At 56.8% G+C, this 66458-nt stretch overlaps 6 protein-coding genes across 10 annotated transcripts; all 6 read left to right on the top strand.

Annotated features, from left to right (window-relative positions):
• Positions 1-1839: 1839 nt before the first annotated feature.
• Positions 1840-5259, top strand: LOC138919842 (spermatogenesis-associated protein 31E1-like). Its single transcript, XM_070246442.1, has 4 exons — positions 1840-2080; positions 2843-2903; positions 3369-3429; positions 3703-5259. Exons 1-4 carry the CDS (start codon positions 1895-1897, stop codon positions 5159-5161), a joined length of 1767 nt encoding a protein of 588 aa, XP_070102543.1. The 5' UTR covers positions 1840-1894; the 3' UTR covers positions 5162-5259.
• Positions 5260-16644: 11385 nt separating this feature from the next.
• LOC138919841 (spermatogenesis-associated protein 31-like) lies at positions 16645-27655 on the top strand. Of its 4 annotated transcripts, XM_070246441.1 has the most exons (7): positions 16645-16885; positions 17648-17708; positions 18174-18234; positions 23795-24741; positions 24853-24913; positions 25372-25432; positions 25716-27655. In XM_070246441.1, the coding sequence occupies exons 1-4, from the start codon at positions 16700-16702 to the stop codon at positions 23826-23828; spliced, it is 342 nt and encodes a 113-aa protein (XP_070102542.1). In that variant the 5' UTR covers positions 16645-16699; the 3' UTR covers positions 23829-24741; positions 24853-24913; positions 25372-25432; positions 25716-27655. The 4 variants fall into 4 exon arrangements, with proteins under 4 accessions (XP_070102542.1, XP_070102539.1, XP_070102541.1 ...); XM_070246438.1 differs by lacking the exons at positions 23795-24741; positions 24853-24913; positions 25372-25432; positions 25716-27655 and adding an exon at positions 18508-20064; XM_070246440.1 differs by lacking the exons at positions 23795-24741; positions 24853-24913; positions 25372-25432; positions 25716-27655 and adding an exon at positions 18508-20064 and having other exon boundaries at positions 16669-17549.
• Positions 27656-31415: 3760 nt separating this feature from the next.
• Positions 31416-35257, top strand: LOC138919862 (spermatogenesis-associated protein 31E1-like). Its single transcript, XM_070246455.1, has 4 exons — positions 31416-31687; positions 32453-32513; positions 32972-33032; positions 33316-35257. The coding sequence occupies exons 1-4, from the start codon at positions 31499-31501 to the stop codon at positions 34736-34738; spliced, it is 1734 nt and encodes a 577-aa protein (XP_070102556.1). The 5' UTR covers positions 31416-31498; the 3' UTR covers positions 34739-35257.
• A 2864-nt stretch (positions 35258-38121) lies between these two features.
• LOC138919840 (spermatogenesis-associated protein 31E1-like) lies at positions 38122-42472 on the top strand. The gene is made up of 4 exons (XM_070246437.1): positions 38122-39293; positions 40056-40116; positions 40582-40642; positions 40916-42472. The coding sequence occupies exons 1-4, from the start codon at positions 39108-39110 to the stop codon at positions 42372-42374; spliced, it is 1767 nt and encodes a 588-aa protein (XP_070102538.1). The 5' UTR covers positions 38122-39107; the 3' UTR covers positions 42375-42472.
• An 11411-nt stretch (positions 42473-53883) lies between these two features.
• On the top strand, positions 53884-57282 carry LOC138919839 (uncharacterized). Of its 2 annotated transcripts, XM_070246435.1 has the most exons (4): positions 53885-54100; positions 54863-54923; positions 55389-55449; positions 55723-57282. In XM_070246435.1, exon 4 carries the CDS (start codon positions 55859-55861, stop codon positions 57179-57181), a length of 1323 nt encoding a protein of 440 aa, XP_070102536.1. In that variant the 5' UTR covers positions 53885-54100; positions 54863-54923; positions 55389-55449; positions 55723-55858; the 3' UTR covers positions 57182-57282. The 2 variants fall into 2 exon arrangements, with proteins under 2 accessions (XP_070102537.1, XP_070102536.1); XM_070246436.1 differs by having other exon boundaries at positions 53884-54100; positions 55389-57282.
• A 3726-nt stretch (positions 57283-61008) lies between these two features.
• On the top strand, positions 61009-64871 carry LOC138919726 (spermatogenesis-associated protein 31E1-like). Its single transcript, XM_070245947.1, has 4 exons — positions 61009-61301; positions 62067-62127; positions 62586-62646; positions 62930-64871. The coding sequence occupies exons 1-4, from the start codon at positions 61113-61115 to the stop codon at positions 64350-64352; spliced, it is 1734 nt and encodes a 577-aa protein (XP_070102048.1). The 5' UTR covers positions 61009-61112; the 3' UTR covers positions 64353-64871.
• The last annotated feature ends 1587 nt before the right edge of the window (positions 64872-66458 follow it).

Genomic DNA, 66458 nt, shown 5'->3' with positions numbered 1-66458 from the left:
AACAAAGTTGTTTTAACTGTTGAGAAAGACGTTAAAGATCATCTTGGGGCCTGCTAAGAGAGTTACCCTGTTGCAAATTCTGCTGTGATCACACACATTCGTAAATCGGGAACGTATTTATCATGTGAAGCTAGTAAGAACAACGTAGACCTTAACGCTTTTGGTATAAGTAAGATTACCCTATTATCAGTTAAAAGAGTCTCTCTCCGTCGCTGTGTGTATGGATAGCTGTGTAATAAGTATAAACCCGGATATCTAAGCACTACCTGTCCAACGAGTCTGAAAAGTTAACACGTTGACCAAAAAGTACAATCCCTAAGTGAACCCCCAGTTCTCACTGAAAAAGGCATGTCCGATGATGTCACCAGGGAATTCCTCTAGGACTCGAAGGGCCCTCTTTCTACAGGTTCAGGCAAGACTCGAGGCTCCGGGGGCCCGGAGGGGGCAGGAAGGGGAAGGCAAGGCCAACTCTGAGAAAGAGATCGCGTGGAGGGCAAACCGGGGAGACCAGAAAGGGCTGCCTCAGACTGGACTCCAACCGGGGCCACGGACCCGGCCCCAACGTCCGCTCTCAAGAGCAGCACTTCAGCTCACTCGAGCCGTGCCCGGCTTCGGGCTGGGCCACACAGCCGTCTGGACTCTGGAAACTGAAGACTGTCTATTTGAGGCAGAGTAAGAAGAAATGGGGTCAAGACGACATAAGAGATTAAAGAAAATGGGAATATGCTTAATTCTCTGCTTTGAAAATACTGAAGTGTTCTGTGCCAATGTGTCCACGCCTGCGTATGTGCGGGCGTGTGTGTGTGTGTGTGTCTGTGTGTGTGTGTCCAGCATGTGCCATAAGTCTTGGTAAAGGCTTTCTCACTGCAGAAGCAGAAACGCTACTGACACAAAACACATCATTGGGAGGTTTAATTACTTAAACTTTTAGTATGCTTACGTTAAATAATAAATGATTAGTTTCAATTTGGGGGTGAGTCGTTCGGAGTGAAGATGGCAAAGGTTGGTGGAAACAATAACAACGTTCGTATTCAAAACCAAATAAGTGCAAAGTAAAGTGGGACTTGCAGATTGACGAAACCAAAAGCTTGTTATGTGGACAAATGGAGCTGAGATTTGCGCAACATGGATGAACCTGGCGGGCGTTATGCTCAATGAAACGAGCCAGACAGAGAAGCACAGATACTGCCTGGGCTCACTTACACGTGAACTCGGAAAACTATAAAAGAAAGGTCAACTCATGGAAACAGAGAATAGAAAAGTGGTGGCCAGCGGCTGTGGGGTGGGGGAAATAGAGAGAGGCAGGTGAAAGGAGACAAACTTTCAGCTCTCAGATGAAAAACGTCGGAGGTTCTAATGTCTGGCGTGGTGACTACAGTCGAGAACACTGAATTGCATAATTGAAATCAGCTAGGAGACTGGCACTTCAGTGTCCTCTCACACACACACACACACACACACACACACACACACACACAAAGTCACTAGGTGAGGTGAAAACAGCAATCAGAGTTGAGGACAGAGGAGGATCAGGGTATGAATCCCTGGGAACTAGATCAAATTCCTGGGAGAACTTCAGACTTTCGAAGGCCATGAGATAGCTGGCTTCAAACCAAGAATCCAGGAGACGCAAGGAACCCGGTGACCTCTGGCTTCCAGGGGGAAGACATAGAAAACTAGCTAAGGTCTCGAAGGCCCAGGAGGGTAGAGGGAGGGAGACGTAGGCTAGAGGGTGGGGGAGGGGCTCTGGTCCAGCCTGCTCCCCTGCTGTCCCCTCCGCAGCCCTCAAGAGCCCTTTGTGACAAGGCCGCACTTCTGTCATGGGGGCCTGGGGTAATAATCTCCAAGCCACTCCCAGAGCTCAGTTGCCTGAGGGCAGCACTGCATTTCTGACATGCAGAATCCTCTCATGTTTCTGAAAAGCCTCTTTGCTACCTGGCCGAGCTCCAGTTCCACTTCCTGGGTGATTGGGACCATCCTCCCCTTCCTGTGTGGACTGGGGCTCTTCCTCCTGCGCCTTCCCTCCCTGCAGAGGAATCCATCCTCGCGACCACCTTGTGAACGCAGAAACATAAGGAAGGTAAGAAACCCTGGGCAGAGACCCACCAGAAGATGAGTCTCTCTTCTGTTCTACTGTCATTTCCAAGATTCTGAATCAAAGTAGAGGGACTCCGGAACTGGCAGAGAATACAACATCCTCCTTCCACGGACAAGCCAGGCTGGGCGAGCAGGGATTAGAGAGGGCACGAGGATTTCCCTCGGAAGATCTCAGAGCAGGAGTCCAGGTGTGGTAGAGGGCTCCAGGGAAAGTCCCCAGTCCAGTGACCAGCGGCTGAGGAAGGGATGCTGAGTGGGATCTGCGTGGGAGGACGGGTCTTGAGCTCTGGTTCCCCCACCGCCTTCCTGGGGCAGGCGTCTTGAGCAGGCCTTTCCTCTGTCGGGGCTGATCTGAGGGCAGTGCTGAGCCCCCGAGAGCCTCCAGGCAGGGTCTGGAGTGGGGCTCGGGCCTCGGGAAGCAGAGTCCTCCCCGAGGAAGCTCAGAGGCTTCTGGACGTCTGCGAACGTGCGTGATTCTTGAACAGAGGAACAGTGACGAAAGAAATCCATGGTGGGTCTCACATAGAAAATCATCCTTCCTCACGTTCTCCAAAGAAGGAAGACACCAAAGATCCGTTTCACGTTCTAGTCTCCACTTCAAAAACGAGTAAAAGGAAAGAAACACCCCCGGGCGCCAGGAGCTGAGTGTAGGCAGTCCTCTTCCTCATAAACGCTAAGTGTCCACGGCTGGTCCAGAGATAGGAGAGGGAGCCCCCACAGCTGCTTCTTTTTTCTCTCATTTCAGCGTCAAGTGGAGCCCAGAGGGAAGAGCAGCAGGAGCAGGAAGAAAAGGGGAGCTTTGAAAGGTAAGCTCCTGCCATTCAGCCCCGTGCCCCAGAGCTGGCCCCCATCTCCTGTCCCTGAGCGCCCAGCTCCACGGGCTCGAGGATGCCAGGGGCAGAACCCGTCCCTCAGGAAACAGAACACTCAGGGAGGTTTGCGGGAGGGAGACGAAAACCTGAGGACTTGCCACATTCTGTGCTGGGAACCAGGGCCCGGGCCAGGAGGGGCCTGGAACAGGGTCTCGTCCAGCCGGGGCACGTGGGCTGTGGTGGAGGTGGAAGCGCGTGGTCAATGACATAGCTCAACCCATCAGCAGCCTTGCCAGCCCCATCAGGGATCCGGTGGCCTTGGACACTGGTGCCCGGGTTCGACAGTCTGACCTCCCAACAGACTCCCCTAAAGGCACAGTGCACGCAGCCTCCTGTAAGAGCCCTCTCCACCGCCCCTGCCCCGCTTTCAGTGCTGTGACCCAGTCTCCTGATTTCTAGCTCCCAGAGCTGCTGGGAAGGGCCTGGCAGAAGTGCGGGGCCAGGTGTCGCTTTCGCACAGGTAAGGGATCTTGCCCTTCTCTCCCGGACTTCTTGCTCCCAGAGTCTCTGGTGTGGCCCCAGGGCTGCAGGCAGCTTGGGGCTGAGCTGGGAGGGGAGCCACGGGGACAGGGGTGGCCAAAGGCCTGCGGTGAGGCAGAGCAGGAGAATTTGGTGAAGTGGAGGTGGGGCCATGGAGGGCCATGGCTCCCAAGGGGCCACCCCCGCCTGGACTGCCCTGCTGTCCCGGGCCCCTCTGCTCCCGGCTGCAGCTTGTGCCTCCTGGCTCCCGCAGCTCCCCAGGGAGGCTGTCTTCCAAGGGATGCTCCCATCGCTCATCATGTCAAGGCTACCCTGGGGAGGCGAGCAACACAGCATACGCCAGAGCCCAGCAGCCACGCGGAAAGCCTGTGGCAGGTGCTACTCTCACCATGACTCCAGCACATTCCCTGGGGCCTCTGACCCACACCCCTATACCTCTGGCCTCCACCCTGCCGGCGGAACCTCCAGCTGACTTGACCAGAATCCCACCGGACACTACTGCCATGAGCACAGCTCCAGCTCACTCCTCTTGGCCATTTCCCAACTCAGGCCACGGCCGCATGAGCTGGCGCGTCGAGTTCCTCTCGCAGTGGCACATGATCAAGGTCTTGTTCTTCCCCGGGTCAGCGCACCTCCAGTCCCAGCAAGGGCACCTGTCCTGCCACCGACCAGTGGCCTCATTCCGGGGAGGCCCCACACACAGGGAGGGAGAGACGGAGAGCCCCTCACTTGCCAACCCTGATGCGCCAAAGCTGCTCAAGATGGAAATCAGGAAAAGAACACAGACGAAGGCCTGGCCAGAGAAAGAAGAACAAGACGCCCCAGGCAGCCCTCAGATGCTCGAAGCACCCAGTATCACGTCTGGGCTGAATGTCCGCTGGCGCCCACCCTTCCCGTCCTTGGAGTCGGCTGAGCTGAACGCAAGTGAGGCTCAACCCTTGGCCCTTCCACGGTCTACTTTTCCCTCCTCTGCCACCCGTGATTCCGGCACCCGCTTGAAGGCCGACAGTGCAGAGTTCTCGGGAAAACCTCTTGAGCCCCACCCAGGAGAGAAACATAAGACTTTGACCACAAAAGCATCAGTTCCGCGCCTGGCCCCTCCCCTCCCTTCAACTTCCCCTGTGAGTGAGGAAAACCAGAAGGCCCCGGGAGGGACCCTACCTGGCAATGGCTGTGGGCCCTCCGAGGCCTCTCTGATGGGACAGCAGGGCCGGCCGCCTTCTCCGAGCTTCGCATTCAGCCTCTCGGACAGAAATGGGCAGAGCGGGACGGTCGTGGGGGCCGAGCAAGGCCGTCTACACCTGAGTCCAGGGTCAGCAATGGCCAGGAACGAGCCTCTGAAAGAGAGTGGAGGTGGGGCGTCACCAGAGCCCTGCCGTGGGGTGGCAACACTGGAGGGCGAGTCAGGGTCCCAGTCTTGGAGCCAGGTCGGAGGAACAGGAGACGCCCTCGGGACCAAACCCCTCCAGGCCCTGCCGGAAAAAGAAGAGGTTTTTCACGTCAGCCCTCTCAGAAAAATGTTGAGACGCCTCCTGCCCTGCCTGAGGCCCAACAAGGAGGAAGCACCAGAGGAGCCCCTTGCAAAGGCAAGCCCGCGTCAGCCACCGCCCAGAGCCAGGCACGGGTCACACGCAGCTCGGCGTCGGATGGCAGGGCTGTTCAGGCGCCATCCACAGTATCATCCTTTGTCTGGGCGCTGGGAGACAGACTGAGGGTTCGCCAAGGACTTCTGGTTTTTCTCCTGACCTCACCCTCTGTGCTGATGGTGCCTTCCAACCCCGATTTCCCCCAAATACATGTTTTTTTCCCCTGAGACCTGGTGGCCTCCGTCTCGCCCTGCTAGGGGTAGAAGCAGGGTCAGGCTCCGCCCTCCCTGAGTGTCTACTGTGGCTTCCAGAAGGGGCAGGGCCATGGGGGGAGGCTGACTGCAGCGTGGCTCACGCGCCCTGGCCCCAACTCCCTCATTGCACGCGAAGTACCCATCACGCCATCCTTACAAAAACAAACGGAAGCTTTAGGCTATTCCCAGATGAGCAAAACCTCTAGACCCCAGCCCAGGATGGGCCCCACCCGTCCTCTCCTGCGTTCTCTGGCCCTTGAGCTTCTGGGGCTGTAGGGAGGGGGTTTGCAGAGGCTCCGGGAAGTGTAGAGACAGAGTCACAGGTCACAGGGCGGGGAGGGGAGTGTGGGGCAGTGCTGGCCCTGAGTCCGGAGCGGGAAAGCTTGCCCCGCACCCCGAGCTCTTGGTGGGAATAGATGACGCTGCCCCAGGAGCTTCTTCTGTCCCTGCTGAAGCTGCCGTGGAGATGGGCCTGCGCAACCCTCTCGGCCCAGCGTCGCCCTCCCTCTGTCCTTGTCACAGTCTGGAAGAGCAGCGACGACCACGACTGAGCTCCGGCCTCTGAGGGTGGGCGGTTGGGGAGCACAGAGGCTGCTGCGGGCCTGTCCCCTCCGCCCAGAGGGGCACAGGGCCCTGCTCTCCTGCACCTGCCTTCTCCTCCTGGGGAATGGAGCCGGGGGTGAGTGTGTGGCGGCATGATCTGATGGTGGGACACTGTGCACCTAGGCTGGGACCCGGGAGAAGGAGACAAAGTGCCACCAGAGTTTAACCACTTACCTACTGAAGGACAGTTTTTGGTTTTTATAATGTCCCCTATGCATAAAGCTGCTATGAACTTCTGGGGAAGGTTTTGGCGTGAACCTAAATTTTTCTGCACGGTTAATATCAATGGCAATGAGTAACGAAGGCTTGAAAATGGGCCAGCCTCCAGGAACTTAGAAAGAATGCAACACGCATTAGAGGTTGAAAGGCTGAAACAGGGCAGAGAGACTAACCCTAACACCATATCTTAGATTGAGCCATTTCCTCAGGAAAAAAATGCCGTTACCTAACGCACGACAGGTGCCGAGGACGTGGGAGGGCCAGGTATCACCACATTGAATAAAACACTGTCAGAACGTATCTGGACAGGAGACCCCTGACCTTCAACCTGTCACAAGCTCTTTGTTCTTCGTCTCCAGAGAACATTAAGTAGACAGAGATCCGCACCTGCGGAGCAGGTCCCCTGAATGAACTGGATTTCCACTTGAATTAAGAAGAAACTAGCTCATGGTTGCTGTGGACTCAAATTATTTGGGAATGAACACACAACTGCAGTTTCTCACTTGAGTACTAGCGCAGAATCGCTAGATTAAATGGTAACGGAATCCAATGAATCCCAACAGAGCAAGAAAATGTCAGTGCGTTCCTGGCCCTCCTATCGCTTCTCTATTGAACGGAAGAGAAAAGGGAACCTTTCTGAAACTCGTCTTAATATCGGAGCAGCAGGCAATTCCTGTACTTCTGTCTTCTGCTATGACAGAGATAGAAATCATCGTGTATGTCAGGGAAACAATCCAATTTCCCTAAATTTGGGGTGGGCGGTCTTTATTTAATACCAGGGGTTCCCCTCTACTATTGACACTGTTCCAGGTGGGTCAGGTTTCCCGGAAGAGCTTTCCGATTGATTTGCATTTTAAAACACATTCGCTCCTCATCCTCTCTCTGAGCTGGCAGGCAGGCCAATTCAGGGAACACGCGGGAGGCCCGAGTCATGTCAGTCCCTGACCTGGGCAGCTGGCTTTGAGGAGGCCCTGAGTCCAGAACTCTTGCGTGCGAGAGCCTGAATGTGGGACTCTGGTCACAGTCATACGCTAGCCAAGCGTCCCAATTAGGAGTCCCAGCTCCAGAAAAAGGTCTTTGTTGGACTTCAGAAGAACAAAGTTGTTTTAACTGTTGAGAAAGACGTTAAAGATCATCTTGGGGCCTGCTAAGAGAGTTACCCTGTTGCAAATTCTGCTGTGATCACACACATTCGTAAATCGGGAACGTATTTATCATGTGAAGCTAGTAAGAACAACGTAGACCTTAACGCTTTTGGTATAAGTAAGATTACCCTATTATCAGTTAAAAGAGTCTCTCTCCGTCGCTGTGTGTATGGATAGCTGTGTAATAAGTATAAACCCGGATATCTAAGCACTACCTGTCCAACGAGTCTGAAAAGTTAACACGTTGACCAAAAAGTACAATCCCTAAGTGAACCCCCAGTTCTCACTGAAAAAGGCATGTCCGATGATGTCACCAGGGAATTCCTCTAGGACTCGAAGGGCCCTCTTTCTACAGGTTCAGGCAAGACTCGAGGCTCCGGGGGCCCGGAGGGGGCAGGAAGGGGAAGGCAAGGCCAACTCTGAGAAAGAGATCGCGTGGCGGGCAAACCGGGGAGACCAGAAAGGGCTGCCTCAGACTGGACTCCAACCCGGGCCACGGACCCGGCCCCAACGTCCGCTCTCAAGAGCAGCACTTCAGCTCACTCGAGCCGTGCCCGGCTTCGGGCTGGGCCACACAGCCGTCTAAACTCTGGAAACGGAAGACGGTCTATTTCGGGCGGAATGAGAAGAAACAGGGTCAAGACGACAGAAAAGCTTAGAGAAAATGAGAATGTGCTGAATTCTCTGGTTGGAAAGGCCTGAATTGGTCTGTGCAAATGTGTCCACGCCTGCGTTATGTATGGGCGCGCGTGTGTGTGTGTCTGTGTGTGTGTGTGTGTGTGTGTGTCCAGCACGTCCCATAAGTCTTGGTGAAGGCTTTCTCACTTCAGAAGTAGAAATGCGACTAACATAAAACACATTACTGGGAGGTTTAGTTACTTAAATTTTGATTATGCTTATGTTCCGTAAGAAATGATTAGTTTCCATTTTTGGGTGAGTCGTCCTGAGCGAAGATGGCAAAGGTTGATCGAAACAATAACAACGTTCATATTCAAAGCCAAACAAGCGTAAAATAAAGTGGGACTTCCAGATTGACGAAACCAAAAGCTTGTTACGTGGACAAATGGAGTGGAGACTGGCACAACATCGATGAACCTGGCGGGCGTTACGCTCAGTGGAACAAGCCAGACAGAGGAAGACAGATACTGCCTGGGGTCGCTTAACACGTGAACTCGAAAAACGACAAAAGAAAGGTCAATTCACAGAAACAGAGAGTACAAAAGTGGTGGCCAGCGGCTGTGGAGTGGGAGGGAGAGGGAGAGGCAGGTCAAAGGGGACCAACTCTCAGCCCTGAGATCAAGGAGCTCTGAGGATCTCATGTCTGACGTGGTGACTAGAGTCGAGAACGCTGCATTCTATAACTGAGATCAGCTAAGAGAGCAGCACTTCAGTGTCCTGGCACGCACACACAGAGTCAATAAGTGAGGTGAAAACAACAGTCGGAGTTGAGGACAGAGGAGAATGAGGGTGTGAGTCCCTGGGAACTAGCTCGAATTCCTGGGAGAACTGCAGACTTTCAAAGGCCCTGAGATAGGTGGCTTCAAACCAAGAATCCAGGAGAGGCAAGGAACCGGGCGACAGCTGGCTTCCAGGTGGAAGAAACAGAAAACCAGCTAAGGTCTAGAAGGCCCAGGAGGGTGGAGGGAGGCAGTTGGAGGCCAGTTGGCGGCGCAGGGGCTGGGGTCCAATCGGCTGCCCTCCTCTCGCCTGCCCCTCCCCCCTCCCCCCTCAGGAGCCCCCGTGACACGGCCACAGTTCCACGATGAGGGCGTGGGGTTCTAATCTCCAAGTCACTCCCAGCGCTCAGTTGCCTGAGAGTAGGACTAGACTTGAGACATGGAAACTCCTATCTTACGTCTACAAAGCATTGTTGCTACCTGCTTGAGCTCCAGTGCCGCCTCCTGGGTGATTGGGACCATCCTCCGCATCCTGTATGGACTGGGGCTCTTCCTCCTGTTCTTCCCCCCCTCCCCCAAGAGGAATTCGCCCTCACAACCAACTGACAAAAGGAGAAACGTCAGGAAGGTAAGAAATCCTGGACCCAGACCCACCAGAAGACGAGTCTCTCTCCTCTTTTACTGTGATTTCCACTTCTCTGAATCAACTAGAGGGACCCCAGGGACGGGAAAGAACAGAACATCATCCTTCTAGAGACCAGCCAGGTTGGGTGGGCAGGGGGGAGAGTGGGCACAGGGATTTCGGTCCGAAGACCTCCGAGCAGGAGTCCCGGTGTGGTAGAGGGCTCCAGGGAAAGGCCCCAGAGGCCAGCGACCAGTGGCCACGGACGGGATGCCGAGTGGGATCTGTGGGAAGACAGGCCCTGAGCACCCGTTCCCCAGCCACCTCCCCGGGGCAGGTGTCTCAGGCGGGCCTTTTCTCTGTCGTGGTTGATCTGAGGGCACAGCTGAGCCCCCGAGAGCCTCTGGGCAGGACCTGGAGTGGGGCTGTAGCCTCAGGAAGCAGAGTCCTCCCTGAGGAAGCTCACACGATCCTGTACCTCTGAGAAGGCGCGCGCTTCTCGAGCAGAGGAACAGTGACAGAAGATGCACGCTGGTCCCACATGGGGACCTGCTTACGATCCTCAGAGAAGGAAGACAGCAAACGTCCATTTTGTGTTCAGTTATCCACTTCAAAAGGAAGTAAAAGGGAAGGAACACCCCAGAGCCCCAGGAGTTCAGGGTAGGCAGTCATCCCGCTCACAAACGCTGTGCGTCTGCGGCTGGTCCAGAGAGAGGAGAGGGAGCCTTGGGGCTCAGACCCCGCAGTTTCTTGTCTTTTCTCTCACCTCAGCGTCAAGTGGAGCCCAGAGGGAGGAGCAGCAGGAGCAGGAAGAAAAGGGGAGCTTTGAAAGGTAAGCAAGCTCCTGCCATTCAGCCCTGTGCCCCAGAGCTGGCCTGCACCTCCTGTCCCTGAGCGCCCAGCTCCGTGGGCTCGAGGATGCCAGGGACAGAGCCTGTCCCTCAGGAAACAGAGCCCTCAGCGAGGCTCCCGGCAAGGAGAGGAAAACCTGAGTGCTTGCCAGATGCTGTGCGCGGAACCAAGGCCCAGGCCAGCAGGCGTCCGGAACAGGGTGTTGCCCAGCAGGGGCATGTGGGCTGTGGTGGAGGTTGAAGCACTTGGTCCACGACAAACCTCAACCCATCAGCAGCCTTGCCATCCCCGTCAGGGATCCCGTGGCCTTGGGCACTGGTGCCTGGGCTCCAGAGTCTGACCTCAAACGGTCTCCCCTAAAGGCACACTGCACGCAGCCTCCTGCCAGAGCCCTAGGCCCCCGCCTTCACGGCTGTGACCCAGTGCCCTCATTTCTAGCTTACAGAGCTGGCCGGAAGGACCTGGCAGAAGTGGGGGGCCTGAGGTCCCTTTCGCCAAGGTAAGGAATCTTGCCCTTCTCTCCTGGGCTTCTTCCTCGCAGAGTCTCTGACGTGCCCCGGGGCTACAGGCAGCTTGGGGCTGAGCTGGGAGGGGAGCCATGGGGCAGGGGGTGGCAAGAGGCCTGGGGGGGAGGGACAGCAGGAGAATTCGGTGAAGTGAAGGGAGGGCCAGGGAGGGCCATGGCTCTCAAGGGGCCACCCGCACCTGGCCTGGCCTGGCCTGCCCTGCTGTCCCAGGGCCCTCTGCTCCTGGCTACAGCTTGTGCATCTTGTTTCCCGCAGCTCCCCGGGGAGGCTGTCTTGTAAGGGGTGTTTCCATCGCTTGACATCTCAAGCCTCCCCTGGGGAGGCGTGCAAGACAGCGTCTGCTAGAGTCCGCCAGCCACGCGGGAAGCCCGTGCAAGGTGCTCCTCTCACCACGGCTCCAGCACTTTCCCTGGCTCTTCTCACCCAGCGCACTCTACCTTGGGCCTCCACCCTGCCAGCAGAACCGCCCTCGGCCCTGACCACCACTCCACTACGCCCTGTTGCCACGAGCTCGGCTCCAGCTCACTCGTGTTGGCCATTTCCCAACTCAGGCCACGGCCGCGTGAGCTGTCGCGTTGAAACGTTCCCCTCCCGCTGGAACACGATCCAGGTCTTGTTCTTCCCCGTGCCGTCGCACTTCGGGTCCCAGCAAGGGCCCCTGTCCTGCCACCCACCAGTGGCCTCATTCTGGGGAGGCCCCACACATAGGCAGGGAGAGACCGACAGCCCCTCAGTCGCCAACCCTGACGCCCAGAAGCTGCTCGAGACAGACATCACGGAGAGCATGCAAACGGAGGTCTGGGAAGAAGAACAAGACGATCCACGCACTCCTCAGATGCTCCCAGCACACACTATCACGTCTGGGCTGAATTTCCGCTGGGGCCTACCCCTCCTGCCCTTGGGGCCTGCAGCTCTGGAAGCATGTGAGGCTCAACCCTCGGCCCTTCCACGGTCCCCTCTGCCCCCCGCAGCCACCTGTGATTCTGGGGCCCCCTCGAAAGCTGACTCTGCACACTTGACGGGAAAACCTCTTGAGCCTCCTCCGGGTGACCAGGTCTTAACTTGGACGACCAAACCATCAGTTCCCAGGCTGGCCCGTCCCCTCCCTGCTCCCTCACCTGTGTGTGAGGAAAATCAGAAGGCCCTGGGAGGGACCCTACCTGGCGATGGCAGTGGGCCCTCAGAAGCCTCTCTCTCGGGACAGGAGGGCCGGCCGCCTTCTCCAACCTTCCCACGCGGCCTCTCAGAGAGAAAAGGGCGGGGTGGGACCTTCGTGGGGGCCGAGCAAGGCCGTCGGGGGCCGACTTCAGGGTCCCCCGTGGCCAGGGAAGAGCCTCGGGAGGAGAGCAGGGGTGGGGCCTCACCAGAGCCCTGCCGCGGGGTGGCAACACTGGACGGGGAGTCAGGGTCCCAGTCTCGGAGCCAGGTCGGGGACGTGGGAGACACCCTCGAGACCAAACCCCTCCAGCCCCCGCCTGCAAAGGAAGAGGATCCTCGCGACAGCCCTCTCAGAAAAATGTTGAGACGCCTCCTGCCCTGCCTGAGGCCCAACAAGGAGGAAGCACCAGAGGAGCCCCTCGCAAAGGCAAGCCCGCCTCAGCCACCGCCCAGAGCCGGGCACGGGTCACACACAGCTCGGCGTCGGATGGCGGGGCTGTTCAGGCGCCATCGACAGTGACATCCTGTGTCTGCGTCCTGGGAGGGAAACTGAGGCTGGCCGAGAACTTCTGGCCTCCCAGCAGAAGCATCGCAAAACCCATTTCAGGCCTGGCAAGCCGGACATACCTGTCACCACGACGTTCCCTCCTCCCCAGAGCAGAGGAGAACAATCACAGAGGACAGTCCCCAACCCACCTCCAGGGACCACAACTGTCCGAATACGAGGGGATGGATCAGAGCAGGCATGGCGACGGGACCCTGCCATCCGGGCAGCCGCGGTCCCCGGCCAAACCCTGCCAGCCTGGGCTGAGGGTGGCAGCTGCCTCAGCCAATCCATTACCCGCCACGCTCTCCTCAGATATGCCTCTCCCGGGATGAGCAGACTGTGCCTGACACAGCTTTCCTCGTAGGAACGCTTCTCTGCCCGAACGGGCAAGCGGACGAACAGAAAACCTGGTTTTGCTCCTTATCCCACCCTCCGTGCTAATGCTGTCCTCCTACCCCAATTTTCCCCAAATACACTTGTTTTCTCCCTAGAGGTCGTGGCTTCTGTCTGTGCCCTGCTAGGGGGAAAGAACGGGGTCAGGCTCCGCCCTTCCTGAGCGTCTGCTTTGGCTTCCAGAAGGGACAGGGCCATGGGGGGAGGCCGACTGCAGGGTGGCTCACCTGCCCTCGCCCCAGCTCCCCCATTGCACCTCAAGTCCCCATCACACCGTCCTTACAAAAACCAATGGAAGCTTTGGGCTCTTTCCAGATGAGCAAAACCTCTAAGACCCCAAGCCCACGATGGGCCCCGCCTGTCCTCTCCTGCGTTCTCTGGCCCTTGAACTTGTGGGGCTGTAGGGAGGGGCTTTGCAGAGGCTCCAGCAAGCGTAGAGACAGGCTCACAGGTCACAGAGTGGGGAGGGGAGTGTGGGGCAGTGCTGGCCCTGAGTCCGGAGGGCGAGGAAGCTTGCCCTGCACCCCGAGCTCTCGCTGGGAATAGGTGAGGACGCTGCCCCGGGAGCTGCTCCTCTCCCTGCTGAAGCGGCCGTGGAGATGGGCCTGCGCATCCCTCTCGGCCCAGCGTCCCCGTCCCTCTGTGCTTGTCACAGTCTGGAGCAGCAGCGACAAGGATGGCTGCGCTCCCGGCTCTGAGGGCGGGCGGGTGGGGAGCACGCGTGCTGCTGTGGGCCTCACCCCTCTGCCCAGAGGAGCTCAGAGCCCTGCTCTCCTGCCCCTGCCTTCTCCTCCTGGGGAACGGAGCCGGGGGTGAGTGTGTGGGGTCACCACCTGACGGTGGGTGGGACACTGTGCGCCTAGGGTGGGACGCCGGGGAAGGAGAATAAAGTGCCACTAGAGTTTAACCGCTTACCTACCGGATGACATTTTTTGATTTTTACGATTTCACCCCTTAGAAATAAACCTGCCATGAGCTTCTCTGTGAAGGCTTTTGGGTGAACTGAAATTTGCCTGCCCAGTAAGTATCAATGGCAGTGATGGTGTGAAAATGAACCCGCCTCCAGGATCTCACAAGCAAATGCAACACGGGTTAGAGGCTGAAAGGGCGAAACAGGGCAGAGAGAGTAAACCTAACACGGTATCTTGGATTTGAGCCATTTCCTCAGGAAAAAAATGCCGTTACCTAACGCACGACAGGTGCCGAGGACGTGGGAGGGCCAGGTATCACCACATTGAATAAAACACTGTCAGAACGTATCTGGACAGGAGACCCCTGACCTTCAACCTGTCACAAGCTCTTTGTTCTTCGTCTCCAGAGAACATTAAGTAGACAGAGATCCGCACCTGCGGAGCAGGTCCCCTGAATGAACTGGATTTCCACTTGAATTAAGAAGAAACTAGCTCATGGTTGCTGTGGACTCAAATTATTTGGGAATGAACACACAACTGCAGTTTCTCACTTGAGTACTAGCGCAGAATCGCTAGATTAAATGGTAACGGAATCCAATGAATCCCAACAGAGCAAGAAAATGTCAGTGCGTTCCTGGCCCTCCTATCGCTTCTCTATTGAACGGAAGAGAAAAGGGAACCTTTCTGAAACTCGTCTTAATATCGGAGCAGCAGGCAATTCCTGTACTTCTGTCTTCTGCTATGACAGAGATAGAAATCATCGTGTATGTCAGGGAAACAATCCAATTTCCCTAAATTTGGGGTGGGCGGTCTTTATTTAATACCAGGGGTTCCCCTCTACTATTGACACTGTTCCAGGTGGGTCAGGTTTCCCGGAAGAGCTTTCCGATTGATTTGCATTTTAAAACACATTCGCTCCTCATCCTCTCTCTGAGCTGGCAGGCAGGCCAATTCAGGGAACACGCGGGAGGCCCGAGTCATGTCAGTCCCTGACCTGGGCAGCTGGCTTTGAGGAGGCCCTGAGTCCAGAACTCTTGCGTGCGAGAGCCTGAATGTGGGACTCTGGTCACAGTCATACGCTAGCCAAGCGTCCCAATTAGGAGTCCCAGCTCCAGAAAAAGGTCTTTGTTGGACTTCAGAAGAACAAAGTTGTTTTAACTGTTGAGAAAGACGTTAAAGATCATCTTGGGGCCTGCTAAGAGAGTTACCCTGTTGCAAATTCTGCTGTGATCACACACATTCGTAAATCGGGAACGTATTTATCATGTGAAGCTAGTAAGAACAACGTAGACCTTAACGCTTTTGGTATAAGTAAGATTACCCTATTATCAGTTAAAAGAGTCTCTCTCCGTCGCTGTGTGTATGGATAGCTGTGTAATAAGTATAAACCCGGATATCTAAGCACTACCTGTCCAACGAGTCTGAAAAGTTAACACGTTGACCAAAAAGTACAATCCCTAAGTGAACCCCCAGTTCTCACTGAAAAAGGCATGTCCGATGATGTCACCAGGGAATTCCTCTAGGACTCGAAGGGCCCTCTTTCTACAGGTTCAGGCAAGACTCGAGGCTCCGGGGGCCCGGAGGGGGCAGGAAGGGGAAGGCAAGGCCAACTCTGAGAAAGAGATCGCGTGGAGGGCAAACCGGGGAGACCAGAAAGGGCTGCCTCAGACTGGACTCCAACCCGGGCCACGGACCCGGCCCCAACGTCCGCTCTCAAGAGCAGCACTTCAGCTCACTCGAGCCGTGCCCGGCTTCGGGCTGGGCCACACAGCCGTCTGGACTCTGGAAACTGAAGACTGTCTATTTGAGGCAGAGTAAGAAGAAATGGGGTCAAGACGACATAAGAGATTAAAGAAAATGGGAATATGCTTAATTCTCTGCTTTGAAAATACTGAAGTGTTCTGTGCCAATGTGTCCACGCCTGCGTATGTGCGGGCGTGTGTGTGTGTGTGTGTCTGTGTGTGTGTGTCCAGCATGTGCCATAAGTCTTGGTAAAGGCTTTCTCACTGCAGAAGCAGAAACGCTACTGACACAAAACACATCATTGGGAGGTTTAATTACTTAAACTTTTAGTATGCTTACGTTAAATAATAAATGATTAGTTTCAATTTGGGGGTGAGTCGTTCGGAGTGAAGATGGCAAAGGTTGGTGGAAACAATAACAACGTTCGTATTCAAAACCAAATAAGTGCAAAGTAAAGTGGGACTTGCAGATTGACGAAACCAAAAGCTTGTTATGTGGACAAATGGAGCTGAGATTTGCGCAACATGGATGAACCTGGCGGGCGTTATGCTCAATGAAACGAGCCAGACAGAGAAGCACAGATACTGCCTGGGCTCACTTACACGTGAACTCGGAAAACTATAAAAGAAAGGTCAACTCATGGAAACAGAGAATAGAAAAGTGGTGGCCAGCGGCTGTGGGGTGGGGGAAATAGAGAGAGGCAGGTGAAAGGAGACAAACTTTCAGCTCTCAGATGAAAAACGTCGGAGGTTCTAATGTCTGGCGTGGTGACTACAGTCGAGAACACTGAATTGCATAATTGAAATCAGCTAGGAGACTGGCACTTCAGTGTCCTCTCACACACACACACACACACACACACACACACACACACACAAAGTCACTAGGTGAGGTGAAAACAGCAATCAGAGTTGAGGACAGAGGAGGATCAGGGTATGAATCCCTGGGAACTAGATCAAATTCCTGGGAGAACTTCAGACTTTCGAAGGCCATGAGATAGCTGGCTTCAAACCAAGAATCCAGGAGACGCAAGGAACCCGGTGACCTCTGGCTTCCAGGGGGAAGACATAGAAAACTAGCTAAGGTCTCGAAGGCCCAGGAGGGTAGAGGGAGGGAGACGTAGGCTAGAGGGTGGGGGAGGGGCTCTGGTCCAGCCTGCTCCCCTGCTGTCCCCTCCGCAGCCCTCAAGAGCCCTTTGTGACAAGGCCGCACTTCTGTCATGGGGGCCTGGGGTAATAATCTCCAAGCCACTCCCAGAGCTCAGTTGCCTGAGGGCAGCACTGCATTTCTGACATGCAGAATCCTCTCATGTTTCTGAAAAGCCTCTTTGCTACCTGGCCGAGCTCCAGTTCCACTTCCTGGGTGATTGGGACCATCCTCCCCTTCCTGTGTGGACTGGGGCTCTTCCTCCTGCGCCTTCCCTCCCTGCAGAGGAATCCATCCTCGCGACCACCTTGTGAACGCAGAAACATAAGGAAGGTAAGAAACCCTGGGCAGAGACCCACCAGAAGATGAGTCTCTCTTCTGTTCTACTGTCATTTCCAAGATTCTGAATCAAAGTAGAGGGACTCCGGAACTGGCAGAGAATACAACATCCTCCTTCCACGGACAAGCCAGGCTGGGCGAGCAGGGATTAGAGAGGGCACGAGGATTTCCCTCGGAAGATCTCAGAGCAGGAGTCCAGGTGTGGTAGAGGGCTCCAGGGAAAGTCCCCAGTCCAGTGACCAGCGGCTGAGGAAGGGATGCTGAGTGGGATCTGCGTGGGAGGACGGGTCTTGAGCTCTGGTTCCCCCACCGCCTTCCTGGGGCAGGCGTCTTGAGCAGGCCTTTCCTCTGTCGGGGCTGATCTGAGGGCAGTGCTGAGCCCCCGAGAGCCTCCAGGCAGGGTCTGGAGTGGGGCTCGGGCCTCGGGAAGCAGAGTCCTCCCCGAGGAAGCTCAGAGGCTTCTGGACGTCTGCGAACGTGCGTGATTCTTGAACAGAGGAACAGTGACGAAAGAAATCCATGGTGGGTCTCACATAGAAAATCATCCTTCCTCACGTTCTCCAAAGAAGGAAGACACCAAAGATCCGTTTCACGTTCTAGTCTCCACTTCAAAAACGAGTAAAAGGAAAGAAACACCCCCGGGCGCCAGGAGCTGAGTGTAGGCAGTCCTCTTCCTCATAAACGCTAAGTGTCCACGGCTGGTCCAGAGATAGGAGAGGGAGCCCCCACAGCTGCTTCTTTTTTCTCTCATTTCAGCGTCAAGTGGAGCCCAGAGGGAAGAGCAGCAGGAGCAGGAAGAAAAGGGGAGCTTTGAAAGGTAAGCTCCTGCCATTCAGCCCCGTGCCCCAGAGCTGGCCCCCATCTCCTGTCCCTGAGCGCCCAGCTCCACGGGCTCGAGGATGCCAGGGGCAGAACCCGTCCCTCAGGAAACAGAACACTCAGGGAGGTTTGCGGGAGGGAGACGAAAACCTGAGGACTTGCCACATTCTGTGCTGGGAACCAGGGCCCGGGCCAGGAGGGGCCTGGAACAGGGTCTCGTCCAGCCGGGGCACGTGGGCTGTGGTGGAGGTGGAAGCGCGTGGTCAATGACATAGCTCAACCCATCAGCAGCCTTGCCAGCCCCATCAGGGATCCGGTGGCCTTGGACACTGGTGCCCGGGTTCGACAGTCTGACCTCCCAACAGACTCCCCTAAAGGCACAGTGCACGCAGCCTCCTGTAAGAGCCCTCTCCACCGCCCCTGCCCCGCTTTCAGTGCTGTGACCCAGTCTCCTGATTTCTAGCTCCCAGAGCTGCTGGGAAGGGCCTGGCAGAAGTGCGGGGCCAGGTGTCGCTTTCGCACAGGTAAGGGATCTTGCCCTTCTCTCCCGGACTTCTTGCTCCCAGAGTCTCTGGTGTGGCCCCAGGGCTGCAGGCAGCTTGGGGCTGAGCTGGGAGGGGAGCCACGGGGACAGGGGTGGCCAAAGGCCTGCGGTGAGGCAGAGCAGGAGAATTTGGTGAAGTGGAGGTGGGGCCATGGAGGGCCATGGCTCCCAAGGGGCCACCCCCGCCTGGACTGCCCTGCTGTCCCGGGCCCCTCTGCTCCCGGCTGCAGCTTGTGCCTCCTGGCTCCCGCAGCTCCCCAGGGAGGCTGTCTTCCAAGGGATGCTCCCATCGCTCATCATGTCAAGGCTACCCTGGGGAGGCGAGCAACACAGCATACGCCAGAGCCCAGCAGCCACGCGGAAAGCCTGTGGCAGGTGCTACTCTCACCATGACTCCAGCACATTCCCTGGGGCCTCTGACCCACACCCCTATACCTCTGGCCTCCACCCTGCCGGCGGAACCTCCAGCTGACTTGACCAGAATCCCACCGGACACTACTGCCATGAGCACAGCTCCAGCTCACTCCTCTTGGCCATTTCCCAACTCAGGCCACGGCCGCATGAGCTGGCGCGTCGAGTTCCTCTCGCAGTGGCACATGATCAAGGTCTTGTTCTTCCCCGGGTCAGCGCACCTCCAGTCCCAGCAAGGGCACCTGTCCTGCCACCGACCAGTGGCCTCATTCCGGGGAGGCCCCACACACAGGGAGGGAGAGACGGAGAGCCCCTCACTTGCCAACCCTGATGCGCCAAAGCTGCTCAAGATGGAAATCAGGAAAAGAACACAGACGAAGGCCTGGCCAGAGAAAGAAGAACAAGACGCCCCAGGCAGCCCTCAGATGCTCGAAGCACCCAGTATCACGTCTGGGCTGAATGTCCGCTGGCGCCCACCCTTCCCGTCCTTGGAGTCGGCTGAGCTGAACGCAAGTGAGGCTCAACCCTTGGCCCTTCCACGGTCTACTTTTCCCTCCTCTGCCACCCGTGATTCCGGCACCCGCTTGAAGGCCGACAGTGCAGAGTTCTCGGGAAAACCTCTTGAGCCCCACCCAGGAGAGAAACATAAGACTTTGACCACAAAAGCATCAGTTCCGCGCCTGGCCCCTCCCCTCCCTTCAACTTCCCCTGTGAGTGAGGAAAACCAGAAGGCCCCGGGAGGGACCCTACCTGGCAATGGCTGTGGGCCCTCCGAGGCCTCTCTGATGGGACAGCAGGGCCGGCCGCCTTCTCCGAGCTTCGCATTCAGCCTCTCGGACAGAAATGGGCAGAGCGGGACGGTCGTGGGGGCCGAGCAAGGCCGTCTACACCTGAGTCCAGGGTCAGCAATGGCCAGGAACGAGCCTCTGAAAGAGAGTGGAGGTGGGGCGTCACCAGAGCCCTGCCGTGGGGTGGCAACACTGGAGGGCGAGTCAGGGTCCCAGTCTTGGAGCCAGGTCGGAGGAACAGGAGACGCCCTCGGGACCAAACCCCTCCAGGCCCTGCCGGAAAAAGAAGAGGTTTTTCACGTCAGCCCTCTCAGAAAAATGTTGAGACGCCTCCTGCCCTGCCTGAGGCCCAACAAGGAGGAAGCACCAGAGGAGCCCCTTGCAAAGGCAAGCCCGCGTCAGCCACCGCCCAGAGCCAGGCACGGGTCACACGCAGCTCGGCGTCGGATGGCAGGGCTGTTCAGGCGCCATCCACAGTATCATCCTTTGTCTGGGCGCTGGGAGACAGACTGAGGGTTCGCCAAGGACTTCTGGTTTTTCTCCTGACCTCACCCTCTGTGCTGATGGTGCCTTCCAACCCCGATTTCCCCCAAATACATGTTTTTTTCCCCTGAGACCTGGTGGCCTCCGTCTCGCCCTGCTAGGGGTAGAAGCAGGGTCAGGCTCCGCCCTCCCTGAGTGTCTACTGTGGCTTCCAGAAGGGGCAGGGCCATGGGGGGAGGCTGACTGCAGCGTGGCTCACGCGCCCTGGCCCCAACTCCCTCATTGCACGCGAAGTACCCATCACGCCATCCTTACAAAAACAAACGGAAGCTTTAGGCTATTCCCAGATGAGCAAAACCTCTAGACCCCAGCCCAGGATGGGCCCCACCCGTCCTCTCCTGCGTTCTCTGGCCCTTGAGCTTCTGGGGCTGTAGGGAGGGGGTTTGCAGAGGCTCCGGGAAGTGTAGAGACAGAGTCACAGGTCACAGGGCGGGGAGGGGAGTGTGGGGCAGTGCTGGCCCTGAGTCCGGAGCGGGAAAGCTTGCCCCGCACCCCGAGCTCTTGGTGGGAATAGATGACGCTGCCCCAGGAGCTTCTTCTGTCCCTGCTGAAGCTGCCGTGGAGATGGGCCTGCGCAACCCTCTCGGCCCAGCGTCGCCCTCCCTCTGTCCTTGTCACAGTCTGGAAGAGCAGCGACGACCACGACTGAGCTCCGGCCTCTGAGGGTGGGCGGTTGGGGAGCACAGAGGCTGCTGCGGGCCTGTCCCCTCCGCCCAGAGGGGCACAGGGCCCTGCTCTCCTGCACCTGCCTTCTCCTCCTGGGGAATGGAGCCGGGGGTGAGTGTGTGGCGGCATGATCTGATGGTGGGACACTGTGCACCTAGGCTGGGACCCGGGAGAAGGAGACAAAGTGCCACCAGAGTTTAACCACTTACCTACTGAAGGACAGTTTTTGGTTTTTATAATGTCCCCTATGCATAAAGCTGCTATGAACTTCTGGGGAAGGTTTTGGCGTGAACCTAAATTTTTCTGCACGGTTAATATCAATGGCAATGAGTAACGAAGGCTTGAAAATGGGCCAGCCTCCAGGAACTTAGAAAGAATGCAACACGCATTAGAGGTTGAAAGGCTGAAACAGGGCAGAGAGAGTAAACCTAACACGGTATCTTGGATTTGAGCCATTTCCTCAGGAAAAAAATGCCGTTACCTAACGCACGACAGGTGCCGAGGACGTGGGAGGGCCAGGTATCACCACATTGAATAAAACACTGTCAGAACGTATCTGGACAGGAGACCCCTGACCTTCAACCTGTCACAAGCTCTTTGTTCTTCGTCTCCAGAGAACATTAAGTAGACAGAGATCCGCACCTGCGGAGCAGGTCCCCTGAATGAACTGGATTTCCACTTGAATTAAGAAGAAACTAGCTCATGGTTGCTGTGGACTCAAATTATTTGGGAATGAACACACAACTGCAGTTTCTCACTTGAGTACTAGCGCAGAATCGCTAGATTAAATGGTAACGGAATCCAATGAATCCCAACAGAGCAAGAAAATGTCAGTGCGTTCCTGGCCCTCCTATCGCTTCTCTATTGAACGGAAGAGAAAAGGGAACCTTTCTGAAACTCGTCTTAATATCGGAGCAGCAGGCAATTCCTGTACTTCTGTCTTCTGCTATGACAGAGATAGAAATCATCGTGTATGTCAGGGAAACAATCCAATTTCCCTAAATTTGGGGTGGGCGGTCTTTATTTAATACCAGGGGTTCCCCTCTACTATTGACACTGTTCCAGGTGGGTCAGGTTTCCCGGAAGAGCTTTCCGATTGATTTGCATTTTAAAACACATTCGCTCCTCATCCTCTCTCTGAGCTGGCAGGCAGGCCAATTCAGGGAACACGCGGGAGGCCCGAGTCATGTCAGTCCCTGACCTGGGCAGCTGGCTTTGAGGAGGCCCTGAGTCCAGAACTCTTGCGTGCGAGAGCCTGAATGTGGGACTCTGGTCACAGTCATACGCTAGCCAAGCGTCCCAATTAGGAGTCCCAGCTCCAGAAAAAGGTCTTTGTTGGACTTCAGAAGAACAAAGTTGTTTTAACTGTTGAGAAAGACGTTAAAGATCATCTTGGGGCCTGCTAAGAGAGTTACCCTGTTGCAAATTCTGCTGTGATCACACACATTCGTAAATCGGGAACGTATTTATCATGTGAAGCTAGTAAGAACAACGTAGACCTTAACGCTTTTGGTATAAGTAAGATTACCCTATTATCACTTAAAAGAGTCTCTCTCCGTCGCTGTGTGTATGGATAGCTGTGTAATAAGTATAAACCCGGATATCTAAGCACTACCTGTCCAACGAGTCTGAAAAGTTAACACGTTGACCAAAAAGTACAATCCCTAAGTGAACCCCCAGTTCTCACTGAAAAAGGCATGTCCGATGATGTCACCAGGGAATTCCTCTAGGACTCGAAGGGCCCTCTTTCTACAGGTTCAGGCAAGACTCGAGGCTCCGGGGGCCCGGAGGGGGCAGGAAGGGGAAGGCAAGGCCAACTCTGAGAAAGAGATCGCGTGGCGGGCAAACCGGGGAGACCAGAAAGGGCTGCCTCAGACTGGACTCCAACCCGGGCCACGGACCCGGCCCCAACGTCCGCTCTCAAGAGCAGCACTTCAGCTCACTCGAGCCGTGCCCGGCTTCGGGCTGGGCCACACAGCCGTCTAAACTCTGGAAACGGAAGACGGTCTATTTCGGGCGGAATGAGAAGAAACAGGGTCAAGACGACAGAAAAGCTTAGAGAAAATGAGAATGTGCTGAATTCTCTGGTTGGAAAGGCCTGAATTGGTCTGTGCAAATGTGTCCACGCCTGCGTTATGTATGGGCGCGCGTGTGTGTGTGTCTGTGTGTGTGTGTGTGTGTGTGTGTCCAGCACGTCCCATAAGTCTTGGTGAAGGCTTTCTCACTTCAGAAGTAGAAATGCGACTAACATAAAACACATTACTGGGAGGTTTAGTTACTTAAATTTTGATTATGCTTATGTTCCGTAAGAAATGATTAGTTTCCATTTTTGGGTGAGTCGTCCTGAGCGAAGATGGCAAAGGTTGATCGAAACAATAACAACGTTCATATTCAAAGCCAAACAAGCGTAAAATAAAGTGGGACTTCCAGATTGACGAAACCAAAAGCTTGTTACGTGGACAAATGGAGTGGAGACTGGCACAACATCGATGAACCTGGCGGGCGTTACGCTCAGTGGAACAAGCCAGACAGAGGAAGACAGATACTGCCTGGGGTCGCTTAACACGTGAACTCGAAAAACGACAAAAGAAAGGTCAATTCACAGAAACAGAGAGTACAAAAGTGGTGGCCAGCGGCTGTGGAGTGGGAGGGAGAGGGAGAGGCAGGTCAAAGGGGACCAACTCTCAGCCCTGAGATCAAGGAGCTCTGAGGATCTCATGTCTGACGTGGTGACTAGAGTCGAGAACGCTGCATTCTATAACTGAGATCAGCTAAGAGAGCAGCACTTCAGTGTCCTGGCACGCACACACAGAGTCAATAAGTGAGGTGAAAACAACAGTCGGAGTTGAGGACAGAGGAGAATGAGGGTGTGAGTCCCTGGGAACTAGCTCGAATTCCTGGGAGAACTGCAGACTTTCAAAGGCCCTGAGATAGGTGGCTTCAAACCAAGAATCCAGGAGAGGCAAGGAACCGGGCGACAGCTGGCTTCCAGGTGGAAGAAACAGAAAACCAGCTAAGGTCTAGAAGGCCCAGGAGGGTGGAGGGAGGCAGTTGGAGGCCAGTTGGCGGCGCAGGGGCTGGGGTCCAATCGGCTGCCCTCCTCTCGCCTGCCCCTCCCCCCTCCCCCCTCAGGAGCCCCCGTGACACGGCCACAGTTCCACGATGAGGGCGTGGGGTTCTAATCTCCAAGTCACTCCCAGCGCTCAGTTGCCTGAGAGTAGGACTAGACTTGAGACATGGAAACTCCTATCTTACGTCTACAAAGCATTGTTGCTACCTGCTTGAGCTCCAGTGCCGCCTCCTGGGTGATTGGGACCATCCTCCGCATCCTGTATGGACTGGGGCTCTTCCTCCTGTTCTTCCCCCCCTCCCCCAAGAGGAATTCGCCCTCACAACCAACTGACAAAAGGAGAAACGTCAGGAAGGTAAGAAATCCTGGACCCAGACCCACCAGAAGACGAGTCTCTCTCCTCTTTTACTGTGATTTCCACTTCTCTGAATCAACTAGAGGGACCCCAGGGACGGGAAAGAACAGAACATCATCCTTCTAGAGACCAGCCAGGTTGGGTGGGCAGGGGGGAGAGTGGGCACAGGGATTTCGGTCCGAAGACCTCCGAGCAGGAGTCCCGGTGTGGTAGAGGGCTCCAGGGAAAGGCCCCAGAGGCCAGCGACCAGTGGCCACGGACGGGATGCCGAGTGGGATCTGTGGGAAGACAGGCCCTGAGCACCCGTTCCCCAGCCACCTCCCCGGGGCAGGTGTCTCAGGCGGGCCTTTTCTCTGTCGTGGTTGATCTGAGGGCACAGCTGAGCCCCCGAGAGCCTCTGGGCAGGACCTGGAGTGGGGCTGTAGCCTCAGGAAGCAGAGTCCTCCCTGAGGAAGCTCACACGATCCTGTACCTCTGAGAAGGCGCGCGCTTCTCGAGCAGAGGAACAGTGACAGAAGATGCACGCTGGTCCCACATGGGGACCTGCTTACGATCCTCAGAGAAGGAAGACAGCAAACGTCCATTTTGTGTTCAGTTATCCACTTCAAAAGGAAGTAAAAGGGAAGGAACACCCCAGAGCCCCAGGAGTTCAGGGTAGGCAGTCATCCCGCTCACAAACGCTGTGCGTCTGCGGCTGGTCCAGAGAGAGGAGAGGGAGCCTTGGGGCTCAGACCCCGCAGTTTCTTGTCTTTTCTCTCACCTCAGCGTCAAGTGGAGCCGAGAGGGAGGAGCAGCAGGAGCAGGAAGAAAAGGGGAGCTTTGAAAGGTAAGCAAGCTCCTGCCATTCAGCCCTGTGCCCCAGAGCTGGCCTGCACCTCCTGTCCCTGAGCGCCCAGCTCCGTGGGCTCGAGGATGCCAGGGACAGAGCCTGTCCCTCAGGAAACAGAGCCCTCAGCGAGGCTCCCGGCAAGGAGAGGAAAACCTGAGTGCTTGCCAGATGCTGTGCGCGGAACCAAGGCCCAGGCCAGCAGGCGTCCGGAACAGGGTGTTGCCCAGCAGGGGCATGTGGGCTGTGGTGGAGGTTGAAGCACTTGGTCCACGACAAACCTCAACCCATCAGCAGCCTTGCCATCCCCGTCAGGGATCCCGTGGCCTTGGGCACTGGTGCCTGGGCTCCAGAGTCTGACCTCAAACGGTCTCCCCTAAAGGCACACTGCACGCAGCCTCCTGCCAGAGCCCTAGGCCCCCGCCTTCACGGCTGTGACCCAGTGCCCTCATTTCTAGCTTACAGAGCTGGCCGGAAGGACCTGGCAGAAGTGGGGGGCCTGAGGTCCCTTTCGCCAAGGTAAGGAATCTTGCCCTTCTCTCCTGGGCTTCTTCCTCGCAGAGTCTCTGACGTGCCCCGGGGCTACAGGCAGCTTGGGGCTGAGCTGGGAGGGGAGCCATGGGGCAGGGGGTGGCAAGAGGCCTGGCGGGGAGGGACAGCAGGAGAATTCGGTGAAGTGAAGGGAGGGCCAGGGAGGGCCATGGCTCTCAAGGGGCCACCCGCACCTGGCCTGGCCTGGCCTGCCCTGCTGTCCCAGGGCCCTCTGCTCCTGGCTACAGCTTGTGCATCTTGTTTCCCGCAGCTCCCCGGGGAGGCTGTCTTGTAAGGGGTGCTTCCATCGCTTGACATCTCAAGCCTCCCCTGGGGAGGCGTGCAAGACAGCGTCTGCTAGAGTCCGCCAGCCACGCGGGAAGCCCGTGCAAGGTGCTCCTCTCACCACGGCTCCAGCACTTTCCCTGGCTCTTCTCACCCAGCGCACTCTACCTTGGGCCTCCACCCTGCCAGCAGAACCGCCCTCGGCCCTGACCACCACTCCACTACGCCCTGTTGCCACGAGCTCGGCCCCAGCTCACTCGTGTTGGCCATTTCCCAACTCAGGCCACGGCCGCGTGAGCTGTCGCGTTGAAACGTTCCCCTCCCGCTGGAACACGATCCAGGTCTTGTTCTTCCCCGTGCCGTCGCACTTCGGGTCCCAGCAAGGGCCCCTGTCCTGCCACCCACCAGTGGCCTCATTCTGGGGAGGCCCCACACATAGGGAGGGAGAGACCGACAGCCCCTCAGTCGCCAACCCTGACGCCCAGAAGCTGCTCGAGACAGACATCACGGAGAGCATGCAAACGGAGGTCTGGGAAGAAGAACAAGACGATCCACGCACTCCTCAGATGCTCCCAGCACACACTATCACGTCTGGGCTGAATTTCCGCTGGGGCCTACCCCTCCTGCCCTTGGGGCCTGCCGCTCTGGAAGCATGTGAGGCTCAACCCTCGGCCCTTCCACGGTCCCCTCTGCCCCCCGCAGCCACCTGTGATTCTGGGGCCCCCTCGAAAGCTGACTCTGCACACTTGACGGGAAAACCTCTTGAGCCTCCTCCGGGTGACCAGGTCTTAACTTGGACGACCAAACCATCAGTTCCCAGGCTGGCCCGTCCCCTCCCTGCTCCCTCACCTGTGTGTGAGGAAAATCAGAAGGCCCTGGGAGGGACCCTACCTGGCGATGGCAGTGGGCCCTCAGAAGCCTCTCTCTCGGGACAGGAGGGCCGGCCGCCTTCTCCAACCTTCCCACGCGGCCTCTCAGAGAGAAAAGGGCGGGGTGGGACCTTCGTGGGGGCCGAGCAAGGCCGTCGGGGGCCGACTTCAGGGTCCCCCGTGGCCAGGGAAGAGCCTCGGGAGGAGAGCAGGGGTGGGGCCTCACCAGAGCCCTGCCGCGGGGTGGCAACACTGGACGGGGAGTCAGGGTCCCAGTCTCGGAGCCAGGTCGGGGACGTGGGAGACACCCTCGAGACCAAACCCCTCCAGCCCCCGCCTGCAAAGGAAGAGGATCCTCGCGACAGCCCTCTCAGAAAAATGTTGAGACGCCTCCTGCCCTGCCTGAGGCCCAACAAGGAGGAAGCACCAGAGGAGCCCCTCGCAAAGGCAAGCCCGCCTCAGCCACCGCCCAGAGCCGGGCACGGGTCACACACAGCTCGGCGTCGGATGGCGGGGCTGTTCAGGCGCCATCGACAGTGACATCCTGTGTCTGCGTCCTGGGAGGGAAACTGAGGCTGGCCGAGAACTTCTGGCCTCCCAGCAGAAGCATCGCAAAACCCATTTCAGGCCTGGCAAGCCGGACATACCTGTCACCACGACGTTCCCTCCTCCCCAGAGCAGAGGAGAACAATCACAGAGGACAGTCCCCAACCCACCTCCAGGGACCACAACTGTCCGAATACGAGGGGATGGATCAGAGCAGGCATGGCGACGGGACCCTGCCATCCGGGCAGCCGCGGTCCCCGGCCAAACCCTGCCAGCCTGGGCTGAGGGTGGCAGCTGCCTCAGCCAATCCATTACCCGCCACGCTCTCCTCAGATATGCCTCTCCCGGGATGAGCAGACTGTGCCTGACACAGCTTTCCTCGTAGGAACGCTTCTCTGCCCGAACGGGCAAGCGGACGAACAGAAAACCTGGTTTTGCTCCTTATCCCACCCTCCGTGCTAATGCTGTCCTCCTACCCCAATTTTCCCCAAATACACTTGTTTTCTCCCTAGAGGTCGTGGCTTCTGTCTGTGCCCTGCTAGGGGGAAAGAACGGGGTCAGGCTCCGCCCTTCCTGAGCGTCTGCTTTGGCTTCCAGAAGGGACAGGGCCATGGGGGGAGGCCGACTGCAGGGTGGCTCACCTGCCCTCGCCCCAGCTCCCCCATTGCACCTCAAGTCCCCATCACACCGTCCTTACAAAAACCAATGGAAGCTTTGGGCTCTTTCCAGATGAGCAAAACCTCTAAGACCCCAAGCCCACGATGGGCCCCGCCTGTCCTCTCCTGCGTTCTCTGGCCCTTGAACTTGTGGGGCTGTAGGGAGGGGCTTTGCAGAGGCTCCAGCAAGCGTAGAGACAGGCTCACAGGTCACAGAGTGGGGAGGGGAGTGTGGGGCAGTGCTGGCCCTGAGTCCGGAGGGCGAGGAAGCTTGCCCTGCACCCCGAGCTCTCGCTGGGAATAGGTGAGGACGCTGCCCCGGGAGCTGCTCCTCTCCCTGCTGAAGCGGCCGTGGAGATGGGCCTGCGCATCCCTCTCGGCCCAGCGTCCCCGTCCCTCTGTGCTTGTCACAGTCTGGAGCAGCAGCGACAAGGATGGCTGCGCTCCCGGCTCTGAGGGCGGGCGGGTGGGGAGCACGCGTGCTGCTGTGGGCCTCACCCCTCTGCCCAGAGGAGCTCAGAGCCCTGCTCTCCTGCCCCTGCCTTCTCCTCCTGGGGAACGGAGCCGGGGGTGAGTGTGTGGGGTCACCACCTGACGGTGGGTGGGACACTGTGCGCCTAGGGTGGGACGCCGGGGAAGGAGAATAAAGTGCCACTAGAGTTTAACCGCTTACCTACCGGATGACATTTTTTGATTTTTACGATTTCACCCCTTAGAAATAAACCTGCCATGAGCTTCTCTGTGAAGGCTTTTGGGTGAACTGAAATTTGCCTGCCCAGTAAGTATCAATGGCAGTGATGGTGTGAAAATGAACCCGCCTCCAGGATCTCACAAGCAAATGCAACACGGGTTAGAGGCTGAAAGGGCGAAACAGGGCAGAGAGAGTAAACCTAACACGGTATCTTGGATTTGAGCCATTTCCTCAGGAAAAAAATGCCGTTACCTAACGCACGACAGGTGCCGAGGACGTGGGAGGGCCAGGTATCACCACATTGAATAAAACACTGTCAGAACGTATCTGGACAGGAGACCCCTGACCTTCAACCTGTCACAAGCTCTTTGTTCTTCGTCTCCAGAGAACATTAAGTAGACAGAGATCCGCACCTGCGGAGCAGGTCCCCTGAATGAACTGGATTTCCACTTGAATTAAGAAGAAACTAGCTCATGGTTGCTGTGGACTCAAATTATTTGGGAATGAACACACAACTGCAGTTTCTCACTTGAGTACTAGCGCAGAATCGCTAGATTAAATGGTAACGGAATCCAATGAATCCCAACAGAGCAAGAAAATGTCAGTGCGTTCCTGGCCCTCCTATCGCTTCTCTATTGAACGGAAGAGAAAAGGGAACCTTTCTGAAACTCGTCTTAATATCGGAGCAGCAGGCAATTCCTGTACTTCTGTCTTCTGCTATGACAGAGATAGAAATCATCGTGTATGTCAGGGAAACAATCCAATTTCCCTAAATTTGGGGTGGGCGGTCTTTATTTAATACCAGGGGTTCCCCTCTACTATTGACACTGTTCCAGGTGGGTCAGGTTTCCCGGAAGAGCTTTCCGATTGATTTGCATTTTAAAACACATTCGCTCCTCATCCTCTCTCTGAGCTGGCAGGCAGGCCAATTCAGGGAACACGCGGGAGGCCCGAGTCATGTCAGTCCCTGACCTGGGCAGCTGGCTTTGAGGAGGCCCTGAGTCCAGAACTCTTGCGTGCGAGAGCCTGAATGTGGGACTCTGGTCACAGTCATACGCTAGCCAAGCGTCCCAATTAGGAGTCCCAGCTCCAGAAAAAGGTCTTTGTTGGACTTCAGAAGAACAAAGTTGTTTTAACTGTTGAGAAAGACGTTAAAGATCATCTTGGGGCCTGCTAAGAGAGTTACCCTGTTGCAAATTCTGCTGTGATCACACACATTCGTAAATCGGGAACGTATTTATCATGTGAAGCTAGTAAGAACAACGTAGACCTTAACGCTTTTGGTATAAGTAAGATTACCCTATTATCACTTAAAAGAGTCTCTCTCCGTCGCTGTGTGTATGGATAGCTGTGTAATAAGTATAAACCCGGATATCTAAGCACTACCTGTCCAACGAGTCTGAAAAGTTAACACGTTGACCAAAAAGTACAATCCCTAAGTGAACCCCCAGTTCTCACTGAAAAAGGCATGTCCGATGATGTCACCAGGGAATTCCTCTAGGACTCGAAGGGCCCTCTTTCTACAGGTTCAGGCAAGACTCGAGGCTCCGGGGGCCCGGAGGGGGCAGGAAGGGGAAGGCAAGGCCAACTCTGAGAAAGAGATCGCGTGGCGGGCAAACCGGGGAGACCAGAAAGGGCTGCCTCAGACTGGACTCCAACCCGGGCCACGGACCCGGCCCCAACGTCCGCTCTCAAGAGCAGCACTTCAGCTCACTCGAGCCGTGCCCGGCTTCGGGCTGGGCCACACAGCCGTCTAAACTCTGGAAACGGAAGACGGTCTATTTCGGGCGGAATGAGAAGAAACAGGGTCAAGACGACAGAAAAGCTTAGAGAAAATGAGAATGTGCTGAATTCTCTGGTTGGAAAGGCCTGAATTGGTCTGTGCAAATGTGTCCACGCCTGCGTTATGTATGGGCGCGCGTGTGTGTGTGTCTGTGTGTGTGTGTGTGTGTGTGTGTCCAGCACGTCCCATAAGTCTTGGTGAAGGCTTTCTCACTTCAGAAGTAGAAATGCGACTAACATAAAACACATTACTGGGAGGTTTAGTTACTTAAATTTTGATTATGCTTATGTTCCGTAAGAAATGATTAGTTTCCATTTTTGGGTGAGTCGTCCTGAGTGAAGATGGCAAAGGTTGATCGAAACAATAACAACGTTCATATTCAAAGCCAAACAAGCGTAAAATAAAGTGGGACTTCCAGATTGACGAAACCAAAAGCTTGTTACGTGGACAAATGGAGTGGAGACTGGCACAACATCGATGAACCTGGCGGGCGTTACGCTCAGTGGAACAAGCCAGACAGAGGAAGACAGATACTGCCTGGGGTCGCTTAACACGTGAACTCGAAAAACGACAAAAGAAAGGTCAATTCACAGAAACAGAGAGTACAAAAGTGGTGGCCAGCGGCTGTGGAGTGGGAGGGAGAGGGAGAGGCAGGTCAAAGGGGACCAACTCTCAGCCCTGAGATCAAGGAGCTCTGAGGATCTCATGTCTGACGTGGTGACTAGAGTCGAGAACGCTGCATTCTATAACTGAGATCAGCTAAGAGAGCAGCACTTCAGTGTCCTGGCACGCACACACAGAGTCAATAAGTGAGGTGAAAACAACAGTCGGAGTTGAGGACAGAGGAGAATGAGGGTGTGAGTCCCTGGGAACTAGCTCGAATTCCTGGGAGAACTGCAGACTTTCAAAGGCCCTGAGATAGGTGGCTTCAAACCAAGAATCCAGGAGAGGCAAGGAACCGGGCGACAGCTGGCTTCCAGGTGGAAGAAACAGAAAACCAGCTAAGGTCTAGAAGGCCCAGGAGGGTGGAGGGAGGCAGTTGGAGGCCAGTTGGCGGCGCAGGGGCTGGGGTCCAATCGGCTGCCCTCCTCTCGCCTGCCCCTCCCCCCTCCCCCCTCAGGAGCCCCCGTGACACGGCCACAGTTCCACGATGAGGGCGTGGGGTTCTAATCTCCAAGTCACTCCCAGCGCTCAGTTGCCTGAGAGTAGGACTAGACTTGAGACATGGAAACTCCTATCTTACGTCTACAAAGCATTGTTGCTACCTGCTTGAGCTCCAGTGCCGCCTCCTGGGTGATTGGGACCATCCTCCGCATCCTGTATGGACTGGGGCTCTTCCTCCTGTTCTTCCCCCCCTCCCCCAAGAGGAATTCGCCCTCACAACCAACTGACAAAAGGAGAAACGTCAGGAAAGTAAGAAATCCTGGACCCAGACCCACCAGAAGACGAGTCTCTCTCCTCTTTTACTGTGATTTCCACTTCTCTGAATCAACTAGAGGGACCCCAGGGACGGGAAAGAACAGAACATCATCCTTCTAGAGACCAGCCAGGTTGGGTGGGCAGGGGGGAGAGTGGGCACAGGGATTTCGGTCCGAAGACCTCCGAGCAGGAGTCCCGGTGTGGTAGAGGGCTCCAGGGAAAGGCCCCAGAGGCCAGCGACCAGTGGCCACGGACGGGATGCCGAGTGGGATCTGTGGGAAGACAGGCCCTGAGCACCCGTTCCCCAGCCACGTCCCCGGGGCAGGTGTCTCAGGCGGGCCTTTTCTCTGTCGTGGTTGATCTGAGGGCACAGCTGAGCCCCCGAGAGCCTCTGGGCAGGACCTGGAGTGGGGCTGTAGCCTCAGGAAGCAGAGTCCTCCCTGAGGAAGCTCACACGATCCTGTACCTCTGAGAAGGCGCGCGCTTCTCGAGCAGAGGAACAGTGACAGAAGATGCACGCTGGTCCCACATGGGGACCTGCTTACGATCCTCAGAGAAGGAAGACAGCAAACGTCCATTTTGTGTTCAGTTATCCACTTCAAAAGGAAGTAAAAGGGAAGGAACACCCCAGAGCCCCAGGAGTTCAGGGTAGGCAGTCATCCCGCTCACAAACGCTGTGCGTCTGCGGCTGGTCCAGAGAGAGGAGAGGGAGCCTTGGGGCTCAGACCCCGCAGTTTCTTGTCTTTTCTCTCACCTCAGCGTCAAGTGGAGCCGAGAGGGAGGAGCAGCAGGAGCAGGAAGAAAAGGGGAGCTTTGAAAGGTAAGCAAGCTCCTGCCATTCAGCCCTGTGCCCCAGAGCTGGCCTGCACCTCCTGTCCCTGAGCGCCCAGCTCCGTGGGCTCGAGGATGCCAGGGACAGAGCCTGTCCCTCAGGAAACAGAGCCCTCAGCGAGGCTCCCGGCAAGGAGAGGAAAACCTGAGTGCTTGCCAGATGCTGTGCGCGGAACCAAGGCCCAGGCCAGCAGGCGTCCGGAACAGGGTGTTGCCCAGCAGGGGCATGTGGGCTGTGGTGGAGGTTGAAGCACTTGGTCCACGACAAACCTCAACCCATCAGCAGCCTTGCCATCCCCGTCAGGGATCCCGTGGCCTTGGGCACTGGTGCCTGGGCTCCAGAGTCTGACCTCAAACGGTCTCCCCTAAAGGCACACTGCACGCAGCCTCCTGCCAGAGCCCTAGGCCCCCGCCTTCACGGCTGTGACCCAGTGCCCTCATTTCTAGCTTACAGAGCTGGCCGGAAGGACGTGGCAGAAGTGGGGGGCCTGAGGTCCCTTTCGCCAAGGTAAGGAATCTTGCCCTTCTCTCCTGGGCTTCTTCCTCGCAGAGTCTCTGACGTGCCCCGGGGCTACAGGCAGCTTGGGGCTGAGCTGGGAGGGGAGCCATGGGGCAGGGGGTGGCAAGAGGCCTGGCGGGGAGGGACAGCAGGAGAATTCGGTGAAGTGAAGGGAGGGCCAGGGAGGGCCATGGCTCTCAAGGGGCCACCCGCACCTGGCCTGGCCTGGCCTGCCCTGCTGTCCCAGGGCCCTCTGCTCCTGGCTACAGCTTGTGCATCTTGTTTCCCGCAGCTCCCCGGGGAGGCTGTCTTGTAAGGGGTGCTTCCATCGCTTGACATCTCAAGCCTCCCCTGGGGAGGCGTGCAAGACAGCGTCTGCTAGAGTCCGCCAGCCACGCGGGAAGCCCGTGCAAGGTGCTCCTCTCACCACGGCTCCAGCACTTTCCCTGGCTCTTCTCACCCAGCGCACTCTACCTTGGGCCTCCACCCTGCCAGCAGAACCGCCCTCGGCCCTGACCACCACTCCACTACGCCCTGTTGCCACGAGCTCGGCCCCAGCTCACTCGTGTTGGCCATTTCCCAACTCAGGCCACGGCCGCGTGAGCTGTCGCGTTGAAACGTTCCCCTCCCGCTGGAACACGATCCAGGTCTTGTTCTTCCCCGTGCCGTCGCACTTCGGGTCCCAGCAAGGGCCCCTGTCCTGCCACCCACCAGTGGCCTCATTCTGGGGAGGCCCCACACATAGGGAGGGAGAGACCGACAGCCCCTCAGTCGCCAACCCTGACGCCCAGAAGCTGCTCGAGACAGACATCACGGAGAGCATGCAAACGGAGGTCTGGGAAGAAGAACAAGACGATCCACGCACTCCTCAGATGCTCCCAGCACACACTATCACGTCTGGGCTGAATTTCCGCTGGGGCCTACCCCTCCTGCCCTTGGGGCCTGCAGCTCTGGAAGCATGTGAGGCTCAACCCTCGGCCCTTCCACGGTCCCCTCTGCCCCCCGCAGCCACCTGTGATTCTGGGGCCCCCTCGAAAGCTGACTCTGCACACTTGACGGGAAAACCTCTTGAGCCTCCTCCGGGTGACCAGGTCTTAACTTGGACGACCAAACCATCAGTTCCCAGGCTGGCCCGTCCCCTCCCTGCTCCCTCACCTGTGTGTGAGGAAAATCAGAAGGCCCTGGGAGGGACCCTACCTGGCGATGGCAGTGGGCCCTCAGAAGCCTCTCTCTCGGGACAGGAGGGCCGGCCGCCTTCTCCAACCTTCCCACGCGGCCTCTCAGAGAGAAAAGGGCGGGGTGGGACCTTCGTGGGGGCCGAGCAAGGCCGTCGGGGGCCGACTTCAGGGTCCCCCGTGGCCAGGGAAGAGCCTCGGGAGGAGAGCAGGGGTGGGGCCTCACCAGAGCCCTGCCGCGGGGTGGCAACACTGGACGGGGAGTCAGGGTCCCAGTCTCGGAGCCAGGTCGGGGACGTGGGAGACACCCTCGAGACCAAACCCCTCCAGCCCCCGCCTGCAAAGGAAGAGGATCCTCGCGACAGCCCTCTCAGAAAAATGTTGAGACGCCTCCTGCCCTGCCTGAGGCCCAACAAGGAGGAAGCACCAGAGGAGCCCCTCGCAAAGGCAAGCCCGCCTCAGCCACCGCCCAGAGCCGGGCACGGGTCACACACAGCTCGGCGTCGGATGGCGGGGCTGTTCAGGCGCCATCGACAGTGACATCCTGTGTCTGCGTCCTGGGAGGGAAACTGAGGCTGGCCGAGAACTTCTGGCCTCCCAGCAGAAGCATCGCAAAACCCATTTCAGGCCTGGCAAGCCGGACATACCTGTCACCACGACGTTCCCTCCTCCCCAGAGCAGAGGAGAACAATCACAGAGGACAGTCCCCAACCCACCTCCAGGGACCACAACTGTCCGAATACGAGGGGATGGATCAGAGCAGGCATGGCGACGGGACCCTGCCATCCGGGCAGCCGCGGTCCCCGGCCAAACCCTGCCAGCCTGGGCTGAGGGTGGCAGCTGCCTCAGCCAATCCATTACCCGCCACGCTCTCCTCAGATATGCCTCTCCCGGGATGAGCAGACTGTGCCTGACACAGCTTTCCTCGTAGGAACGCTTCTCTGCCCGAACGGGCAAGCGGACGAACAGAAAACCTGGTTTTGCTCCTTATCCCACCCTCCGTGCTAATGCTGTCCTCCTACCCCAATTTTCCCCAAATACACTTGTTTTCTCCCTAGAGGTCGTGGCTTCTGTCTGTGCCCTGCTAGGGGGAAAAAACGGGGTCAGGCTCCGCCCTTCCTGAGCGTCTGCTTTGGCTTCCAGAAGGGACAGGGCCATGGGGGGAGGCCGACTGCAGCGTGGCTCACCTGCCCTCGCCCCAGCTCCCCCATTGCACCTCAAGTCCCCATCACACCGTCCTTACAAAAACCAATGGAAGCTTTGGGCTCTTTCCAGATGAGCAAAACCTCTAAGACCCCAAGCCCACGATGGGCCCCGCCTGTCCTCTCCTGCGTTCTCTGGCCCTTGAACTTGTGGGGCTGTAGGGAGGGGCTTTGCAGAGGCTCCAGCAAGCGTAGAGACAGGCTCACAGGTCACAGAGTGGGGAGGGGAGTGTGGGGCAGTGCTGGCCCTGAGTCCGGAGGGCGAGGAAGCTTGCCCTGCACCCCGAGCTCTCGCTGGGAATAGGTGAGGACGCTGCCCCGGGAGCTGCTCCTCTCCCTGCTGAAGCGGCCGTGGAGATGGGCCTGCGCATCCCTCTCGGCCCAGCGTCCCCGTCCCTCTGTGCTTGTCACAGTCTGGAGCAGCAGCGACAAGGATGGCTGCGCTCCCGGCTCTGAGGGCGGGCGGGTGGGGAGCACGCGTGCTGCTGTGGGCCTCACCCCTCTGCCCAGAGGAGCTCAGAGCCCTGCTCTCCTGCCCCTGCCTTCTCCTCCTGGGGAACGGAGCCGGGGGTGAGTGTGTGGGGTCACCACCTGACGGTGGGTGGGACACTGTGCGCCTAGGGTGGGACGCCGGGGAAGGAGAATAAAGTGCCACTAGAGTTTAACCGCTTACCTACCGGATGACATTTTTTGATTTTTACGATTTCACCCCTTAGAAATAAACCTGCCATGAGCTTCTCTGTGAAGGCTTTTGGGTGAACTGAAATTTGCCTGCCCAGTAAGTATCAATGGCAGTGATGGTGTGAAAATGAACCCGCCTCCAGGATCTCACAAGCAAATGCAACACGGGTTAGAGGCTGAAAGGGCGAAACAGGGCAGAGAGAGTAAACCTAACACGGTATCTTGGATTTGAGCCATTTCCTCAGGAAAAAAATGCCGTTACCTAACGCACGACAGGTGCCGAGGACGTGGGAGGGCCAGGTATCACCACATTGAATAAAACACTGTCAGAACGTATCTGGACAGGAGACCCCTGACCTTCAACCTGTCACAAGCTCTTTGTTCTTCGTCTCCAGAGAACATTAAGTAGACAGAGATCCGCACCTGCGGAGCAGGTCCCCTGAATGAACTGGATTTCCACTTGAATTAAGAAGAAACTAGCTCATGGTTGCTGTGGACTCAAATTATTTGGGAATGAACACACAACTGCAGTTTCTCACTTGAGTACTAGCGCAGAATCGCTAGATTAAATGGTAACGGAATCCAATGAATCCCAACAGAGCAAGAAAATGTCAGTGCGTTCCTGGCCCTCCTATCGCTTCTCTATTGAACGGAAGAGAAAAGGGAACCTTTCTGAAACTCGTCTTAATATCGGAGCAGCAGGCAATTCCTGTACTTCTGTCTTCTGCTATGACAGAGATAGAAATCATCGTGTATGTCAGGGAAACAATCCAATTTCCCTAAATTTGGGGTGGGCGGTCTTTATTTAATACCAGGGGTTCCCCTCTACTATTGACACTGTTCCAGGTGGGTCAGGTTTCCCGGAAGAGCTTTCCGATTGATTTGCATTTTAAAACACATTCGCTCCTCATCCTCTCTCTGAGCTGGCAGGCAGGCCAATTCAGGGAACACGCGGGAGGCCCGAGTCATGTCAGTCCCTGACCTGGGCAGCTGGCTTTGAGGAGGCCCTGAGTCCAGAACTCTTGCGTGCGAGAGCCTGAATGTGGGACTCTGGTCACAGTCATACGCTAGCCAAGCGTCCCAATTAGGAGTCCCAGCTCCAGAAAAAGGTCTTTGTTGGACTTCAGAAGAACAAAGTTGTTTTAACTGTTGAGAAAGACGTTAAAGATCATCTTGGGGCCTGCTAAGAGAGTTACCCTGTTGCAAATTCTGCTGTGATCACACACATTCGTAAATCGGGAACGTATTTATCATGTGAAGCTAGTAAGAACAACGTAGACCTTAACGCTTTTGGTATAAGTAAGATTACCCTATTATCACTTAAAAGAGTCTCTCTCCGTCGCTGTGTGTATGGATAGCTGTGTAATAAGTATAAACCCGGATATCTAAGCACTACCTGTCCAACGAGTCTGAAAAGTTAACACGTTGACCAAAAAGTACAATCCCTAAGTGAACCCCCAGTTCTCACTGAAAAAGGCATGTCCGATGATGTCACCAGGGAATTCCTCTAGGACTCGAAGGGCCCTCTTTCTACAGGTTCAGGCAAGACTCGAGGCTCCGGGGGCCCGGAGGGGGCAGGAAGGGGAAGGCAAGGCCAACTCTGAGAAAGAGATCGCGTGGCGGGCAAACCGGGGAGACCAGAAAGGGCTGCCTCAGACTGGACTCCAACCGGGGCCACGGACCCGGCCCCAACGTCCGCTCTCAAGAGCAGCACTTCAGCTCACTCGAGCCGTGCCCGGCTTCGGGCTGGGCCACACAGCCGTCTGGACTCTGGAAACTGAAGACTGTCTATTTGAGGCAGAGTAAGAAGAAATGGGGTCAAGACGACATAAGAGATTAAAGAAAATGGGAATATGCTTAATTCTCTGCTTTGAAAATACTGAAGTGTTCTGTGCCAATGTGTCCACGCCTGCGTATGTGCGGGCGTGTGTGTGTGTGTGTGTCTGTGTGTGTGTGTCCAGCATGTGCCATAAGTCTTGGTAAAGGCTTTCTCACTGCAGAAGCAGAAACGCTACTGACACAAAACACATCATTGGGAGGTTTAATTACTTAAACTTTTAGTATGCTTACGTTAAATAATAAATGATTAGTTTCAATTTGGGGGTGAGTCGTTCGGAGTGAAGATGGCAAAGGTTGGTGGAAACAATAACAACGTTCGTATTCAAAACCAAATAAGTGCAAAGTAAAGTGGGACTTGCAGATTGACGAAACCAAAAGCTTGTTATGTGGACAAATGGAGCTGAGATTTGCGCAACATGGATGAACCTGGCGGGCGTTATGCTCAATGAAACGAGCCAGACAGAGAAGCACAGATACTGCCTGGGCTCACTTACACGTGAACTCGGAAAACTATAAAAGAAAGGTCAACTCATGGAAACAGAGAATAGAAAAGTGGTGGCCAGCGGCTGTGGGGTGGGGGAAATAGAGAGAGGCAGGTGAAAGGAGACAAACTTTCAGCTCTCAGATGAAAAACGTCGGAGGTTCTAATGTCTGGCGTGGTGACTACAGTCGAGAACACTGAATTGCATAATTGAAATCAGCTAGGAGACTGGCACTTCAGTGTCCTCTCACACACACACACACACACACACACACACACACACACACACAAAGTCACTAGGTGAGGTGAAAACAGCAATCAGAGTTGAGGACAGAGGAGGATCAGGGTATGAATCCCTGGGAACTAGATCAAATTCCTGGGAGAACTTCAGACTTTCGAAGGCCATGAGATAGCTGGCTTCAAACCAAGAATCCAGGAGACGCAAGGAACCCGGTGACCTCTGGCTTCCAGGGGGAAGACATAGAAAACTAGCTAAGGTCTCGAAGGCCCAGGAGGGTAGAGGGAGGGAGACGTAGGCTAGAGGGTGGGGGAGGGGCTCTGGTCCAGCCTGCTCCCCTGCTGTCCCCTCCGCAGCCCTCAAGAGCCCTTTGTGACAAGGCCGCACTTCTGTCATGGGGGCCTGGGGTAATAATCTCCAAGCCACTCCCAGAGCTCAGTTGCCTGAGGGCAGCACTGCATTTCTGACATGCAGAATCCTCTCATGTTTCTGAAAAGCCTCTTTGCTACCTGGCCGAGCTCCAGTTCCACTTCCTGGGTGATTGGGACCATCCTCCCCTTCCTGTGTGGACTGGGGCTCTTCCTCCTGCGCCTTCCCTCCCTGCAGAGGAATCCATCCTCGCGACCACCTTGTGAACGCAGAAACATAAGGAAGGTAAGAAACCCTGGGCAGAGACCCACCAGAAGATGAGTCTCTCTTCTGTTCTACTGTCATTTCCAAGATTCTGAATCAAAGTAGAGGGACTCCGGAACTGGCAGAGAATACAACATCCTCCTTCCACGGACAAGCCAGGCTGGGCGAGCAGGGATTAGAGAGGGCACGAGGATTTCCCTCGGAAGATCTCAGAGCAGGAGTCCAGGTGTGGTAGAGGGCTCCAGGGAAAGTCCCCAGTCCAGTGACCAGCGGCTGAGGAAGGGATGCTGAGTGGGATCTGCGTGGGAGGACGGGTCTTGAGCTCTGGTTCCCCCACCGCCTTCCTGGGGCAGGCGTCTTGAGCAGGCCTTTCCTCTGTCGGGGCTGATCTGAGGGCAGTGCTGAGCCCCCGAGAGCCTCCAGGCAGGGTCTGGAGTGGGGCTCGGGCCTCGGGAAGCAGAGTCCTCCCCGAGGAAGCTCAGAGGCTTCTGGACGTCTGCGAATGTGCGTGATTCTTGAACAGAGGAACAGTGACGAAAGAAATCCATGGTGGGTCTCACATAGAAAATCATCCTTCCTCACGTTCTCCAAAGAAGGAAGACACCAAAGATCCGTTTCACGTTCTAGTCTCCACTTCAAAAACGAGTAAAAGGAAAGAAACACCCCCGGGCGCCAGGAGCTGAGTGCAGGCAGTCGTCTTCCTCATAAACGCTAAGTGTCCACGGCTGGTCCAGAGATAGGAGAGGGAGCCCCCACAGCTGCTTCTTTTTTCTCTCATTTCAGCGTCAAGTGGAGCCCAGAGGGAAGAGCAGCAGGAGCAGGAAGAAAAGGGGAGCTTTGAAAGGTAAGCTCCTGCCATTCAGCCCCGTGCCCCAGAGCTGGCCCCCATCTCCTGTCCCTGAGCGCCCAGCTCCACGGGCTCGAGGATGCCAGGGGCAGAACCCGTCCCTCAGGAAACAGAACACTCAGGGAGGTTTGCGGGAGGGAGACGAAAACCTGAGGACTTGCCACATTCTGTGCTGGGAACCAGGGCCCGGGCCAGGAGGGGCCTGGAACAGGGTCTCGTCCAGCCGGGGCACGTGGGCTGTGGTGGAGGTGGAAGCGCGTGGTCAATGACATAGCTCAACCCATCAGCAGCCTTGCCAGCCCCATCAGGGATCCGGTGGCCTTGGACACTGGTGCCCGGGTTCGACAGTCTGACCTCCCAACAGACTCCCCTAAAGGCACAGTGCACGCAGCCTCCTGTAAGAGCCCTCTCCACCGCCCCTGCCCCGCTTTCAGTGCTGTGACCCAGTCTCCTGATTTCTAGCTCCCAGAGCTGCTGGGAAGGGCCTGGCAGAAGTGCGGGGCCAGGTGTCGCTTTCGCACAGGTAAGGGATCTTGCCCTTCTCTCCCGGACTTCTTGCTCCCAGAGTCTCTGGTGTGGCCCCAGGGCTGCAGGCAGCTTGGGGCTGAGCTGGGAGGGGAGCCACGGGGACAGGGGTGGCCAAAGGCCTGCGGTGAGGCAGAGCAGGAGAATTTGGTGAAGTGGAGGTGGGGCCATGGAGGGCCATGGCTCCCAAGGGGCCACCCCCGCCTGGACTGCCCTGCTGTCCCGGGCCCCTCTGCTCCCGGCTGCAGCTTGTGCCTCCTGGCTCCCGCAGCTCCCCAGGGAGGCTGTCTTCCAAGGGATGCTCCCATCGCTCATCATGTCAAGGCTACCCTGGGGAGGCGAGCAACACAGCATACGCCAGAGCCCAGCAGCCACGCGGAAAGCCTGTGGCAGGTGCTACTCTCACCATGACTCCAGCACATTCCCTGGGGCCTCTGACCCACACCCCTATACCTCTGGCCTCCACCCTGCCGGCGGAACCTCCAGCTGACTTGACCAGAATCCCACCGGACACTACTGCCATGAGCACAGCTCCAGCTCACTCCTCTTGGCCATTTCCCAACTCAGGCCACGGCCGCATGAGCTGGCGCGTCGAGTTCCTCTCGCAGTGGCACATGATCAAGGTCTTGTTCTTCCCCGGGTCAGCGCACCTCCAGTCCCAGCAAGGGCACCTGTCCTGCCACCGACCAGTGGCCTCATTCCGGGGAGGCCCCACACACAGGGAGGGAGAGACGGAGAGCCCCTCACTTGCCAACCCTGATGCGCCAAAGCTGCTCAAGATGGAAATCAGGAAAAGAACACAGACGAAGGCCTGGCCAGAGAAAGAAGAACAAGACGCCCCAGGCAGCCCTCAGATGCTCGAAGCACCCAGTATCACGTCTGGGCTGAATGTCCGCTGGCGCCCACCCTTCCCGTCCTTGGAGTCGGCTGAGCTGAACGCAAGTGAGGCTCAACCCTTGGCCCTTCCACGGTCTACTTTTCCCTCCTCTGCCACCCGTGATTCCGGCACCCGCTTGAAGGCCGACAGTGCAGAGTTCTCGGGAAAACCTCTTGAGCCCCACCCAGGAGAGAAACATAAGACTTTGACCACAAAAGCATCAGTTCCGCGCCTGGCCCCTCCCCTCCCTTCAACTTCCCCTGTGAGTGAGGAAAACCAGAAGGCCCCGGGAGGGACCCTACCTGGCAATGGCTGTGGGCCCTCCGAGGCCTCTCTGATGGGACAGCAGGGCCGGCCGCCTTCTCCGAGCTTCGCATTCAGCCTCTCGGACAGAAATGGGCAGAGCGGGACGGTCGTGGGGGCCGAGCAAGGCCGTCTACACCTGAGTCCAGGGTCAGCAATGGCCAGGAACGAGCCTCTGAAAGAGAGTGGAGGTGGGGCGTCACCAGAGCCCTGCCGTGGGGTGGCAACACTGGAGGGCGAGTCAGGGTCCCAGTCTTGGAGCCAGGTCGGAGGAACAGGAGACGCCCTCGGGACCAAACCCCTCCAGGCCCTGCCGGAAAAAGAAGAGGTTTTTCACGTCAGCCCTCTCAGAAAAATGTTGAGACGCCTCCTGCCCTGCCTGAGGCCCAACAAGGAGGAAGCACCAGAGGAGCCCCTTGCAAAGGCAAGCCCGCGTCAGCCACCGCCCAGAGCCAGGCACGGGTCACACGCAGCTCGGCGTCGGATGGCAGGGCTGTTCAGGCGCCATCCACAGTATCATCCTTTGTCTGGGCGCTGGGAGACAGACTGAGGGTTCGCCAAGGACTTCTGGTTTTTCTCCTGACCTCACCCTCTGTGCTGATGGTGCCTTCCAACCCCGATTTCCCCCAAATACATGTTTTTTTCCCCTGAGACCTGGTGGCCTCCGTCTCGCCCTGCTAGGGGTAGAAGCAGGGTCAGGCTCCGCCCTCCCTGAGTGTCTACTGTGGCTTCCAGAAGGGGCAGGGCCATGGGGGGAGGCTGACTGCAGCGTGGCTCACGCGCCCTGGCCCCAACTCCCTCATTGCACGCGAAGTACCCATCACGCCATCCTTACAAAAACAAACGGAAGCTTTAGGCTATTCCCAGATGAGCAAAACCTCTAGACCCCAGCCCAGGATGGGCCCCACCCGTCCTCTCCTGCGTTCTCTGGCCCTTGAGCTTCTGGGGCTGTAGGGAGGGGGTTTGCAGAGGCTCCGGGAAGTGTAGAGACAGAGTCACAGGTCACAGGGCGGGGAGGGGAGTGTGGGGCAGTGCTGGCCCTGAGTCCGGAGCGGGAAAGCTTGCCCCGCACCCCGAGCTCTTGGTGGGAATAGATGACGCTGCCCCAGGAGCTTCTTCTGTCCCTGCTGAAGCTGCCGTGGAGATGGGCCTGCGCAACCCTCTCGGCCCAGCGTCGCCCTCCCTCTGTCCTTGTCACAGTCTGGAAGAGCAGCGACGACCACGACTGAGCTCCGGCCTCTGAGGGTGGGCGGTTGGGGAGCACAGAGGCTGCTGCGGGCCTGTCCCCTCCGCCCAGAGGGGCACAGGGCCCTGCTCTCCTGCACCTGCCTTCTCCTCCTGGGGAATGGAGCCGGGGGTGAGTGTGTGGCGGCATGATCTGATGGTGGGACACTGTGCACCTAGGCTGGGACCCGGGAGAAGGAGACAAAGTGCCACCAGAGTTTAACCACTTACCTACTGAAGGACAGTTTTTGGTTTTTATAATGTCCCCTATGCATAAAGCTGCTATGAACTTCTGGGGAAGGTTTTGGCGTGAACCTAAATTTTTCTGCACGGTTAATATCAATGGCAATGAGTAACGAAGGCTTGAAAATGGGCCAGCCTCCAGGAACTTAGAAAGAATGCAACACGCATTAGAGGTTGAAAGGCTGAAACAGGGCAGAGAGACTAACCCTAACACCATATCTTAGATTGAGCCATTTCCTCAGGAAAAAAATGCCGTTACCTAACGCACGACAGGTGCCGAGGACGTGGGAGGGCCAGGTATCACCACATTGAATAAAACACTGTCAGAACGTATCTGGACAGGAGACCCCTGACCTTCAACCTGTCACAAGCTCTTTGTTCTTCGTCTCCAGAGAACATTAAGTAGACAGAGATCCGCACCTGCGGAGCAGGTCCCCTGAATGAACTGGATTTCCACTTGAATTAAGAAGAAACTAGCTCATGGTTGCTGTGGACTCAAATTATTTGGGAATGAACACACAACTGCAGTTTCTCACTTGAGTACTAGCGCAGAATCGCTAGATTAAATGGTAACGGAATCCAATGAATCCCAACAGAGCAAGAAAATGTCAGTGCGTTCCTGGCCCTCCTATCGCTTCTCTATTGAACAGAAGAGAAAAGGGAACCTTTCTGAAACTCGTCTTAATATCGGAGCAGCAGGCAATTCCTGTACTTCTGTCTTCTGCTATGACAGAGATAGAAATCATCGTGTATGTCAGGGAAACAATCCAATTTCCCTAAATTTGGGGTGGGCGGTCTTTATTTAATACCAGGGGTTCCCCTCTACTATTGACACTGTTCCAGGTGGGTCAGGTTTCCCGGAAGAGCTTTCCGATTGATTTGCATTTTAAAACACATTCGCTCCTCATCCTCTCTCTGAGCTGGCAGGCAGGCCAATTCAGGGAACACGCGGGAGGCCCGAGTCATGTCAGTCCCTGACCTGGGCAGCTGGCTTTGAGGAGGCCCTGAGTCCAGAACTCTTGCGTGCGAGAGCCTGAATGTGGGACTCTGGTCACAGTCATACGCTAGCCAAGCGTCCCAATTAGGAGTCCCAGCTCCAGAAAAAGGTCTTTGTTGGACTTCAGAAGAACAAAGTTGTTTTAACTGTTGAGAAAGACGTTAAAGATCATCTTGGGGCCTGCTAAGAGAGTTACCCTGTTGCAAATTCTGCTGTGATCACACACATTCGTAAATCGGGAACGTATTTATCATGTGAAGCTAGTAAGAACAACGTAGACCTTAACGCTTTTGGTATAAGTAAGATTACCCTATTATCACTTAAAAGAGTCTCTCTCCGTCGCTGTGTGTATGGATAGCTGTGTAATAAGTATAAACCCGGATATCTAAGCACTACCTGTCCAACGAGTCTGAAAAGTTAACACGTTGACCAAAAAGTACAATCCCTAAGTGAACCCCCAGTTCTCACTGAAAAAGGCATGTCCGATGATGTCACCAGGGAATTCCTCTAGGACTCGAAGGGCCCTCTTTCTACAGGTTCAGGCAAGACTCGAGGCTCCGGGGGCCCGGAGGGGGCAGGAAGGGGAAGGCAAGGCCAACTCTGAGAAAGAGATCGCGTGGCGGGCAAACCGGGGAGACCAGAAAGGGCTGCCTCAGACTGGACTCCAACCCGGGCCACGGACCCGGCCCCAACGTCCGCTCTCAAGAGCAGCACTTCAGCTCACTCGAGCCGTGCCCGGCTTCGGGCTGGGCCACACAGCCGTCTAAACTCTGGAAACGGAAGACGGTCTATTTCGGGCGGAATGAGAAGAAACAGGGTCAAGACGACAGAAAAGCTTAGAGAAAATGAGAATGTGCTGAATTCTCTGGTTGGAAAGGCCTGAATTGGTCTGTGCAAATGTGTCCACGCCTGCGTTATGTATGGGCGCGCGTGTGTGTGTGTCTGTGTGTGTGTGTGTGTGTGTGTGTCCAGCACGTCCCATAAGTCTTGGTGAAGGCTTTCTCACTTCAGAAGTAGAAATGCGACTAACATAAAACACATTACTGGGAGGTTTAGTTACTTAAATTTTGATTATGCTTATGTTCCGTAAGAAATGATTAGTTTCCATTTTTGGGTGAGTCGTCCTGAGCGAAGATGGCAAAGGTTGATCGAAACAATAACAACGTTCATATTCAAAGCCAAACAAGCGTAAAATAAAGTGGGACTTCCAGATTGACGAAACCAAAAGCTTGTTACGTGGACAAATGGAGTGGAGACTGGCACAACATCGATGAACCTGGCGGGCGTTACGCTCAGTGGAACAAGCCAGACAGAGGAAGACAGATACTGCCTGGGGTCGCTTAACACGTGAACTCGAAAAACGACAAAAGAAAGGTCAATTCACAGAAACAGAGAGTACAAAAGTGGTGGCCAGCGGCTGTGGAGTGGGAGGGAGAGGGAGAGGCAGGTCAAAGGGGACCAACTCTCAGCCCTGAGATCAAGGAGCTCTGAGGATCTCATGTCTGACGTGGTGACTAGAGTCGAGAACGCTGCATTCTATAACTGAGATCAGCTAAGAGAGCAGCACTTCAGTGTCCTGGCACGCACACACAGAGTCAATAAGTGAGGTGAAAACAACAGTCGGAGTTGAGGACAGAGGAGAATGAGGGTGTGAGTCCCTGGGAACTAGCTCGAATTCCTGGGAGAACTGCAGACTTTCAAAGGCCCTGAGATAGGTGGCTTCAAACCAAGAATCCAGGAGAGGCAAGGAACCGGGCGACAGCTGGCTTCCAGGTGGAAGAAACAGAAAACCAGCTAAGGTCTAGAAGGCCCAGGAGGGTGGAGGGAGGCAGTTGGAGGCCAGTTGGCGGCGCAGGGGCTGGGGTCCAATCGGCTGCCCTCCTCTCGCCTGCCCCTCCCCCCTCCCCCCTCAGGAGCCCCCGTGACACGGCCACAGTTCCACGATGAGGGCGTGGGGTTCTAATCTCCAAGTCACTCCCAGCGCTCAGTTGCCTGAGAGTAGGACTAGACTTGAGACATGGAAACTCCTATCTTACGTCTACAAAGCATTGTTGCTACCTGCTTGAGCTCCAGTGCCGCCTCCTGGGTGATTGGGACCATCCTCCGCATCCTGTATGGACTGGGGCTCTTCCTCCTGTTCTTCCCCCCCTCCCCCAAGAGGAATTCGCCCTCACAACCAACTGACAAAAGGAGAAACGTCAGGAAGGTAAGAAATCCTGGACCCAGACCCACCAGAAGACGAGTCTCTCTCCTCTTTTACTGTGATTTCCACTTCTCTGAATCAACTAGAGGGACCCCAGGGACGGGAAAGAACAGAACATCATCCTTCTAGAGACCAGCCAGGTTGGGTGGGCAGGGGGGAGAGTGGGCACAGGGATTTCGGTCCGAAGACCTCCGAGCAGGAGTCCCGGTGTGGTAGAGGGCTCCAGGGAAAGGCCCCAGAGGCCAGCGACCAGTGGCCACGGACGGGATGCCGAGTGGGATCTGTGGGAAGACAGGCCCTGAGCACCCGTTCCCCAGCCACCTCCCCGGGGCAGGTGTCTCAGGCGGGCCTTTTCTCTGTCGTGGTTGATCTGAGGGCACAGCTGAGCCCCCGAGAGCCTCTGGGCAGGACCTGGAGTGGGGCTGTAGCCTCAGGAAGCAGAGTCCTCCCTGAGGAAGCTCACACGATCCTGTACCTCTGAGAAGGCGCGCGCTTCTCGAGCAGAGGAACAGTGACAGAAGATGCACGCTGGTCCCACATGGGGACCTGCTTACGATCCTCAGAGAAGGAAGACAGCAAACGTCCATTTTGTGTTCAGTTATCCACTTCAAAAGGAAGTAAAAGGGAAGGAACACCCCAGAGCCCCAGGAGTTCAGGGTAGGCAGTCATCCCGCTCACAAACGCTGTGCGTCTGCGGCTGGTCCAGAGAGAGGAGAGGGAGCCTTGGGGCTCAGACCCCGCAGTTTCTTGTCTTTTCTCTCACCTCAGCGTCAAGTGGAGCCGAGAGGGAGGAGCAGCAGGAGCAGGAAGAAAAGGGGAGCTTTGAAAGGTAAGCAAGCTCCTGCCATTCAGCCCTGTGCCCCAGAGCTGGCCTGCACCTCCTGTCCCTGAGCGCCCAGCTCCGTGGGCTCGAGGATGCCAGGGACAGAGCCTGTCCCTCAGGAAACAGAGCCCTCAGCGAGGCTCCCGGCAAGGAGAGGAAAACCTGAGTGCTTGCCAGATGCTGTGCGCGGAACCAAGGCCCAGGCCAGCAGGCGTCCGGAACAGGGTGTTGCCCAGCAGGGGCATGTGGGCTGTGGTGGAGGTTGAAGCACTTGGTCCACGACAAACCTCAACCCATCAGCAGCCTTGCCATCCCCGTCAGGGATCCCGTGGCCTTGGGCACTGGTGCCTGGGCTCCAGAGTCTGACCTCAAACGGTCTCCCCTAAAGGCACACTGCACGCAGCCTCCTGCCAGAGCCCTAGGCCCCCGCCTTCACGGCTGTGACCCAGTGCCCTCATTTCTAGCTTACAGAGCTGGCCGGAAGGACCTGGCAGAAGTGGGGGGCCTGAGGTCCCTTTCGCCAAGGTAAGGAATCTTGCCCTTCTCTCCTGGGCTTCTTCCTCGCAGAGTCTCTGACGTGCCCCGGGGCTACAGGCAGCTTGGGGCTGAGCTGGGAGGGGAGCCATGGGGCAGGGGGTGGCAAGAGGCCTGGCGGGGAGGGACAGCAGGAGAATTCGGTGAAGTGAAGGGAGGGCCAGGGAGGGCCATGGCTCTCAAGGGGCCACCCGCACCTGGCCTGGCCTGGCCTGCCCTGCTGTCCCAGGGCCCTCTGCTCCTGGCTACAGCTTGTGCATCTTGTTTCCCGCAGCTCCCCGGGGAGGCTGTCTTGTAAGGGGTGCTTCCATCGCTTGACATCTCAAGCCTCCCCTGGGGAGGCGTGCAAGACAGCGTCTGCTAGAGTCCGCCAGCCACGCGGGAAGCCCGTGCAAGGTGCTCCTCTCACCACGGCTCCAGCACTTTCCCTGGCTCTTCTCACCCAGCGCACTCTACCTTGGGCCTCCACCCTGCCAGCAGAACCGCCCTCGGCCCTGACCACCACTCCACTACGCCCTGTTGCCACGAGCTCGGCCCCAGCTCACTCGTGTTGGCCATTTCCCAACTCAGGCCACGGCCGCGTGAGCTGTCGCGTTGAAACGTTCCCCTCCCGCTGGAACACGATCCAGGTCTTGTTCTTCCCCGTGCCGTCGCACTTCGGGTCCCAGCAAGGGCCCCTGTCCTGCCACCCACCAGTGGCCTCATTCTGGGGAGGCCCCACACATAGGCAGGGAGAGACCGACAGCCCCTCAGTCGCCAACCCTGACGCCCAGAAGCTGCTCGAGACAGACATCACGGAGAGCATGCAAACGGAGGTCTGGGAAGAAGAACAAGACGATCCACGCACTCCTCAGATGCTCCCAGCACACACTATCACGTCTGGGCTGAATTTCCGCTGGGGCCTACCCCTCCTGCCCTTGGGGCCTGCAGCTCTGGAAGCATGTGAGGCTCAACCCTCGGCCCTTCCACGGTCCCCTCTGCCCCCCGCAGCCACCTGTGATTCTGGGGCCCCCTCGAAAGCTGACTCTGCACACTTGACGGGAAAACCTCTTGAGCCTCCTCCGGGTGACCAGGTCTTAACTTGGACGACCAAACCATCAGTTCCCAGGCTGGCCCGTCCCCTCCCTGCTCCCTCACCTGTGTGTGAGGAAAATCAGAAGGCCCTGGGAGGGACCCTACCTGGCGATGGCAGTGGGCCCTCAGAAGCCTCTCTCTCGGGACAGGAGGGCCGGCCGCCTTCTCCAACCTTCCCACGCGGCCTCTCAGAGAGAAAAGGGCGGGGTGGGACCTTCGTGGGGGCCGAGCAAGGCCGTCGGGGGCCGACTTCAGGGTCCCCCGTGGCCAGGGAAGAGCCTCGGGAGGAGAGCAGGGGTGGGGCCTCACCAGAGCCCTGCCGCGGGGTGGCAACACTGGACGGGGAGTCAGGGTCCCAGTCTCGGAGCCAGGTCGGGGACGTGGGAGACACCCTCGAGACCAAACCCCTCCAGCCCCCGCCTGCAAAGGAAGAGGATCCTCGCGACAGCCCTCTCAGAAAAATGTTGAGACGCCTCCTGCCCTGCCTGAGGCCCAACAAGGAGGAAGCACCAGAGGAGCCCCTCGCAAAGGCAAGCCCGCCTCAGCCACCGCCCAGAGCCGGGCACGGGTCACACGCAGCTCGGCGTCGGATGGCGGGGCTGTTCAGGCGCCATCGACAGTGACATCCTGTGTCTGCGTCCTGGGAGGGAAACTGAGGCTGGCCGAGAACTTCTGGCCTCCCAGCAGAAGCATCGCAAAACCCATTTCAGGCCTGGCAAGCCGGACATACCTGTCACCACGACGTTCCCTCCTCCCCAGAGCAGAGGAGAACAATCACAGAGGACAGTCCCCAACCCACCTCCAGGGACCACAACTGTCCGAATACGAGGGGATGGATCAGAGCAGGCATGGCGACGGGACCCTGCCATCCGGGCAGCCGCGGTCCCCGGCCAAACCCTGCCAGCCTGGGCTGAGGGTGGCAGCTGCCTCAGCCAATCCATTACCCGCCACGCTCTCCTCAGATATGCCTCTCCCGGGATGAGCAGACTGTGCCTGACACAGCTTTCCTCGTAGGAACGCTTCTCTGCCCGAACGGGCAAGCGGACGAACAGAAAACCTGGTTTTGCTCCTTATCCCACCCTCCGTGCTAATGCTGTCCTCCTACCCCAATTTTCCCCAAATACACTTGTTTTCTCCCTAGAGGTCGTGGCTTCTGTCTGTGCCCTGCTAGGGGGAAAGAACGGGGTCAGGCTCCGCCCTTCCTGAGCGTCTGCTTTGGCTTCCAGAAGGGACAGGGCCATGGGGGGAGGCCGACTGCAGCGTGGCTCACCTGCCCTCGCCCCAGCTCCCCCATTGCACCTCAAGTCCCCATCACACCGTCCTTACAAAAACCAATGGAAGCTTTGGGCTCTTTCCAGATGAGCAAAACCTCTAAGACCCCAAGCCCACGATGGGCCCCGCCTGTCCTCTCCTGCGTTCTCTGGCCCTTGAACTTGTGGGGCTGTAGGGAGGGGCTTTGCAGAGGCTCCAGCAAGCGTAGAGACAGGCTCACAGGTCACAGAGTGGGGAGGGGAGTGTGGGGCAGTGCTGGCCCTGAGTCCGGAGGGCGAGGAAGCTTGCCCTGCACCCCGAGCTCTCGCTGGGAATAGGTGAGGACGCTGCCCCGGGAGCTGCTCCTCTCCCTGCTGAAGCGGCCGTGGAGATGGGCCTGCGCATCCCTCTCGGCCCAGCGTCCCCGTCCCTCTGTGCTTGTCACAGTCTGGAGCAGCAGCGACAAGGATGGCTGCGCTCCCGGCTCTGAGGGCGGGCGGGTGGGGAGCACGCGTGCTGCTGTGGGCCTCACCCCTCTGCCCAGAGGAGCTCAGAGCCCTGCTCTCCTGCCCCTGCCTTCTCCTCCTGGGGAACGGAGCCGGGGGTGAGTGTGTGGGGTCACCACCTGACGGTGGGTGGGACACTGTGCGCCTAGGGTGGGACGCCGGGGAAGGAGAATAAAGTGCCACTAGAGTTTAACCGCTTACCTACCGGATGACATTTTTTGATTTTTACGATTTCACCCCTTAGAAATAAACCTGCCATGAGCTTCTCTGTGAAGGCTTTTGGGTGAACTGAAATTTGCCTGCCCAGTAAGTATCAATGGCAGTGATGGTGTGAAAATGAACCCGCCTCCAGGATCTCACAAGCAAATGCAACACGGGTTAGAGGCTGAAAGGGCGAAACAGGGCAGAGAGAGTAAACCTAACACGGTATCTTGGATTTGAGCCATTTCCTCAGGAAAAAAATGCCGTTACCTAACGCACGACAGGTGCCGAGGACGTGGGAGGGCCAGGTATCACCACATTGAATAAAACACTGTCAGAACGTATCTGGACAGGAGACCCCTGACCTTCAACCTGTCACAAGCTCTTTGTTCTTCGTCTCCAGAGAACATTAAGTAGACAGAGATCCGCACCTGCGGAGCAGGTCCCCTGAATGAACTGGATTTCCACTTGAATTAAGAAGAAACTAGCTCATGGTTGCTGTGGACTCAAATTATTTGGGAATGAACACACAACTGCAGTTTCTCACTTGAGTACTAGCGCAGAATCGCTAGATTAAATGGTAACGGAATCCAATGAATCCCAACAGAGCAAGAAAATGTCAGTGCGTTCCTGGCCCTCCTATCGCTTCTCTATTGAACGGAAGAGAAAAGGGAACCTTTCTGAAACTCGTCTTAATATCGGAGCAGCAGGCAATTCCTGTACTTCTGTCTTCTGCTATGACAGAGATAGAAATCATCGTGTATGTCAGGGAAACAATCCAATTTCCCTAAATTTGGGGTGGGCGGTCTTTATTTAATACCAGGGGTTCCCCTCTACTATTGACACTGTTCCAGGTGGGTCAGGTTTCCCGGAAGAGCTTTCCGATTGATTTGCATTTTAAAACACATTCGCTCCTCATCCTCTCTCTGAGCTGGCAGGCAGGCCAATTCAGGGAACACGCGGGAGGCCCGAGTCATGTCAGTCCCTGACCTGGGCAGCTGGCTTTGAGGAGGCCCTGAGTCCAGAACTCTTGCGTGCGAGAGCCTGAATGTGGGACTCTGGTCACAGTCATACGCTAGCCAAGCGTCCCAATTAGGAGTCCCAGCTCCAGAAAAAGGTCTTTGTTGGACTTCAGAAGAACAAAGTTGTTTTAACTGTTGAGAAAGACGTTAAAGATCATCTTGGGGCCTGCTAAGAGAGTTACCCTGTTGCAAATTCTGCTGTGATCACACACATTCGTAAATCGGGAACGTATTTATCATGTGAAGCTAGTAAGAACAACGTAGACCTTAACGCTTTTGGTATAAGTAAGATTACCCTATTATCACTTAAAAGAGTCTCTCTCCGTCGCTGTGTGTATGGATAGCTGTGTAATAAGTATAAACCCGGATATCTAAGCACTACCTGTCCAACGAGTCTGAAAAGTTAACACGTTGACCAAAAAGTACAATCCCTAAGTGAACCCCCAGTTCTCACTGAAAAAGGCATGTCCGATGATGTCACCAGGGAATTCCTCTAGGACTCGAAGGGCCCTCTTTCTACAGGTTCAGGCAAGACTCGAGGCTCCGGGGGCCCGGAGGGGGCAGGAAGGGGAAGGCAAGGCCAACTCTGAGAAAGAGATCGCGTGGCGGGCAAACCGGGGAGACCAGAAAGGGCTGCCTCAGACTGGACTCCAACCGGGGCCACGGACCCGGCCCCAACGTCCGCTCTCAAGAGCAGCACTTCAGCTCACTCGAGCCGTGCCCGGCTTCGGGCTGGGCCACACAGCCGTCTGGACTCTGGAAACTGAAGACTGTCTATTTGAGGCAGAGTAAGAAGAAATGGGGTCAAGACGACATAAGAGATTAAAGAAAATGGGAATATGCTTAATTCTCTGCTTTGAAAATACTGAAGTGTTCTGTGCCAATGTGTCCACGCCTGCGTATGTGCGGGCGTGTGTGTGTGTGTGTGTCTGTGTGTGTGTGTCCAGCATGTGCCATAAGTCTTGGTAAAGGCTTTCTCACTGCAGAAGCAGAAACGCTACTGACACAAAACACATCATTGGGAGGTTTAATTACTTAAACTTTTAGTATGCTTACGTTAAATAATAAATGATTAGTTTCAATTTGGGGGTGAGTCGTTCGGAGTGAAGATGGCAAAGGTTGGTGGAAACAATAACAACGTTCGTATTCAAAACCAAATAAGTGCAAAGTAAAGTGGGACTTGCAGATTGACGAAACCAAAAGCTTGTTATGTGGACAAATGGAGCTGAGATTTGCGCAACATGGATGAACCTGGCGGGCGTTATGCTCAATGAAACGAGCCAGACAGAGAAGCACAGATACTGCCTGGGCTCACTTACACGTGAACTCGGAAAACTATAAAAGAAAGGTCAACTCATGGAAACAGAGAATAGAAAAGTGGTGGCCAGCGGCTGTGGGGTGGGGGAAATAGAGAGAGGCAGGTGAAAGGAGACAAACTTTCAGCTCTCAGATGAAAAACGTCGGAGGTTCTAATGTCTGGCGTGGTGACTACAGTCGAGAACACTGAATTGCATAATTGAAATCAGCTAGGAGACTGGCACTTCAGTGTCCTCTCACACACACACACACACACACACACACACACACACACACACAAAGTCACTAGGTGAGGTGAAAACAGCAATCAGAGTTGAGGACAGAGGAGGATCAGGGTATGAATCCCTGGGAACTAGATCAAATTCCTGGGAGAACTTCAGACTTTCGAAGGCCATGAGATAGCTGGCTTCAAACCAAGAATCCAGGAGACGCAAGGAACCCGGTGACCTCTGGCTTCCAGGGGGAAGACATAGAAAACTAGCTAAGGTCTCGAAGGCCCAGGAGGGTAGAGGGAGGGAGACGTAGGCTAGAGGGTGGGGGAGGGGCTCTGGTCCAGCCTGCTCCCCTGCTGTCCCCTCCGCAGCCCTCAAGAGCCCTTTGTGACAAGGCCGCACTTCTGTCATGGGGGCCTGGGGTAATAATCTCCAAGCCACTCCCAGAGCTCAGTTGCCTGAGGGCAGCACTGCATTTCTGACATGCAGAATCCTCTCATGTTTCTGAAAAGCCTCTTTGCTACCTGGCCGAGCTCCAGTTCCACTTCCTGGGTGATTGGGACCATCCTCCCCTTCCTGTGTGGACTGGGGCTCTTCCTCCTGCGCCTTCCCTCCCTGCAGAGGAATCCATCCTCGTGACCACCTTGTGAACGCAGAAACATAAGGAAGGTAAGAAACCCTGGGCAGAGACCCACCAGAAGATGAGTCTCTCTTCTGTTCTACTGTCATTTCCAAGATTCTGAATCAAAGTAGAGGGACTCCGGAACTGGCAGAGAATACAACATCCTCCTTCCACGGACAAGCCAGGCTGGGCGAGCAGGGATTAGAGAGGGCACGAGGATTTCCCTCGGAAGATCTCAGAGCAGGAGTCCAGGTGTGGTAGAGGGCTCCAGGGAAAGTCCCCAGTCCAGTGACCAGCGGCTGAGGAAGGGATGCTGAGTGGGATCTGCGTGGGAGGACGGGTCTTGAGCTCTGGTTCCCCCACCGCCTTCCTGGGGCAGGCGTCTTGAGCAGGCCTTTCCTCTGTCGGGGCTGATCTGAGGGCAGTGCTGAGCCCCCGAGAGCCTCCAGGCAGGGTCTGGAGTGGGGCTCGGGCCTCGGGAAGCAGAGTCCTCCCCGAGGAAGCTCAGAGGCTTCTGGACGTCTGCGAATGTGCGTGATTCTTGAACAGAGGAACAGTGACGAAAGAAATCCATGGTGGGTCTCACATAGAAAATCATCCTTCCTCACGTTCTCCAAAGAAGGAAGACACCAAAGATCCGTTTCACGTTCTAGTCTCCACTTCAAAAACGAGTAAAAGGAAAGAAACACCCCCGGGCGCCAGGAGCTGAGTGTAGGCAGTCGTCTTCCTCATAAACGCTAAGTGTCCACGGCTGGTCCAGAGATAGGAGAGGGAGCCCCCACAGCTGCTTCTTTTTTCTCTCATTTCAGCGTCAAGTGGAGCCCAGAGGGAAGAGCAGCAGGAGCAGGAAGAAAAGGGGAGCTTTGAAAGGTAAGCTCCTGCCATTCAGCCCCGTGCCCCAGAGCTGGCCCCCATCTCCTGTCCCTGAGCGCCCAGCTCCACGGGCTCGAGGATGCCAGGGGCAGAACCCGTCCCTCAGGAAACAGAACACTCAGGGAGGTTTGCGGGAGGGAGACGAAAACCTGAGGACTTGCCACATTCTGTGCTGGGAACCAGGGCCCGGGCCAGGAGGGGCCTGGAACAGGGTCTCGTCCAGCCGGGGCACGTGGGCTGTGGTGGAGGTGGAAGCGCGTGGTCAATGACATAGCTCAACCCATCAGCAGCCTTGCCAGCCCCATCAGGGATCCGGTGGCCTTGGACACTGGTGCCCGGGTTCGACAGTCTGACCTCCCAACAGACTCCCCTAAAGGCACAGTGCACGCAGCCTCCTGTAAGAGCCCTCTCCACCGCCCCTGCCCCGCTTTCAGTGCTGTGACCCAGTCTCCTGATTTCTAGCTCCCAGAGCTGCTGGGAAGGGCCTGGCAGAAGTGCGGGGCCAGGTGTCGCTTTCGCACAGGTAAGGGATCTTGCCCTTCTCTCCCGGACTTCTTGCTCCCAGAGTCTCTGGTGTGGCCCCAGGGCTGCAGGCAGCTTGGGGCTGAGCTGGGAGGGGAGCCACGGGGACAGGGGTGGCCAAAGGCCTGCGGTGAGGCAGAGCAGGAGAATTTGGTGAAGTGGAGGTGGGGCCATGGAGGGCCATGGCTCCCAAGGGGCCACCCCCGCCTGGACTGCCCTGCTGTCCCGGGCCCCTCTGCTCCCGGCTGCAGCTTGTGCCTCCTGGCTCCCGCAGCTCCCCAGGGAGGCTGTCTTCCAAGGGATGCTCCCATCGCTCATCATGTCAAGGCTACCCTGGGGAGGCGAGCAACACAGCATACGCCAGAGCCCAGCAGCCACGCGGAAAGCCTGTGGCAGGTGCTACTCTCACCATGACTCCAGCACATTCCCTGGGGCCTCTGACCCACACCCCTATACCTCTGGCCTCCACCCTGCCGGCGGAACCTCCAGCTGACTTGACCAGAATCCCACCGGACACTACTGCCATGAGCACAGCTCCAGCTCACTCCTCTTGGCCATTTCCCAACTCAGGCCACGGCCGCATGAGCTGGCGCGTCGAGTTCCTCTCGCAGTGGCACATGATCAAGGTCTTGTTCTTCCCCGGGTCAGCGCACCTCCAGTCCCAGCAAGGGCACCTGTCCTGCCACCGACCAGTGGCCTCATTCCGGGGAGGCCCCACACACAGGGAGGGAGAGACGGAGAGCCCCTCACTTGCCAACCCTGATGCGCCAAAGCTGCTCAAGATGGAAATCAGGAAAAGAACACAGACGAAGGCCTGGCCAGAGAAAGAAGAACAAGACGCCCCAGGCAGCCCTCAGATGCTCGAAGCACCCAGTATCACGTCTGGGCTGAATGTCCGCTGGCGCCCACCCTTCCCGTCCTTGGAGTCGGCTGAGCTGAACGCAAGTGAGGCTCAACCCTTGGCCCTTCCACGGTCTACTTTTCCCTCCTCTGCCACCCGTGATTCCGGCACCCGCTTGAAGGCCGACAGTGCAGAGTTCTCGGGAAAACCTCTTGAGCCCCACCCAGGAGAGAAACATAAGACTTTGACCACAAAAGCATCAGTTCCGCGCCTGGCCCCTCCCCTCCCTTCAACTTCCCCTGTGAGTGAGGAAAACCAGAAGGCCCCGGGAGGGACCCTACCTGGCAATGGCTGTGGGCCCTCCGAGGCCTCTCTGATGGGACAGCAGGGCCGGCCGCCTTCTCCGAGCTTCGCATTCAGCCTCTCGGACAGAAATGGGCAGAGCGGGACGGTCGTGGGGGCCGAGCAAGGCCGTCTACACCTGAGTCCAGGGTCAGCAATGGCCAGGAACGAGCCTCTGAAAGAGAGTGGAGGTGGGGCGTCACCAGAGCCCTGCCGTGGGGTGGCAACACTGGAGGGCGAGTCAGGGTCCCAGTCTTGGAGCCAGGTCGGAGGAACAGGAGACGCCCTCGGGACCAAACCCCTCCAGGCCCTGCCGGAAAAAGAAGAGGTTTTTCACGTCAGCCCTCTCAGAAAAATGTTGAGACGCCTCCTGCCCTGCCTGAGGCCCAACAAGGAGGAAGCACCAGAGGAGCCCCTTGCAAAGGCAAGCCCGCGTCAGCCACCGCCCAGAGCCAGGCACGGGTCACACGCAGCTCGGCGTCGGATGGCAGGGCTGTTCAGGCGCCATCCACAGTATCATCCTTTGTCTGGGCGCTGGGAGACAGACTGAGGGTTCGCCAAGGACTTCTGGTTTTTCTCCTGACCTCACCCTCTGTGCTGATGGTGCCTTCCAACCCCGATTTCCCCCAAATACATGTTTTTTTCCCCTGAGACCTGGTGGCCTCCGTCTCGCCCTGCTAGGGGTAGAAGCAGGGTCAGGCTCCGCCCTCCCTGAGTGTCTACTGTGGCTTCCAGAAGGGGCAGGGCCATGGGGGGAGGCTGACTGCAGCGTGGCTCACGCGCCCTGGCCCCAACTCCCTCATTGCACGCGAAGTACCCATCACGCCATCCTTACAAAAACAAACGGAAGCTTTAGGCTATTCCCAGATGAGCAAAACCTCTAGACCCCAGCCCAGGATGGGCCCCACCCGTCCTCTCCTGCGTTCTCTGGCCCTTGAGCTTCTGGGGCTGTAGGGAGGGGGTTTGCAGAGGCTCCGGGAAGTGTAGAGACAGAGTCACAGGTCACAGGGCGGGGAGGGGAGTGTGGGGCAGTGCTGGCCCTGAGTCCGGAGCGGGAAAGCTTGCCCCGCACCCCGAGCTCTTGGTGGGAATAGATGACGCTGCCCCAGGAGCTTCTTCTGTCCCTGCTGAAGCTGCCGTGGAGATGGGCCTGCGCAACCCTCTCGGCCCAGCGTCGCCCTCCCTCTGTCCTTGTCACAGTCTGGAAGAGCAGCGACGACCACGACTGAGCTCCGGCCTCTGAGGGTGGGCGGTTGGGGAGCACAGAGGCTGCTGCGGGCCTGTCCCCTCCGCCCAGAGGGGCACAGGGCCCTGCTCTCCTGCACCTGCCTTCTCCTCCTGGGGAATGGAGCCGGGGGTGAGTGTGTGGCGGCATGATCTGATGGTGGGACACTGTGCACCTAGGCTGGGACCCGGGAGAAGGAGACAAAGTGCCACCAGAGTTTAACCACTTACCTACTGAAGGACAGTTTTTGGTTTTTATAATGTCCCCTATGCATAAAGCTGCTATGAACTTCTGGGGAAGGTTTTGGCGTGAACCTAAATTTTTCTGCACGGTTAATATCAATGGCAATGAGTAACGAAGGCTTGAAAATGGGCCAGCCTCCAGGAACTTAGAAAGAATGCAACACGCATTAGAGGTTGAAAGGCTGAAACAGGGCAGAGAGACTAACCCTAACACCATATCTTAGATTGAGCCATTTCCTCAGGAAAAAAATGCCGTTACCTAACGCACGACAGGTGCCGAGGACGTGGGAGGGCCAGGTATCACCACATTGAATAAAACACTGTCAGAACGTATCTGGACAGGAGACCCCTGACCTTCAACCTGTCACAAGCTCTTTGTTCTTCGTCTCCAGAGAACATTAAGTAGACAGAGATCCGCACCTGCGGAGCAGGTCCCCTGAATGAACTGGATTTCCACTTGAATTAAGAAGAAACTAGCTCATGGTTGCTGTGGACTCAAATTATTTGGGAATGAACACACAACTGCAGTTTCTCACTTGAGTACTAGCGCAGAATCGCTAGATTAAATGGTAACGGAATCCAATGAATCCCAACAGAGCAAGAAAATGTCAGTGCGTTCCTGGCCCTCCTATCGCTTCTCTATTGAACAGAAGAGAAAAGGGAACCTTTCTGAAACTCGTCTTAATATCGGAGCAGCAGGCAATTCCTGTACTTCTGTCTTCTGCTATGACAGAGATAGAAATCATCGTGTATGTCAGGGAAACAATCCAATTTCCCTAAATTTGGGGTGGGCGGTCTTTATTTAATACCAGGGGTTCCCCTCTACTATTGACACTGTTCCAGGTGGGTCAGGTTTCCCGGAAGAGCTTTCCGATTGATTTGCATTTTAAAACACATTCGCTCCTCATCCTCTCTCTGAGCTGGCAGGCAGGCCAATTCAGGGAACACGCGGGAGGCCCGAGTCATGTCAGTCCCTGACCTGGGCAGCTGGCTTTGAGGAGGCCCTGAGTCCAGAACTCTTGCGTGCGAGAGCCTGAATGTGGGACTCTGGTCACAGTCATACGCTAGCCAAGCGTCCCAATTAGGAGTCCCAGCTCCAGAAAAAGGTCTTTGTTGGACTTCAGAAGAACAAAGTTGTTTTAACTGTTGAGAAAGACGTTAAAGATCATCTTGGGGCCTGCTAAGAGAGTTACCCTGTTGCAAATTCTGCTGTGATCACACACATTCGTAAATCGGGAACGTATTTATCATGTGAAGCTAGTAAGAACAACGTAGACCTTAACGCTTTTGGTATAAGTAAGATTACCCTATTATCAGTTAAAAGAGTCTCTCTCCGTCGCTGTGTGTATGGATAGCTGTGTAATAAGTATAAACCCGGATATCTAAGCACTACCTGTCCAACGAGTCTGAAAAGTTAACACGTTGACCAAAAAGTACAATCCCTAAGTGAACCCCCAGTTCTCACTGAAAAAGGCATGTCCGATGATGTCACCAGGGAATTCCTCTAGGACTCGAAGGGCCCTCTTTCTACAGGTTCAGGCAAGACTCGAGGCTCCGGGGGCCCGGAGGGGGCAGGAAGGGGAAGGCAAGGCCAACTCTGAGAAAGAGATCGCGTGGCGGGCAAACCGGGGAGACCAGAAAGGGCTGCCTCAGACTGGACTCCAACCCGGGCCACGGACCCGGCCCCAACGTCCGCTCTCAAGAGCAGCACTTCAGCTCACTCGAGCCGTGCCCGGCTTCGGGCTGGGCCACACAGCCGTCTAAACTCTGGAAACGGAAGACGGTCTATTTCGGGCGGAATGAGAAGAAACAGGGTCAAGACGACAGAAAAGCTTAGAGAAAATGAGAATGTGCTGAATTCTCTGGTTGGAAAGGCCTGAATTGGTCTGTGCAAATGTGTCCACGCCTGCGTTATGTATGGGCGCGCGTGTGTGTGTGTCTGTGTGTGTGTGTGTGTGTGTGTGTCCAGCACGTCCCATAAGTCTTGGTGAAGGCTTTCTCACTTCAGAAGTAGAAATGCGACTAACATAAAACACATTACTGGGAGGTTTAGTTACTTAAATTTTGATTATGCTTATGTTCCGTAAGAAATGATTAGTTTCCATTTTTGGGTGAGTCGTCCTGAGCGAAGATGGCAAAGGTTGATCGAAACAATAACAACGTTCATATTCAAAGCCAAACAAGCGTAAAATAAAGTGGGACTTCCAGATTGACGAAACCAAAAGCTTGTTACGTGGACAAATGGAGTGGAGACTGGCACAACATCGATGAACCTGGCGGGCGTTACGCTCAGTGGAACAAGCCAGACAGAGGAAGACAGATACTGCCTGGGGTCGCTTAACACGTGAACTCGAAAAACGACAAAAGAAAGGTCAATTCACAGAAACAGAGAGTACAAAAGTGGTGGCCAGCGGCTGTGGAGTGGGAGGGAGAGGGAGAGGCAGGTCAAAGGGGACCAACTCTCAGCCCTGAGATCAAGGAGCTCTGAGGATCTCATGTCTGACGTGGTGACTAGAGTCGAGAACGCTGCATTCTATAACTGAGATCAGCTAAGAGAGCAGCACTTCAGTGTCCTGGCACGCACACACAGAGTCAATAAGTGAGGTGAAAACAACAGTCGGAGTTGAGGACAGAGGAGAATGAGGGTGTGAGTCCCTGGGAACTAGCTCGAATTCCTGGGAGAACTGCAGACTTTCAAAGGCCCTGAGATAGGTGGCTTCAAACCAAGAATCCAGGAGAGGCAAGGAACCGGGCGACAGCTGGCTTCCAGGTGGAAGAAACAGAAAACCAGCTAAGGTCTAGAAGGCCCAGGAGGGTGGAGGGAGGCAGTTGGAGGCCAGTTGGCGGCGCAGGGGCTGGGGTCCAATCGGCTGCCCTCCTCTCGCCTGCCCCTCCCCCCTCCCCCCTCAGGAGCCCCCGTGACACGGCCACAGTTCCACGATGAGGGCGTGGGGTTCTAATCTCCAAGTCACTCCCAGCGCTCAGTTGCCTGAGAGTAGGACTAGACTTGAGACATGGAAACTCCTATCTTACGTCTACAAAGCATTGTTGCTACCTGCTTGAGCTCCAGTGCCGCCTCCTGGGTGATTGGGACCATCCTCCGCATCCTGTATGGACTGGGGCTCTTCCTCCTGTTCTTCCCCCCCTCCCCCAAGAGGAATTCGCCCTCACAACCAACTGACAAAAGGAGAAACGTCAGGAAGGTAAGAAATCCTGGACCCAGACCCACCAGAAGACGAGTCTCTCTCCTCTTTTACTGTGATTTCCACTTCTCTGAATCAACTAGAGGGACCCCAGGGACGGGAAAGAACAGAACATCATCCTTCTAGAGACCAGCCAGGTTGGGTGGGCAGGGGGGAGAGTGGGCACAGGGATTTCGGTCCGAAGACCTCCGAGCAGGAGTCCCGGTGTGGTAGAGGGCTCCAGGGAAAGGCCCCAGAGGCCAGCGACCAGTGGCCACGGACGGGATGCCGAGTGGGATCTGTGGGAAGACAGGCCCTGAGCACCCGTTCCCCAGCCACCTCCCCGGGGCAGGTGTCTCAGGCGGGCCTTTTCTCTGTCGTGGTTGATCTGAGGGCACAGCTGAGCCCCCGAGAGCCTCTGGGCAGGACCTGGAGTGGGGCTGTAGCCTCAGGAAGCAGAGTCCTCCCTGAGGAAGCTCACACGATCCTGTACCTCTGAGAAGGCGCGCGCTTCTCGAGCAGAGGAACAGTGACAGAAGATGCACGCTGGTCCCACATGGGGACCTGCTTACGATCCTCAGAGAAGGAAGACAGCAAACGTCCATTTTGTGTTCAGTTATCCACTTCAAAAGGAAGTAAAAGGGAAGGAACACCCCAGAGCCCCAGGAGTTCAGGGTAGGCAGTCATCCCGCTCACAAACGCTGTGCGTCTGCGGCTGGTCCAGAGAGAGGAGAGGGAGCCTTGGGGCTCAGACCCCGCAGTTTCTTGTCTTTTCTCTCACCTCAGCGTCAAGTGGAGCCGAGAGGGAGGAGCAGCAGGAGCAGGAAGAAAAGGGGAGCTTTGAAAGGTAAGCAAGCTCCTGCCATTCAGCCCTGTGCCCCAGAGCTGGCCTGCACCTCCTGTCCCTGAGCGCCCAGCTCCGTGGGCTCGAGGATGCCAGGGACAGAGCCTGTCCCTCAGGAAACAGAGCCCTCAGCGAGGCTCCCGGCAAGGAGAGGAAAACCTGAGTGCTTGCCAGATGCTGTGCGCGGAACCAAGGCCCAGGCCAGCAGGCGTCCGGAACAGGGTGTTGCCCAGCAGGGGCATGTGGGCTGTGGTGGAGGTTGAAGCACTTGGTCCACGACAAACCTCAACCCATCAGCAGCCTTGCCATCCCCGTCAGGGATCCCGTGGCCTTGGGCACTGGTGCCTGGGCTCCAGAGTCTGACCTCAAACGGTCTCCCCTAAAGGCACACTGCACGCAGCCTCCTGCCAGAGCCCTAGGCCCCCGCCTTCACGGCTGTGACCCAGTGCCCTCATTTCTAGCTTACAGAGCTGGCCGGAAGGACCTGGCAGAAGTGGGGGGCCTGAGGTCCCTTTCGCCAAGGTAAGGAATCTTGCCCTTCTCTCCTGGGCTTCTTCCTCGCAGAGTCTCTGACGTGCCCCGGGGCTACAGGCAGCTTGGGGCTGAGCTGGGAGGGGAGCCATGGGGCAGGGGGTGGCAAGAGGCCTGGCGGGGAGGGACAGCAGGAGAATTCGGTGAAGTGAAGGGAGGGCCAGGGAGGGCCATGGCTCTCAAGGGGCCACCCGCACCTGGCCTGGCCTGGCCTGCCCTGCTGTCCCAGGGCCCTCTGCTCCTGGCTACAGCTTGTGCATCTTGTTTCCCGCAGCTCCCCGGGGAGGCTGTCTTGTAAGGGGTGCTTCCATCGCTTGACATCTCAAGCCTCCCCTGGGGAGGCGTGCAAGACAGCGTCTGCTAGAGTCCGCCAGCCACGCGGGAAGCCCGTGCAAGGTGCTCCTCTCACCACGGCTCCAGCACTTTCCCTGGCTCTTCTCACCCAGCGCACTCTACCTTGGGCCTCCACCCTGCCAGCAGAACCGCCCTCGGCCCTGACCACCACTCCACTACGCCCTGTTGCCACGAGCTCGGCCCCAGCTCACTCGTGTTGGCCATTTCCCAACTCAGGCCACGGCCGCGTGAGCTGTCGCGTTGAAACGTTCCCCTCCCGCTGGAACACGATCCAGGTCTTGTTCTTCCCCGTGCCGTCGCACTTCGGGTCCCAGCAAGGGCCCCTGTCCTGCCACCCACCAGTGGCCTCATTCTGGGGAGGCCCCACACATAGGCAGGGAGAGACCGACAGCCCCTCAGTCGCCAACCCTGACGCCCAGAAGCTGCTCGAGACAGACATCACGGAGAGCATGCAAACGGAGGTCTGGGAAGAAGAACAAGACGATCCACGCACTCCTCAGATGCTCCCAGCACACACTATCACGTCTGGGCTGAATTTCCGCTGGGGCCTACCCCTCCTGTCCTTGGGGCCTGCAGCTCTGGAAGCATGTGAGGCTCAACCCTCGGCCCTTCCACGGTCCCCTCTGCCCCCCGCAGCCACCTGTGATTCTGGGGCCCCCTCGAAAGCTGACTCTGCACACTTGACGGGAAAACCTCTTGAGCCTCCTCCGGGTGACCAGGTCTTAACTTGGACGACCAAACCATCAGTTCCCAGGCTGGCCCGTCCCCTCCCTGCTCCCTCACCTGTGTGTGAGGAAAATCAGAAGGCCCTGGGAGGGACCCTACCTGGCGATGGCAGTGGGCCCTCAGAAGCCTCTCTCTCGGGACAGGAGGGCCGGCCGCCTTCTCCAACCTTCCCACGCGGCCTCTCAGAGAGAAAAGGGCGGGGTGGGACCTTCGTGGGGGCCGAGCAAGGCCGTCGGGGGCCGACTTCAGGGTCCCCCGTGGCCAGGGAAGAGCCTCGGGAGGAGAGCAGGGGTGGGGCCTCACCAGAGCCCTGCCGCGGGGTGGCAACACTGGACGGGGAGTCAGGGTCCCAGTCTCGGAGCCAGGTCGGGGACGTGGGAGACACCCTCGAGACCAAACCCCTCCAGCCCCCGCCTGCAAAGGAAGAGGATCCTCGCGACAGCCCTCTCAGAAAAATGTTGAGACGCCTCCTGCCCTGCCTGAGGCCCAACAAGGAGGAAGCACCAGAGGAGCCCCTCGCAAAGGCAAGCCCGCCTCAGCCACCGCCCAGAGCCGGGCACGGGTCACACGCAGCTCGGCGTCGGATGGCGGGGCTGTTCAGGCGCCATCGACAGTGACATCCTGTGTCTGCGTCCTGGGAGGGAAACTGAGGCTGGCCGAGAACTTCTGGCCTCCCAGCAGAAGCATCGCAAAACCCATTTCAGGCCTGGCAAGCCGGACATACCTGTCACCACGACGTTCCCTCCTCCCCAGAGCAGAGGAGAACAATCACAGAGGACAGTCCCCAACCCACCTCCAGGGACCACAACTGTCCGAATACGAGGGGATGGATCAGAGCAGGCATGGCGACGGGACCCTGCCATCCGGGCAGCCGCGGTCCCCGGCCAAACCCTGCCAGCCTGGGCTGAGGGTGGCAGCTGCCTCAGCCAATCCATTACCCGCCACGCTCTCCTCAGATATGCCTCTCCCGGGATGAGCAGACTGTGCCTGACACAGCTTTCCTCGTAGGAACGCTTCTCTGCCCGAACGGGCAAGCGGACGAACAGAAAACCTGGTTTTGCTCCTTATCCCACCCTCCGTGCTAATGCTGTCCTCCTACCCCAATTTTCCCCAAATACACTTGTTTTCTCCCTAGAGGTCGTGGCTTCTGTCTGTGCCCTGCTAGGGGGAAAAAACGGGGTCAGGCTCCGCCCTTCCTGAGCGTCTGCTTTGGCTTCCAGAAGGGACAGGGCCATGGGGGGAGGCCGACTGCAGGGTGGCTCACCTGCCCTCGCCCCAGCTCCCCCATTGCACCTCAAGTCCCCATCACACCGTCCTTACAAAAACCAATGGAAGCTTTGGGCTCTTTCCAGATGAGCAAAACCTCTAAGACCCCAAGCCCACGATGGGCCCCGCCTGTCCTCTCCTGCGTTCTCTGGCCCTTGAACTTGTGGGGCTGTAGGGAGGGGCTTTGCAGAGGCTCCAGCAAGCGTAGAGACAGGCTCACAGGTCACAGAGTGGGGAGGGGAGTGTGGGGCAGTGCTGGCCCTGAGTCCGGAGGGCGAGGAAGCTTGCCCTGCACCCCGAGCTCTCGCTGGGAATAGGTGAGGACGCTGCCCCGGGAGCTGCTCCTCTCCCTGCTGAAGCTGCCGTGGAGATGGGCCTGCGCATCCCTCTCGGCCCAGCGTCCCCGTCCCTCTGTGCTTGTCACAGTCTGGAGCAGCAGCGACAAGGATGGCTGCGCTCCCGGCTCTGAGGGCGGGCGGGTGGGGAGCACGCGTGCTGCTGTGGGCCTCACCCCTCTGCCCAGAGGAGCTCAGAGCCCTGCTCTCCTGCCCCTGCCTTCTCCTCCTGGGGAACGGAGCCGGGGGTGAGTGTGTGGGGTCACCACCTGACGGTGGGTGGGACACTGTGCGCCTAGGGTGGGACGCCGGGGAAGGAGAATAAAGTGCCACTAGAGTTTAACCGCTTACCTACCGGATGACATTTTTTGATTTTTACGATTTCACCCCTTAGAAATAAACCTGCCATGAGCTTCTCTGTGAAGGCTTTTGGGTGAACTGAAATTTGCCTGCCCAGTAAGTATCAATGGCAGTGATGGTGTGAAAATGAACCCGCCTCCAGGATCTCACAAGCAAATGCAACACGGGTTAGAGGCTGAAAGGGCGAAACAGGGCAGAGAGAGTAAACCTAACACGGTATCTTGGATTTGAGCCATTTCCTCAGGAAAAAAATGCCGTTACCTAACGCACGACAGGTGCCGAGGACGTGGGAGGGCCAGTTATCACCACATTGAATAAAACACTGTCAGAACGTATCTGGACAGGAGACCCCTGACCTTCAACCTGTCACAAGCTCTTTGTTCTTCGTCTCCAGAGAACATTAAGTAGACAGAGATCCGCACCTGCGGAGCAGGTCCCCTGAATGAACTGGATTTCCACTTGAATTAAGAAGAAACTAGCTCATGGTTGCTGTGGACTCAAATTATTTGGGAATGAACACACAACTGCAGTTTCTCACTTGAGTACTAGCGCAGAATCGCTAGATTAAATGGTAACGGAATCCAATGAATCCCAACAGAGCAAGAAAATGTCAGTGCGTTCCTGGCCCTCCTATCGCTTCTCTATTGAACGGAAGAGAAAAGGGAACCTTTCTGAAACTCGTCTTAATATCGGAGCAGCAGGCAATTCCTGTACTTCTGTCTTCTGCTATGACAGAGATAGAAATCATCGTGTATGTCAGGG

The sequence above is a fragment of the Equus caballus genome, chromosome 21, assembly GCF_041296265.1.
Source record: "Equus caballus isolate H_3958 breed thoroughbred chromosome 21, TB-T2T, whole genome shotgun sequence".
In the NCBI taxonomy this organism is placed as follows: Eukaryota; Metazoa; Chordata; class Mammalia; order Perissodactyla; family Equidae; genus Equus; species Equus caballus.
Note: the sequence above shows the minus strand (reverse complement) of the source record. Positions and strands in the feature narration are given on the sequence as shown.

Coding starts and splice junctions, on each gene's coding strand:
- LOC138919726 (XM_070245947.1), top strand. CDS start 61,113: ATGGAAACTCCTATCTTACGTCTACAAAGCATTGTTGCTACCTGCTTG. Junction 62,128..62,585: donor GAAAAGGGGAGCTTTGAAAG/GTAAGCAAGCTC, acceptor CCTCATTTCTAG/CTTACAGAGCTGGCCGGAAG. Junction 62,647..62,929: donor CTGAGGTCCCTTTCGCCAAG/GTAAGGAATCTT, acceptor TGTTTCCCGCAG/CTCCCCGGGGAGGCTGTCTT.
- LOC138919840 (XM_070246437.1), top strand. CDS start 39,108: ATGCAGAATCCTCTCATGTTTCTGAAAAGCCTCTTTGCTACCTGGCCG. Junction 40,117..40,581: donor GAAAAGGGGAGCTTTGAAAG/GTAAGCTCCTGC, acceptor CCTGATTTCTAG/CTCCCAGAGCTGCTGGGAAG. Junction 40,643..40,915: donor CAGGTGTCGCTTTCGCACAG/GTAAGGGATCTT, acceptor TGGCTCCCGCAG/CTCCCCAGGGAGGCTGTCTT.
- LOC138919842 (XM_070246442.1), top strand. CDS start 1,895: ATGCAGAATCCTCTCATGTTTCTGAAAAGCCTCTTTGCTACCTGGCCG. Junction 2,081..2,842: donor AACGCAGAAACATAAGGAAG/GTAAGAAACCCT, acceptor CTCTCATTTCAG/CGTCAAGTGGAGCCCAGAGG. Junction 3,430..3,702: donor CAGGTGTCGCTTTCGCACAG/GTAAGGGATCTT, acceptor TGGCTCCCGCAG/CTCCCCAGGGAGGCTGTCTT.
- LOC138919839 (XM_070246436.1), top strand. CDS start 55,631: ATGGCTCCCAAGGGGCCACCCCCGCCTGGACTGCCCTGCTGTCCCGGG.
- LOC138919841 (XM_070246438.1), top strand. CDS start 16,700: ATGCAGAATCCTCTCATGTTTCTGAAAAGCCTCTTTGCTACCTGGCCG. Junction 16,886..17,647: donor AACGCAGAAACATAAGGAAG/GTAAGAAACCCT, acceptor CTCTCATTTCAG/CGTCAAGTGGAGCCCAGAGG. Junction 18,235..18,507: donor CAGGTGTCGCTTTCGCACAG/GTAAGGGATCTT, acceptor TGGCTCCCGCAG/CTCCCCAGGGAGGCTGTCTT.
- LOC138919862 (XM_070246455.1), top strand. CDS start 31,499: ATGGAAACTCCTATCTTACGTCTACAAAGCATTGTTGCTACCTGCTTG. Junction 31,688..32,452: donor AAAGGAGAAACGTCAGGAAA/GTAAGAAATCCT, acceptor CTCTCACCTCAG/CGTCAAGTGGAGCCGAGAGG. Junction 33,033..33,315: donor CTGAGGTCCCTTTCGCCAAG/GTAAGGAATCTT, acceptor TGTTTCCCGCAG/CTCCCCGGGGAGGCTGTCTT.